This window comes from Salmo salar, chromosome ssa02, assembly GCF_905237065.1.
Source record: "Salmo salar chromosome ssa02, Ssal_v3.1, whole genome shotgun sequence".
In the NCBI taxonomy this organism is placed as follows: Eukaryota; Metazoa; Chordata; class Actinopteri; order Salmoniformes; family Salmonidae; genus Salmo; species Salmo salar.
In genome coordinates, this window is record NC_059443.1 from 13,727,205 (window position 1) to 13,797,997 (window position 70,793).

The window sequence follows — 70,793 nt, forward strand, 5'->3', positions numbered from 1 at the left end:
GTGAATGGGGATGGGGAGACAGGGCAAGTTCAGGTGTATGGGGATGTGGAGACAGGGCTGGTTCATGGGGATGCGGAAATAGGGCTGGTTCAGGGGTATTCGGATGGGGAGACAGGGCTGGTTCAGGGGTATGGGGATGGGGAGACAGGGCTGGTTCAGGGGGATGGGGATGGGGAGACAGGGCTGGTTCAGGTTTATGGGGATGTGGAGACAGGGCTGGTTCAGGTGAATGGGGATGGGGAGACAGGGCTAGTTCAGGGGTATGGGGATGGGGAGACAGGGCTGGTTCAGGTGTATGGGGATGGGGAGATAGTGCTGGTTTGGGGGTATGGGGACGGGGAGACAGGGCTGGTTCAGGGGTATGGGAATGGGGAGATAGGGCTGGTTCAGGTGTATGGGGATGTAGAGACAGGGCTGGTTCAGGGGTATGGGGAGGCATGGCTGGTTCAGGGGTATGGGCATGGAGAGACAGGGCTGGTTCAGGGGTATGGGGATGGGGAGACAGGGGCTGGTTCAGGGGGATGGGGAGACAGGCCTGGTTCAGGGGTATGGGGATGGGGAGACAGGGCTGGTGCAGGGGTATGGGGATGGAGAGACAGGGCTGGTTCAGGGGTATGGGGATGGGGAGACAGGGCTGGTTCAGGTGTATGGGGATGGGGAGACAGGGCTGGTTCAGGGGATGGGGAGACAGGGCTGGTTCAGGGGTATGGGGATGGGGAGACAGGGCTGGTTCAGGGGTATGGGAATGTGGAGACAGGGCTGGTTCAGGGGTATGGGAATGGGGAGACAGGGCTGGTTCAGGGGTATGTGGATGGGGAGACAGGGCTGGTTCAGGGGTATGGGGATGGGGAGACAGGGGCTGGTTCAGGTGTATGGGGATGTGGAGACAGGGCTGGTTCAGGGGTATGGGGATGGGGAGACAGGGCTGGTTCAGGTGTATGGGGATGTGGAGACAGGGCTGGTTCAGGGGTATGGGAATGGGGAGACAGGGCTGGTTCAGGGGTATGTGGATGGGGAGACAGGGCTGGTTCAGGGGTATGGGGATGGGGAGACAGGGCTGGTTCAGGTGTATGGGGATGTGGAGACAGGGCTGGTTCAGGGGTATGGGTATGGGGAGACAGGGCTGGTTCAGGGGTATGGGGATGGGGAGACAGGGCTAGTTCAGGGGTATGGGGATGTGGAGACAGGGCTGGGTCATGGGGATGGGGAGATAGGGCTGGTTCAGGGTATGGGGATGGGGAGACAGCGCTGGTTCAGGGGTATGGGGATGGAGAGACAGGGCTGGTTGAGGGGTATGGGGATGGAGAGACAGGGCTGGTTCAGGGGTATGGGGATGGGGAGACAGGGCTGGTTCAGGGGTATGGGGATGTGGAGACAGGGCTGGTTCAGGGTATGGGGATGTGGAGACAGGGCTGGTTCAGGGGTATGGGGATGGGGAGACAGGGCTGGTTCAGGTGTATGGGGATGGGGAGACAGGGCTGGTTCAGGGGATGGGGAGACAGGGCTGGTTCAGGGGTATGGGGATGGGGAGACAGGGCTGGTTCAGGTGTATGGGGATGGGGAGACAGGGCTGGTTCAGGGGATGGGGAGACAGGGCTGGTTCAGGGCATGGGGATGGGGAGACAGGGCTGGTTCAGGGGATGGGGATGGGGAGACAGGGCTGGTTCAGGGTATGGGGATGGGGAGACAGGGCTGGTTCAGGTGTATGGGGATGGGGAGACAGGGCTGGTTCATGGGGATGGGGAGACAGGGCTGGTTCAGGGGTATGGGGATGTGGATACAGGGGTGGTTCAGGTGTATGGGGATGTGGAGACAGGGCTGGTTCATGGGGATGCGGAGATAGGGCTGGTTCAGGGGTATGGGGATGGGGAGACAGGGCTGGTTCAGGGGTATGGGGATGGGGAGACAGGGCTGGTTCAGGGGATGGGGATGTGGAGACAGGGCTGGTTCAGGTGAATGGGGATGAGGAGACAGGGCTAGTTCAGGGGTATGGGGATGGGGAGACAGGGCTGGTTCAGGTGTATGGGGATGGGGAGACAGGGCTGGTTAAGGGGGATGGGGAGACAGGGCTGGTTCAGGGGTATGGGGATGGGGAGACAGGGCTGGTTCAGGGGATGGGGATGGGGAGACAGGGCTGTTTCAGGTGTATGGGGATGTGGAGACAGGGCTGGTTCATGGGGATGGAGAGACAGGGCTGGTTCAGGGGTATGGGGATGTGGAGACAGGGCTGGTTCAGGTGTATGGGGATGGGGAGACAGGGCTGGTTCAGGGGGATGGGGAAGGGAGACAGGGCTGGTTCAGGTGTATGGGGATGTGGAGACAGGGCTGGTTCATGGGGATGGGGAGACAGGGCTGGTTTAAGGGTATGGGGATGGGGAGACAGGGCTGGTTCAGGGGTATGGGGATGGGGAGACAGGGCTGGTTCAGGGTATGGGGATGGAGAGACAGGGCTGGTTCAGGTTTATGGGGATGTGGAGACAGGGCTGGTTCAGGTGAATGGGGATGGGGAGAAATGGCTAGTTCAGGGGTATGGGGATGGGGAGACAGGGCTGGTTCATGTGTATGGGGATGGGGAGACAGGGCTGGTTCAGGGGATGGGGAGACAGGGCTGGTTCAGGGGTATGGGGATGGGGAGACAGGGCTGGTTCATGTGTATGGGGATGGGGAGACAGGGCTGGTTCAGGGGGATGGGGAGACAGGGCTGGTTCATGTGTATGGGGATGGGGAGACAGGGCTGTTTCAGGGGGATGGGGAGACAGGGCTGGTTCATGTGTATGGGGATGGGGAGACAGGGCTGGTTCAGGGGGATGTGGAGACAGGGCTGGTTCAGGGGATGGGGATGGGGAGACAGGTCTGGTTCAGGGGTATGGGGATGTGGAGACAGGGCTGGTTCAGGTGTATGGGGATGGGGACACAGGGCTGGTTCAGGTGTATGGGGATGTGGAGACAGGGCTGGTTCATGGGGATGCGGAGATAGGGCTGGTTCAGGGGTATGGGGATGGGGAGACAGGGCTGGTTCAGGGGATGGGGATGGGGAGACAGGGCTGGTTCAGGTTTATGGGGATGTGGAGACAGGGCTGGTTCAGGTGAATGGGGATGGGGAGACAGGGCTAGTTCAGGGGTATGGGGATGGGGAGACAGGGCTGGTTCAGGTGTATGGGGATGGGGAGACAGGGCTGGTTCAGGGAGATGGGGAGACAGGGCTGGTTCAGGGGTATGGGGATGGGGAGACAGGGCTGGTTCAGGGGTATGGGGATGTGGAGACAGGGCTGGTTCAGGGGATGGGGATGGGGAGAGGGCTGGTTCAGGGGGTATGGGGATGTGGAGACAGGGCTGGTTCAGGTGTATGGGGATGGGGAGACAGGGCTGGTTCATGGGGATGGGGATGGGGAGACAGGGCTGGTTCAGGTGTATGGGGATGTGGAGACAGGGCTGGTTCATGGGGATGGGGAGATAGGGCTGGTTCAGGGTATGGGGATGGGGAGACAGGGCTGGTTCAGGTTTATGGGGATGTGGAGACAGGGCTGGTTCAGGTGAATGGGGATGGGGAGTCAGGGCTAGTTCAGGGGTATGGGGATGGGGAGACAGGGCTGGTTCAGGTGTATGGGGATGGGGAGACAGGGCTGGTTCAGGGGTATGGGGATGGGGAGACAGGGCTCGTTCAGGTGTATGGGGATGTGGAGACAGGGCTGGTTCATGGGGATGGGGAGATAGGGCTGGTTTGGGGGTATGGGGACGGGGAGACAGGGCTGGTTCAGGGGTATGGGAATGGGGAGACAGGGCTGGTTCAGGGGTATGGGGATGGGGAGACAGGGCTGGTTCAGGGGTATGGGAATGGGGAGACAGGGCTGGTTCAGGTGAATGGGGATGGGGAGACAGGGCTAGTTCAGGGGTATGGGGATGGGGAGACAGGGCTGGTTCAGGTGTATGGGGATGGGGAGACAGGGCTGGTTCAGGGAGATGGGGAGACAGGGCTGGTTCAGGGGTATGGGGATGGGGAGACAGGGCTGGTTCAGGGGTATGGGGATGTGGAGACAGGGCTGGTTCAGGGGATGGGGATGGGGAGAGAGGGCTGGTTCAGGGGTATGGGGATGTGGAGACAGGGCTGGTTCAGGTGTATGGGGATGGGGAGACAGGGCTGGTTCATGGGGATGGGGATGGGGAGACAGGGCTGGTTCAGGTGTATGGGGATGTGGAGACAGGGCTGGTTCATGGGGATGGGGAGATAGGGCTGGTTCAGGGGTATGGGGATGGGGAGACAGGGCTGGATCAGGGGTATGGGGATGGGGAGACAGGGCTGGTTCAGGGGGATGGGGAGACAGGGCTGGTTCAGGGGTATGGGGATGGGGAGACAGGGCTGGTTCAGGGGTATGGGGATGGGGAGACAGGGCTGGTTCAGGGGTATGGGGATGTGGAGACAGGGCTGGTTCAGGTGTATGGGGAGACAGGGCTGGTTCAGGGGGATGGGGAGACAGGGCTGGTTCAGGTTTATGGGGATGTGGAGACAGGGCTGGTTCAGGTGAATGGGGATGGGGAGTCAGGGCTAGTTCAGGGGTATGGGGATGGGGAGACAGGGCTGGTTCAGGTGTATGGGGATGGGGAGACAGGGCTGGTTCAGGGGTATGGGGATGGGGAGACAGGGCTCGTTCAGGTGTATGGGGATGTGGAGACAGGGCTGGTTCATGGGGATGGGGAGATAGGGCTGGTTTGGGGGTATGGGGACGGGGAGACAGGGCTGGTTCAGGGGTATGGGAATGGGGAGACAGGGCTGGTTCAGGGGTATGGGGATGGGGAGACAGGGCTGGTTCAGGGGTATGGGAATGGGGAGACAGGGCTGGTTCAGGTGTATGGGGATGGGGAGACAGGGCTGGTTCAGGTGTATGGGGATGGGGAGACAGGGCTGGTTCAGGGGTATGGGGATGGGGAGATAGGGCTGGTTCAGGTGTATGGGGATGGAGAGACAGGGCTGGTTCAGGGGTATGGGGAGACATGGCTGGTTCAGGGCTATGGGGATGGGGAGACAGAGCTGGTTCAGGGGTATGGGGATGGAGAGACAGGGCTGGTTCAGGGGTATGGGGAGACATGGCTGGTTCAGGGCTATGGGGATGGGGAGACAGAGCTGGTTCAGGGGTATGGGGATGGGGAGACAGGGCTGGTTCAGGGGTATGGAGATGGAGAGACAGGGCTGGTTCAGGGTTATGGGGATGGAGAGACAGGGCTGGTTCAGGGGTATGGGGATGGGGAGACAGGGCTGGTGCAGGGGTATGGGGATGGAGAGACAGGGCTGGTTCAGGGGTATGGGGATGGAGAGACAGGGCTGGTTCAGGGGTATGGGTATGGGGAGACAGGGCTGGTTCAGGGGTATGGGGATGTAGAGACAGGGCTGGTTCAGGTGTATGGGGATGGGGAGACAGGGCTGGTTCAGGGGTATGGGGATGGGGAGACAGGGCTGGTTCAGGGGTATGGGGATGGGGAGACAGGGCTGGTTCAGGGGTATGGGAATGGGGAGACAGGGCTGGTTCAGGTCTATGGGGATGGGGAGACAGGGCTGGTTCAGGTGTATGGGCATGTGGAGACAGGGCTGGTTCATGGGGATGGGGAGATAGGGCTTGTTTGGGGGTATGGGGACGGGGAGACAGGGCTGGTTCAGGGGTATGGGGATGGGGAGACAGGGCTGGTTCAGGGGATGGGGATGGGGAGACAGGGCTGGTTCAGGTGTATGGGGATGGGGAGACAGGGCTGGTTCAGGGGATGGGGATGGGGAGACAGGGCTGGTTCAGGTGTATGGGGATGTGGAGACAGGGCTGGTTCATGGGGATGGGGAGATAGGGCTGGTTCAGGGGTATGGGGATGGGGAGACAGGGCTGGTTCAGGGGCATGGGGATGGGGAGACAGGGCTGGTTCAGGGGGATGGGGATGGGGAGACAGGGCTGGTTCAGGTTTATGGGGATGTGGAGACAGGGCTGGTTCAGGTGAATGGGGATGGGGAGACAGGGCTAGTTCAGGGGTATGGGGATGGGGAGACAGGGCTGGTTCAGGTGTATGGTGATGGGGAGACAGGGCTGGTTCAGGGGGATGGGGATGTGGAGACAGGGCTGGTTCAGGGGTATGGGAATGGGGAGACAGGGCTGGTTCAGGGGTATGGGGATGGGGAGATAGGGCTGGTTCAGGTGTATGGGAATGGGGAGACAGGGCTGGTTCAGGGGTATGGGGATGGGGAGATAGGGCAGGTTCAGGTGTATGGGGATGGAGAGACAGGGCTGGTTCAGGGGAAAGGGGAGACATGGCTGGTTCAGGGGTATGGGCATGGAGAGACAGGGCTGGTTCAGGGGTATGGGGATGGGGAGACAGGGCTGGTTCAGGGGATGGGGAGACAGGCCTGGTTCAGGGGTATGGGGATGGGGAGACAGGGCTGGTGCAGGGTTACGGAGATGTGGAGACAGGGCTGGTTCATGGGGATTTGGAGATAGGGCTGGTTCAGGGGATGGGGATGGGGAGACAGGGCTGGTTCAGGGGATGGGGATGGGGAGACAGGGCTGGTTCAGGTTTATGGGGATGGAGAGACAGGGCTGGTTCAGGGGTATGGGGAGACAGGGCTGGTTCAGGGGTATGGGCATGGAGAGACAGGGCTGGTTCAGGGGTATGGGGATGGGGAGACAGGGCTGGTTCAGGGGATGGGGAGACAGGCCTGGTTCAGGGGTATGGGGATGGGGGAGACATGGCTGGTGCAGGGTATGGGGATGGAGAGACAGGGCTGGTTCAGGGGTATGGGGATGGGGAGACAGGGCTCGTTCAGGTGTATGGGGATGGGGAGACAGGGCTGGTTCAGGGGGATGGGGAGACAGGGCTGGTTCAGGGGTATGGGGATGTGGAGACAGGGCTGGTTCAGGGGTATGGGGATGGGGAGACAGGGCTCGTTCAGGTGTATGGGGATGGGGAGACAGGGCTGGTTCAGGGGATGGGGAGACAGGGCTGGTTCAGGGGATGGGGATGGGGAGACAGGGCTGGTTCAGGGGTATGGGGATGTGGAGACAGGGCTGGTTCAGGTGTATGGGGATGGGGAGACAGGGCTGGTTCAGGGGGATGGGGATGGGGAGACAGGGCTGGTTCAGGTGTATGGGGATGTGGAGACAGGGCTGGTTCATGGGGATGGGGAGATAGGGCTGGTTCAGGGGTATGGGGATGGGGAGACAGGGCTTGTTCAGGGGTATGGGGATTGGGAGACAGGGCTGGTTCAGGGGGATGGGGATGGGGAGACAGGGCTGGTTCAGGTTTATGGGGATGTGGAGACAGGGCTGGTTCAGGGGGGATGGGGATGGGGAGACAGGGCTGGTTCAGGTGTATGGGGATGTGGAGACAGGGCTGGTTCATGGGGATGGGGAGATAGGGCTGGTTCAGGGGTATGGGGATGGGGAGACAGGGCTGGTTCAGGGGTATGGGGATGGGGAGACAGGGCTGGTTCAGGGGATGGGGATGGGGAGACAGGGCTGGTTCAGGTTTATGGGGATGTGGAGACAGGGCTGGTTCAGGTGAATGGGGATGGGGAGACAGGGCAAGTTCAGGTGTATGGGGATGTGGAGACAGGGCTGGTTCATGGGGATGCGGAAATAGGGCTGGTTCAGGGGTATTCGGATGGGGAGACAGGGCTGGTTCAGGGGGTATGGGGATGGGGAGACAGGGCTGGTTCAGGGGGATGGGGATGGGGAGACAGGGCTGGTTCAGGTTTATGGGGATGTGGAGACAGGGCTGGTTCAGGTGAATGGGGATGGGGAGACAGGGCTAGTTCAGGGTATGGGGATGGGGAGACAGGGCTGGTTCAGGTGTATGGGGATGGGGAGACAGGGCTGGTTCAGGGGATGGGGAGACAGGGCTGGTTCAGGGGTATGGGGATGGGGAGACAGGGCTGGTTCAGGGGTATGGGGATGGGGAGACAGGGCTGGTGCAGGGGTATGGGGATGGAGAGACAGGGCTGGTTCAGGGGTATGGGGATGGGGAGACAGGGCTGGTTCAGGTGTATGGGGATGGGGAGACAGGGCTGGTTCAGGGGGATGGGGATGGGGTGACAGGGCTGGTTCAGTTGTATGGGGATGTGGAGACAGGGCTGGTTCAGGGGTATGGGGAGATAGGGCTGGTTCAGGGGTATGGGGATGGGGAGACAGGGCTGGTTCAGGGGTATGGGGATGTGGAGACAGGGCTGGTTCAGGGGTATGGGGATGTGGAGACAGGGCTGGTTCAGGGAGATGGGGATGGGGAGACAGGGCTGGTTCAGGTTTATGGGGATGTGGAGACAGGGCTGGTTCAGGGGGATGGGGAGACAGGGCTGGTTCAGGGGGATGGTGATGGGGAGACAGGGCTGGTTCAGGTTTATGGGGATGTGGAGACAGGGCTGGTTCAGGTGAATGGGGATGGGGAGACAGGGCTAGTTCAGGGGTATGGGGATGGGGAGACAGGGCTGGTTCAGGTGTATGGGGATGGGGAGACAGGGCTGGTTCAGGGGATGGGGAGACAGGGCTGGTTCAGGGGTATGGGGATGGGGAGACAGGGCTGGTTCAGGTGTATGGGGATGGGGGAGACAGGGCTGGTTCAGGGGATGGGGAGACAGGGGCTGGTTCAGGGGTATGGGGATGGGGAGACAGGGCTGGTTCAGGGGATGGGGATGGGGAGACAGGGCTGGTTCAGGTTTATGGGGATGTGGAGACAGGGCTGGTTCAGGTGAATGGGGATGGGGAGACAGGGCTAGTTCAGGGGTATGGGGATGGGGAGACAGGGCTGGTTCAGGTGTATGGGGATGGGGAGACAGGGCTGGTTCAGGGGATGGGGAGACAGGGCTGGTTCAGGGGTATGGGGATGGGGAGACAGGGCTGGTTCAGGGGTATGGGGATGTGGAGACAGGGCAGGTTCAGGGGGATGGGGATGGGGAGAGAGGGCTGGTTCAGGGGTATGGGGATGGGGAGACAGGGCTGGTTCAGGGGATGGGGATGGGGAGACAGGGCTGGTTCAGGGGTATGGGGATGGGGAGACAGGGCTGGTTCAGGTGTATGGGGATGGGGAGACAGGGCTGGTTCAGGGGGGATGGGGATGGGGAGACAGGGCTGGTTCAGGGGTATGGGGATGGGGAGACAGGGCTGGTTCATGGGGATGCGGAAATAGGGCTGGTTCAGGGGTATTCGGATGGGGAGACAGGGCTGGTTCAGGTGTATGGGGATGTGGAGACAGGGCTGGTTCATGGGGATGCGGAAATAGGGCTGGTTCAGGGGTATTCGGATGGGGAGACAGGGCTGGTTCAGGGTTATGGGGATGGGGAGACAGGGCTGGTTCAGGGGATGGGGATGGGGAGACAGGGCTTGTTCAGGTTCATGGGGATGTGGAGACAGGGCTGGTTCAGGTGAATGGGGATGGGGAGACAGGGCTAGTTCAGGGGTATGGGGATGGGGAGACAGGGCTGGTTCAGGTGTATGGGGATGGGGAGACAGGGCTGGTTCAGGGGATGGGGAGACAGGGCTGGTTCAGGGGTATGGGGATGGGGAGACAGGGCTGGTTCAGGGGTATGGGAATGTGGAGACAGGGCAGGTTCAGGGGGATGGGGATGGGGAGAGAGGGCTGGTTCAGGGGTATGGGGATGTGGAGACAGGGCTGGTTCAGGTGTATGGGGATGGGGAGACAGGGCTGGTTCAGGTGTATGGGGATGTGGAGACAGGGCTGGTTCAGGGGTATGGGAATGGGGAGACAGGGCTGGTTCAGGGGTATGGGGATGGGGAGACAGGGCTGGTTCAGGGGTATGGGAATGGGGAGACAGGGCTGGTTCAGGGGTATGGGGATGGGGAGACAGGGCTGGTTCAGGTGTATGGGCATCTGGAGACAGGGCTGGTTCATGGGGATGGGGAGATAGTGCTGGTATGGGGACGGGGAGACAGGGCTGGTTCAGGGGTATGGGAATGGGGAGACAGGGCTGGTTCAGGGGTATGGGGATGGGGAGATAGGGCTGGTTCAGGTGTATGGGGATGTAGAGACAGGGCTGGTTCAGGGGTATGGGGAGACATGGCTGGTTCAGGGGTATGGGCATGGAGAGACAGGGCTGGTTCAGGGGTATGGGGATGGGGAGACAGGGCTTTTGCAGGGGATGGGGAGACAGGCCTGGTTCAGGGGTATGGGGATGGGGAGACAGGGCTGGTGCAGGGGTATGGGGATGGAGAGAAAGGACTGGTTCAGGGGTATGGGGATGGGGAGACAGGGCTGGTTCAGGTGTATGGGGATGGGGAGACAGGGCTGGTTCAGGGGGTATGGGGATGGGGAGACAGGGCTGGTTCAGGGGGATGGGGAGACAGGGCTGGTTCAGGGGTATGGGGATGTGGAGACAGGGCTGGTTCAGGTGTATGGGGATGGGGAGACAGGGCTGGTTCAGGGGTATGGGGATGGGGTGACAGGGCTGGTTCAGTTGTATGGGGATGTGGAGACAGGGCTGGTTCAGGGGTATGGGGATGGGGATGGGGAGACAGGGCTAGTTCAGGGGTATGGGGATGGGGAGACAGGGCTGGTTCAGGTGTATGGGGATGGGGAGATAGGGCTGGTTCAGGGGTATGGGGATGGGGAGACAGGGCTGGTTCAGGTTTATGGGGATGTGGAGACAGGGCTGGTTCAGGTGAATGGGGATGGGGATGGGGAGACAGGGCTAGTTCAGGGGTATGGGGATGGGGAGACAGGGCTGGTTCAGGTGTATGGGGATGGGGAGATAGGGCTGGTTTGGGGGTATGGGGACGGGGAGACAGGGCTGGTTCAGGGGTATGGGGATGGGGAGATAGGGCTGGTTTGGGGGTATGGGGATGGGGAGACAGGGCTGGTTCAGGGGGATGGAGATGGGGAGAGAGGGCTGGTTCAGGGGTATGGGGATGGGGAGACAGGGCTGGTTCAGGGGGATGGGGATGGGGAGACAGGGCTGGTTCAGGTGTATGGGGATGTGGAGACAGGGCTGGTTCATGGGGATGGGGAGATAGGGCTGGTTTGGGGGTATGGGGACGGGGAGACAGGGCTGGTTCAGGGGTATGGGAATGGGGAGACAGGGCTGGTTCAGGGGTATGGGGATGGGGAGACAGGGCTGGTTCAGGGGTATGGGGAGACAGGGCTGGTTCAGGCGTATGGGCATGGAGAGACAGGGCTGGTTCAGGGGTATGGGGATGGGGAGACAGGGCGGGTTTAGGGGATGGGGAGACAGGCCTGGTTCAGGGGTATGGGGATGGGGAGACAGGGCTGGTGCAGGGGTATGGGGATGGAGAGACAGGGCTGGTTCAGGGGTATGGGGATGGGGAGACAGGGCTGGTTCAGGGGTATGGGTATGGGGAGACAGGGCTGGTTCAGGGGTATGGGGATGGGGAGACAGGGCTGGTTCAGTGGGATGGGGATGGGGAGACAGGGCTGGTTTAGGTGTATGGGGATGTGGAGACAGGGCTGGTTCATGGGGATGGGGAGACAGGGCTGGTTCAGGGGTATGGGGATGGGGAGACAGGGCTGGTTCAGGGGGATGGGGATGGGGAGACAGGGCTGGTTCAGGTTTATGGGGATGTGGAGACAGGGCCTGTTCAGGTGTATGGGGATGGGGAGACAGGGCTGGTTCAGGGGTATTGGGATGGGGAGACAGGGCTGGTTCAGGGGTATGGGGTTGGGGAGACAGCGCTGGTTCAGGGGTATTGGTATGGGGAGACAGGCCTGGTTCAGGGGGATGGGGATGGGGAGACAGGGCTGGTTCAGGGGTATGGGGACGGGGAGACAGGGCTGGTTCAGGGGTATGGGGATCGAGAGACAGGGCTGGTTCAGGGGTAAGGGGATGGGGAGACAGGGCTGGTTCAGGTGTATGGGAATGGGGAGACAGGGCTGGTTCAGGGGTATGGGGATGGAGAGACAGGGCTGGTTCAGGGGTATGGGAATGGGGAGACAGGGCTGGTTCAGGTGTATGGGAATGGGGAGACAGGCCTGGTTCAGGGGTATGGGGATGGGGAGACAGGGCTGGTTCAGGTGTATGGGAATGGGGAGACAGGGCTGGTTCAGGGGTATGGGGATGGAGAGACAGGGCTGGTTCAGGGGTATGGGAATGGGGAGACAGGGCTGGTTCAGGTTTATGGGGATGTGGAGACAGGGCTGGTTCAGGTGTATGGGGATGGGGAGACAGGGCTGGTTCAGGGGTATGGGGATGGGGAGACAGGGCTGGTTCAGGTGTATGTGGATGGGGAGACAGGGCTGGTTCAGGGGGATGGGGAGACAGGGCTGGTTCAGGGGTATGGGGATGGGGAGACAGGGCTGGTTCAGGCGGATGGGGATGTGGAGACAGGGCTGGTTCAGGGGTTTGGGAATGGGGAGACAGGGCTGGTTCAGGTGTATGGGGATGGGGAGACAGGGCTGGTTCAGGTGTATGGGGATGGGGAGACAGGGCTGGTTCAGGTGTATGGGGATGGGGAGACAGGGCTGGTTCAGGGGGATGGGGAGACAGGGCTGGTTTAGGTGTATGGGGATGTGGAGACAGGGCTGGTTCATGGGGATGGGGAGATAGGGCTGGTTCAGGTGAATGGGGATGGGGAGACAGGGCTGGTTCAGGGGTATGGGGATGGGGAGACAGGGCTGGTTCAGGGGGATGGGGATGGGGAGACAGGGCTGGTTCAGGTTTATGGGATGTGGAGACAGGGCCTGTTCAGGTGTATGGGGATGGGGAGACAGGGCTGGTTCAGGGGTATTGGGATGGGGAGACAGGGCTGGTTCAGGGGGATGGGGAGACAGGGCTGGTTCAGGGTATGGGGTTGGGGAGACAGGGCTGGTTCAGGGGGTATGGGGATGGGGAGACAGGGCTGGTTCAGGGGTATGGGTATGGGGAGACAGGCCTGGTTCAGGGGTATGGGAATGGGGAGACAGGGCCGGTTCAGGGGTATGGGGATGGGGAGACAGGGCTGGTTCAGGGGTATGGGGACGGGGAGACAGGGCTGGTTCAGGGGTATGGGGATGGAGAGACAGGGCTCGTTCAGGGGTAAGGGGATGGGGAGACAGGGCTGGTTCAGGTGTATGGGAATGGGGAGACAGGGCTGGTTCAGGGGTATGGGGATGGAGAGACAGGGCTTGTTCAGGGGTATGGGGATGGGGAGACAGGGCTGGTTCAGGTGTATGGGAATGGGGAGACAGGGCTGGTTCAGGGGTATGGGGATGGAGAGACAGGGCTGGTTCAGGGGTATGGGAATGGGGAGACAGGGCTGGTTCAGGTTTATGGGGATGTGGAGACAGGGCTGGTTCAGGTGTATGGGGATGGGGAGACAGGGCTGGTTCAGGGGTATGGGGATGGGGAGACAGGTCTGGTTCAGGTGTATGGGGATGTGGAGACAGGGCTGGTTCAGGGGTATGGGGATGGGGAGACAGGGCTGGTTCAGGTGTATGGGGATGGGGAGACAGGGCTGGTTCAGCGGTATGGGTATGGGGAGACAGGGCTGGTTCAGCGGTATGGGTATGGGGAGACAGGGCTGGTTCAGGGGTATGGGGATGGGGAGACAGGGCTGGTTCAGGTGTATGGGGATGGGGAGACAGGGCTGGTTCAGGGGGATGGGGAGACAGGGCTGGTTCAGGGGGATGCGGAGACAGGGCTGGTTCAGGGGTATGGGGATGGGGAGACAGGGCTAGTTCAGGGGTATGTGGTTGGGGAGACAGGGCTGGTTCAGGTGTATGGGGATGTGGAGACAGGGCTGGTTCAGGGCTATGGGGAGACAGGGCTAGTTCAAGGGTATGGGGATGTGGAGACAGGGCTGGTTCAGGGGTATGGGGATGGGGAGACAGGGCTGGTTCAGGGGATGGGGATGGGGAGACAGGGCTTGTTCAGGGGGATGGGGAGACAGGGCTGGTTCAGGGGGATGCGGATACAGGGCTGGTTCAGGGGTATGGGGATGTGGAGACAGGGCTGGTTCAGGGGTATGGGGATGGGGAGACAGGGCTGGTTCAGGTGTATGGGGATGTGGAGACAGGGCTGGTTCATGGGGATGGGGAGATTGGGCTGGTTCAGGGGGATGGGGAGACAGGGCTGGTTCAGGGGTTATGGGGATGGAGAGACAGGGCTGGTTCAGGGGTATGGGGATGGGGAGACAGGGCTGGTTCAGGGGAATGGGGATGTGGAGACAGGGCTGGTTCAGGTGTATGGGGATGTGGAGACAGGGCTGGTTCATGGGGATGTGGAGACAGGGCTGGTTCAGGGGTATGGGAATGGGGAGACAGGGCTGGTTCAGGGGTATGGGGATGGAGAGACAGGGCTGGTTCAGGGGTATGGGGATGGAGAGACAGGGCTGGTTCAGGGGTATGGGAATGGGGAGACAGGGCTGGTTCAGGGGTATGGGGATGGAGAGACAGGGCTGGTTCAGGGGTATGGGAATGGGGAGACAGGGCTGGTTCAGGTGTATGGGGATGTGGAGACAGGGCTGGTTCATGGGGATGTGGAGACAGGGCTGGTTCAGGGGTATGGGAATGGGGAGACAGGGCTGGTTCAGGGGTATGGGGATGGAGAGACAGGGCTGGTTCAGGGGTATGGGGATGGAGAGACAGGGCTGGTTCAGGGGTATGGGAATGGGGAGACAGGGCTGGTTCAGGGGTATGGGGATGGAGAGACAGGGCTGGTTCAGGGGTATGGGAATGGGGAGACAGGGCTGGTTCAGGGGTATGGGGATGGAGAGACAGGGCTGGTTCAGGGGTATGGGGAGACAGGGCTGGTTCAGGGGTATGGGCATGGAGAGACAGGGCTGGTTCAGGGGTATGGGGATGGGGAGACAGGGCGGGTTCAGGGGGATGGGGAGACAGGCCTGGTTCAGGGGTATGGGGATGGGGAGACAGGGCTGGTGCAGGGGTATGGGGATGGAGAGACAGGGCTGGTTCAGGGGTATGGGGATGGGGAGACAGGGCTGGTTCAGGGTATGGGTATGGGGAGACAGGGCTGGTTCAGGGGTATGGGGATGGGGAGACAGGGCTGGTTCAGTGGGATGGGGATGGGGAGACAGGGCTGGTTTAGGTGTATGGGGATGTGGAGACAGGGCCTGTTCAGGTGTATGGGGATGGGGAGACAGGGCTGGTTCAGGGGTATTGGGATGGGGAGACAGGGCTGGTTCAGGGGGATGGGGAGACAGGGCTGGTTCAGGGGTATGGGGATGGGGAGACAGGCCTGGTTCAGGGGTATGGGGATGGGGAGACAGGGCTGGTTCAGGGGTATGGGGATGGGGAGACAGGGCTGGTTCAGGGGTATGGGGACGGGGAGACAGGGCTGGTTCAGGGGTATGGGGATGGAGATACAGGGCTGGTTCAGGGGTAAGGGGATGGGGAGACAGGGCTGGTTCAGGTGTATGGGAATGGGGAGACAGGGCTGGTTCAGGGGTATGGGGATGGAGAGACAGGGCTGGTTCAGGGGTATGGGAATGGGGAGACAGGGCTGGTTCAGGTGTATGGGAATGGGGAGACAGGCCTGGTTCAGGGGTATGGGGATGGGGAGACAGGGCTGGTTCAGGTGTATGGGAATGGGGAGACAGGGCTGGTTCAGGGGTATGGGGATGGAGAGACAGGGCTGGTTCAGGGGTATGGGAATGGGGAGACAGGGCTGGTTCAGGTTTATGGGGATGTGGAGACAGGGCTGGTTCAGGTGTATGGGGATGGGGAGACAGGGCTGGTTCAGGGGTATGGGGATGGGGAGACAGGGCTGGTTCAGGTGTATGTGGATGGGGAGACAGGGCTGGTTCAGGGGGATGGGGATGTGGAGACAGGGCTGGTTCAGGGGTTTGGGAATGGGGAGACAGGGCTGGTTCAGGTGTATGGGGATGGGGAGACAGGGCTGGTTCAGGGGGATGGGGATGGGGAGACAGGGCTGGTTCAGGCGGATGGGGATGTGGAGACAGGGCTGGTTCAGGGGTTTGGGAATGGGGAGACAGGGCTGGTTCAGGTGTATGGGGATGGGGAGACAGGGCTGGTTCAGGTGTATGGGGATGGGGAGACAGGGCTGGTTCAGGTGTATGGGGATGGGGAGACAGGGCTGGTTCAGGGGGATGGGGATGGGGAGACAGGGCTGGTTCAGGGGGATGCGGAGACAGGGTTGGTTCAGGGGTATGGGGATGGGGAGACAGGGCTGGTTCAGGGGTATGTGGTTGGGGAGACAGGGCTGGTTCAGGTGTATGGGGATGTGGAGACAGGGCTGGTTCAGGGGTATGGGGAGACAGGGCTGGTTCAGGGGTATGGGGATGTGGAGACAGGGCTGGTTCAGGGGGAAGGGGAGACAGGGCTGGTTCAGGGGTATGGGGATGTGGAGACAGGGCTGGTTCAGGGGTATGGGGAGACAGGGCTGGTTCAGGGGAATGGGGATGGGGAGACAGGGGCTGGTTCAGGTGTATGGGGATGTGGAGACAGGGCTGGTTCATGGGGATGGGGAGATAGGGCTGGTTCAGGGGTATGGGGATGGGGAGACAGGGCTGGTTCAGGGGTATGGGGATGGGGAGACAGGGCTGGTTCAGGGGTATGGGGATGGGGAGACAGGGCTGGTTCAGGGGTATGGGGATGTGGAGACAGGGCTGGTTCAGGGGTATGGGGATGGGGAGACAGCGCTGGTTCAGGGGTATGGGGATGGGGAGACAGGGCTGGTTCAGGGGAATGGGGATGGGGAGACAGGGCTGGTTCAGGGGTATGGGGATGGGGAGACAGGGCTGGTTCAGGTGTATGGGGATGGGGAGACAGGGCTGGTTCAGGTGTATGGGGATGTGGAGACAGGGCTGGTTCATGGGGATGGAGAGACAGGGCTGGTTCAGGGGTATGGGGATGTGGAGACAGGGCTGGTTCAGGGGTATGGGGATGGGGAGACAGGGCTGGTTCAGGGGTATGGGGATGGGGAGACAGGCCTGGTTCAGGGGTATGGGGATGGGGAGACAGGGCTGGTTCAGGGGTATGGGGATGGGGAGACAGGGCTGGTTCAGGGGTATGGGGATGGGGAGACAGGGCTGGTTCAGGGTTATGGGGATGGAGAGACAGGGCTGGTTCAGGGTTATGGGGATGTGGAGACAGGGCTGGTTCAGGGGTATGGGGATGGGGAGACAGGGCTGGTTCAGGGGGATGGGGATGGAGAGACAGGGCTGGTTCAGGGGATGTGGAGACAGGGCTGGTTCAGGGGTATGGGGATGGAGAGACAGGGCTGGTTCAGGGGGATGTGGAGACAGGGCTGGTTCAGGGGTATGGGGATGTGGAGACAGGGCTGGTTCAGGGGTATGGGGATGGGGAGACAGGGCTGGTTCAGGGAATGGGGATGGGGAGACAGGGCTGGTTCAGGGGTATGGGGATGGGGAGACAGGGCTGGTTCAGGGGGATGGGGATGGGGAGACAGGGCTGGTTCAGGGGTATGGGGATGGGGAGACAGGGCTGGTTCACGGGTATGGGGATGGAGAGACAGGGCTTGTTCAGGGGTATGGGGATGTGGAGACAGGGCTGGTTCAGGGTATGGGGATGGAGAGACAGGGCTTGTTCAGGGGTTTGGGGATGGGGAGACAGGGCTGGTTCAGGGGTATGGGGTTGGGGAGACAGGGCTGGTTCAGGGGTATGGGGATGGGGAGACAAGGCTGGTTCAGGGGTATGGGGATGGGAGACAGGGCTGGTTCAGGGGTATGGGGATGGGGAGACAGGGCTGCTGAGCTGAATCTGCATCTGTTGGGCCTGGCACCAGGCAGGGGCAGGGACAACTCATTTAGTATGAATAGCTTGCTTTAAGTTTGCCTGCATTGATTAAATGTCGGCGAAAAGAGAAGCGAAATGTAAACACACTTCACATTTTTCTGTGAAGATATTAAGTAACTAATGTTAGGGGAGCAAAAGTAGCCCATTTCACTATGGACTAAGCTAACAGGTTAATTTCCACCACTCACGGACTACACCCAACTTCCTTTGTGAAAAAATGGGTGGGGGGAGGGCTGGGCAATACAGAGGCTCTCTCTTAGTACATTGTAAATAAAATATTATATTAATGATGAAAGGTTAATAATTTAATATAGCATTTTTTTTATCTAATGTTAAAAAAAAATTGGGCCCTTAGAATTGTCCTAACAACCCCCCCCCCATATTGGGCCCCTGCCCCCACCCCAACCAATCAATACCCCCAAACCAACCATGTCCAGAAATACTATAGATGGAAGGAAAATAGTGTGGAAACCTACCAAAAAACAATTAGGCAACAACATATTAAATCCCTTTTAGACAACTTCTTGGACAAAATGTTTCATTGTAATAGCGAAGGTGTAAACTTGGCAGTAGAAAACCTAAATAGTATATTTCACCTCTCAGCTTCCCTATCAAATCTAAACATTTCAAGCAGACAACCTAAGAAAATTAACAACAATGACAAATGGTTTGATGAAGAATGAAAAAGCCTAAGAAAGAAATTATGAAACCTATCAAATCAAAAATATAGAGACCCAGAAAACCTGAGCCTTCACTATGGTGAATCACTAATACAATACGGAAATACACTAATGAAAAAGAAGGAACAGCACATCAGAAATCAACTCAAAGTAATTGAAGAATCCATAGAATCTAACCACTTCAGAAAAAAAATGGGAAACACTAAACAAACAACAACACGAAGAGTTATTCATCCAAAATGGAGATGTATGGATAAACCACTTCTCCAATCTTTTTGGCTCTATAACAAAGAACAAACAGCAAAAACATATACATGATCAAATACAAATCTTAGAATCAACTATTAACTATTAAAGACTACCAGAACCCACTGGATTCTCCAATTACCTTGAATGAACTACAGGACAAAATACAAACCCTCCAACCCAAAAAGGCCTGTGGTGTTGATGGTATCCTAAATGAAATGATAAAATATACAGACCACAAATTCCAATTGGCTATACTTAAACTCTTTAACATTATCCTTAGCTCTGGCATTTTCCCCAATATTTGGAACCACGAATTGGCGAGGGCACTAGAATAGTCTGGAGCACCTGGCCTCACCCTACTAGAATCTGAAGTCAAATGTCTACTGTTTGCTGATGATCTGGTGCTTCTGTCACCAACCAAGGAGGGCCTACAGCAGCACCTAGATCTTCTGCACAGATTCTACCAGACCTGGGCCCTGACAGTAAATCTCAGTAAGACAAAAACAATGGTGTTCCAAAAAAGGTCCAGTTGCCAAGACCACAAATACAAATTCCATCTAGACATCGTTGCCATAGAGCACACAAAAAACTATACACACTGTACCTCGGCCTAAACATCAGCGCCACCGGTAACGTCCACAAAGCTGTGAACGATCTGAGAGACAAGGCAAGAAGGGCCTTCTATGCCATCAAAAGGAACATAAAATTTAACATACCAATTAGGATCTGGCTAAAAATACTTGAATCAGTTATAGAACCCATTGCCCTTTATGGTTGTGGGGTCTGGGGTCTGCTCACCAACCAATAATTCACAAAATGGGACAAACACCAAATTGAGACTCTGCAAGTAGAATTCTGCAAAAATATCCTCTGTGTACAACGTAAAACACCAAATAATACATGCAGAGCAGAATTCGGCCAATACCTTGTAATTATCAAAATCCTGAAAAGAGCTGTTAAATTCTACAGTCACCTAAAATGAAACGATTCCCAAACCTTCCATAACAAAGCCATCACCTACAGAGAGATTCACCTGGAGGAGAATCCTCTAAGCAAGCTGGTCCTGGGGCTCTGTTCACAAACACAAACAGACTCCACAGAGCCCCAGGACAGCAACAAAATTAGAACCAACCAAATCATGAGAAAACAAAAAGATAATTACTTGACACATTGGAAAGAATTAAGAAAAAAAGAGCAAACTAGAATGCTATTTGGCCTTAAACAGAGAGTACACAGTGGCAGAATACCGGACCACTGTGACTGACCCAAACTTAAGGAAAGCTTTGACTATGTACAGACTCAGTGAGCATATTCTTGCTATTGAGAAAGGCCTGGCTCTCAAGAGAAGACAGGCTATGTGCACACTGCCCACAAAATGAGGTGGAAACTGAGCTGCACTTCCTAACCTTCTGCCAAATGTATGACCATATTAGAGATACATATTTCCCTCAGATTACACAGATCCACAAAGAATTTGACAACAATTTTGATAAACTCCCATATCTACTGGGTGAAATACCACAGTGTGCCATCACAAGAGAAAGATGTGTGACCTGTTGCCACAAGAAAAGGGCAACCAGTGAAGAACAAACACCATTGTAAATACAACCTATATTTATGTTTATTTATTTTCCCTTTTGTACTTAACCATTTGCACATCGTTACAACACTGTATATGACTCTTGAAATGCCTTTATTCTTTTGGAACTTCTGTGAGTGTAATGTTTACTGTTAATTTGTATTGTTTATTTCACTTTTGTTTATTATCTACTTCACTTGCTTTGGCAATGTTAACATATGTTTCCCATGCCAATAAAGCCCTTAAATTGAAAGCAGAGAGAGACAGAGCAGAGAGAGACAGAGCAGAGAGAGACAGAGCAGAGAGAGAGACAGAGCAGAGAGAGAGACAGAGCAGAGAGAGACAGAGCAGAGAGAGAGACAGAGCAGAGAGAGAGACAGAGCAGAGAGAGACAGAGCAGAGAGAGACAGAGCAGAGAGAGACAGAGCAGAGAGAGAGACAGAGCAGAGAGAGACAGAGCAGAGAGAGAGACAGAGCAGAGAGAGAGACAGAGCAGAGAGAGAGACAGAGCAGAGAGAGACAGAGCAGAGAGAGAGACAGAGCAGAGAGAGAGACAGAGCAGAGAGAGAGACAGAGCAGAGAGAGACAGAGCAGAGAGAGACAGAGCAGAGAGAGACAGAGCAGAGAGAGAGACAGAGCAGAGAGAGAGACAGAGCAGAGAGAGAGACAGAGCAGAGAGAGACAGAGCAGAGAGAGACAGAGCAGAGAGAGAGACAGAGCAGAGAGAGAGACAGAGCAGAGAGAGAGACAGAGCAGAGAGAGAGACAGAGCAGAGAGAGAGACAGAGCAGAGAGAGCAGTGAGTGAGAGAGAGCAGAGAGACAGAGCAGTGAGAGCATACAGAAAGAGACAGAGCAGAGAGAGAGAGCGAGGTAGAGAATGAAGATGGCATTTTGTGGTCTTTTTCTTTGCAACCCGCCTGTTGGCTTCATCAGTCAGACTGACCTACATCTTCCCTTCCATAGTCTCACTTGTCTTATAAATAGCACATATTGCCAACAGATTAACAAGAAGGAAGGTAAAACAAAATGACATCAAAGCTTCAGCAAAACCATGCATCTGCACTGCACACAACCATCTCATAGAGCTTAATGGACATTTGTTTTGGCATAACTCCCAAATATCTTCCCTGAGGGACCCCATACCAGACATTATGTAGACTAGTGTTTCTACTAGACTAGTGTTTCCTTCCAGCAGTACAATGACTTCATGAATTGATTGTCTCTGTGATAAGCTACATTTACTGCCCCATTACACCAATTATCATAGTAGTCGTACTTCAGCTCTTTTAATCAGTGCAGTGAGCATGTCCTGTGGCGCATCTAAGAATGCTTGATGGACAAAACAGTGTAGCAGTGTGAAGCAAGGAGAGATTCCTTACGTACTAGGGCTTGGGAGGCAACGAAAGGGTCATTCCAAGAAAAAATAAAAACCTGAAATTCAGTACAAATAAATATGATAGATATGTCTACCCCAACTTCTATAGTTAGAACAAAGGAGAAGACTAACGTATGAGCATATAAGTGTTTTCTGCACACCTTCTCTTCCCTCTATCTATGATTCACTTACACCCCTCCACCCCCCCCACCCCCCCCCCATGATTCACTTATATACCCAGCTCCATCCCTCTACCCCTGTACAGGCCCAGCTCCATCCCTCTACCCCTGTACAGGCCCAGCTCCATCCCTCTACCCCTGTACAGGCCCAGCTCCATCCCTCTACCCCTGTACAGACCCAGGCCCATCCCTCTACCCCTGTACAGGCCCAGCTCCATCCCTCTACCCCTGTACAGACCCAGCCCCATCCCTCTACCCCTGTACAGGCCCATCCCTCTACCCCTGTACAGGCCCAGCCCCATCCCTCTACCCCTGTACAGACCCAGCCCCATCCCTCTACCCCTGTAAAGGCCCAGCCCCATCCCTCTACCCCTGCACAGGCCCAGCCCCATCCCTCTACCCCTGCACAGGCCCAGCCCCATCCCTCTACCACTGTACAGGCCCAGCCCCATCCCTCTACCCCTGCACAGGCCCAGCCCCATCCCTCTACTCCTGTACAGGCCCAGCCCCATCCCTCTACGCCTGTACAGGCCCAGCCCCATCCCTCTACCCCTGTACAGGCCCAGCCCCATCCCTCTACCCCTGTACAGGCCCAGCCCCATCCCTCTACCCCTGTACAGGCCCAGCTCCATCCCTCTACCCCTGTACAGGCCCAGCCCCATCCCTCTACCCCTGTACAGGCCCAGCTCCATCCCTCTACCCCTGTACAGGCCCAGCTCCATTCCTCTACCCCTGTACAGGCCCAGCTCCATCCCTCTACCCCTGTACAGGCCCAGCTCCATCCCTCTACCCCTGTACAGGCCCAGCCCCATCCCTCTACCCCTGTACAGGCCCAGCTCCATTCCTCTACCCCTGTACAGGCCCAGCTCCATCCCTCTACCCCTGTACAGGCCCAGCTCCATCCCTCTACCCCTGTACAGGCCCAGCCCCATCCCTCTACCCCTGTACAGGCCCAGCCCCATTCCTCTACCCCTCTACAGGCCCAGCCCCATCCCTCTACCCCTGCACAGGCCCAGCCCCATCCCTCTACCCCTGCACAGGCACAGCCCCATCCCTCTACCCCTGTACAGGCCCAGCCCCATTCCTCTACCCCTGTACAGGCCCAGCTCCATCCCTCTACCCCTGTACAGGGCCCATCCCAGAATGCATTAATACAGTCATCTCATCCTCACCGTTTCTTGGCTGCAGTTCAGAAAGAACAATCCTGTCTCTGAGATCATGTCAGAATACAAAAGGAACTCAAATAAACAGAAGATGTTAAATGGCTCTAAAGCCTCCTTGCACCTCATTGGGGATTTCTCTGTTTTATTGTTAACATATAATTCTCTTTTAAATGCTTTTCTAGGGAAGGGAAGATAATTAGAACCCTATAACTAATACATGGGTTGTCTCATTTCACATCTGCATGTCATTAAAGCATAGACTATAAACCATTGACCATAGAGAAGAGACAAAATGTACCATGGTTGTAGAAAGCATTATATTTTCATAACAGAATATCAAACCGAAACAAAACATATTTGGAAAAGATGTATTAAAAGATAAACAGCATGTATAATATACATATTTAGTTTGTATAAAGTCAAAACAAGATGGAATACGTGGGGTATATTGGCTTTGTGCTATTATTACTCTAAGGGACACATCTTACAACTTGAGACGTGCATACAACGCAAATATTATTATGGGAGATATTTATGAATTCAAGTTGTGGGCTTCTTTCACAAGTTACGATTCAGGATTCACTGAGTTTTTCCAACTATAGTATAGAAAGTCAGTGGTGGAGAATCTCATGCTCTGTCCATTTGATTCTTAAAAAGGTCAAATTCCAGAATATTGGGTAACTTTCTCCTCAGTCCAATTCCAGAATATTGGGTAACTTTCTCCTCAGTCCAATTCCAGAATATTGGGTAACTTTCTCCTCAGTCCAATTCCAGAATATTGGGTAACTTTCTCCTCAGTTCAGGATCCTGTATATCTGTGAGAATTAAGAAACGCATATTAGTGGAGAAAATAAACAAGAGGTTTATGACCCTGTCTCCAAATCATTAAAAAAGCATTTTCACAGGATATTGTCAGCAATTAACTTTGTTTATTTTCAAGACCCTTCAATTCTAGACGGGGTGAAAAATGATGGTTACTTAGGTGCCCTTCGGCGTTCGTCCCATTTGGGGCCTTCACATGAATGCCTTGAGAGAGATATATTTATGGCTATGAGCCTATGAATGATGGGAGTCGCAAATAAAGTGGTCAGGGTACTTGACCTTTGACCTCAAGGTCCTGGATTAACTTCCTAGTCCTAGTGTGTACTTGTGTACCACTGTGTGCTATCAATGCATGGCACTTTTTCACATTCATTATGTCCTGCAACCTGTATAGTATTGAGGAGAAATATAGTCAGCCCAGTCAAAACTGTTCGCTGCTCTGGCACCCCAATGGTGGAACAAGCTCCAGGACAGCGGAGTCAATCACCACCTTCCGGAGACACCTGAAACCCCACCTCTTTAAGGAATACCTAGGATAGGATAAAGTAATCCTTCTAACCCCCCCCCCCTTAAAAGATTTAGATGCACTATGGTAAAGTGGTTGTTCCACTGGATATCATAAGGTGAATGCATCAATTTGTAAGTCGCTCTGGATAAGAGCGTCTGCTAAATGACTTAAATGTAAATGTAAATGTAAATAGGAGAAGGGCGAAAGAAAGACAAAGACATGTTAAAGAAAGTTTTGGTCAGAAAGGAGATGTACCTGTGTATGTTCTGCAGTGCTCGGTCTCATTCACAGTAATCGATGGAGTTGGTGAGCAGCCAATCCGAGGAGTAGCAGTGGGCATGGGGAGCCAATTGCTAAAGCCTGAATAGAGGTCAGTAAACGGTCATTAGAACATGATAAGCTGCAGAATGGAAGTGTTATAAGAACATTCTTCACTGGGGTTAGTGTTTGTATGTTTCATCGCTGTCTTGGCAAGTTTGCTCCTCATGCAGAGACCTCCTGTCTCTGTGAATGCTGGAACTACAGTATGTGACACTTCAGCATTATTTACCCCTTGTGTTTACTGAAATACATTTTTCCTGCTCAAACGTGACAAATCTAAAATACGGAGGCCCACAAAGAGACATGTTTGGAAAGGTAAAAACCAGAGTGTTCGGTGAGGGATTACAATGATCATGGTATTTTTGGTATTTTATTAGGATCCCCATTAGCTGTTGCGAAAGCCGGAGCTACTCTTCCTGGGGTCTACACAGAACATGAAACATGACATAATACAGAACATTAATAGACAAGAACAGCTCAAGGACAGACAGAATTTGTAGAGGTCTTGATTATGGAACAGGTTGCAGCACACCTGTCTCCGCCCACACAATCACACACGCACAGAGAGGAAGAGAGCACTGGGGGAGTGGCGGCAGGTTAGGGAGAAGTAGAGGGCGTAGCAGGAGCAGATGTAACAACTGGCATGCATAGTATTTATATCAGCCCTCTGATTACAATGAAGAGCAAGACGTGCTGCTCTGTTCTGGGCCAGCTGCAGCTAGGTCTTTCTTTGCAGCACTTGACTATATGACTGGAAAATAATCAAGATAAGACAAAACTAGAGCCTGCAGGAATTACTTTGTGGAGTGTGGTGTCAAAAAAGCAGAACATCTTTATTACGGACAGACCTCTCCCCATCTTTACAACCATTGAATCTATATGTTTTGACCATGACAGTTTACAATCTAAGGTAACGGCAAGTCATTTAGTCTCCTCAACTTGTTCAACAGCCACACCATTCATTACCAGATTCAGCTGAGCTTAGGGAATGATTTGTACCAAATACAATGCTCTTAGTTGTAGAGATGTTCAGGACATGTTTATTACTGGCCACCAATTCAAAAACATCAGGGTGTGACACACCCTACATGTTTGACATTAGAGAAGCTTCCATTGAAGAAAGCCCTCTGAGTTATATTAGATAGCTCTGAATCCACGATATGGCAGAGGTTGAAAATCCCTAAAATAGTTTTCTCAATGGTCAATAATATCAAAGGCTGCACTAAAATCTAACAGTACAGCTCCCACAATCTTCTTAGTATCAACTTCTATCAACTTCATTCAATCATCAGTAATTTATGACAGTGTAGTACCTGTTGAGTGCCCTTCTCTATAAGCATGCTGAAAGTCTGTTGTCAATTTGTTTACAGAGAAATAGCATTGCATTTGGTCAAACACAATTTTTCGTGTTGTGGAGGCATGACAAGTCCCAAAACGGATCCAGGATGTGTATAGGATGTATAGGGTGTGATAACGGACGAGGGAGTCCATGGACATTAACGTTTACATTTGGTTATACAACATCACGTTTAAAATACAGTAATACACCACTGTATGACATCATCACATTTAAAATACAGTAATACACCACTGTATGACATCATCACATTTAAAATACAGTAATACACCACTGTATGACATCATCACGTTTAAAATACAGTAATACACCACTGTATGACATCATCACATTTAAAATACAGTAATACACCACTGTATGACATGGAGAAACTGCCATATTAGATGAGACGCATTAGGGACATTAGACAGAACCGGACATACTGACAAATAGAAACAAAATAGATTTGTTTTCAGTCTGCAGACCTTATCCAACACATGGGTTTTCCTTCATTTTATACATTGATGGGGAGATGTATGAAGCCAGGCTGTCAATTAGTGGTGTGTGCTGAGATAGGAAGCAGCCATAATGCCAAACATACTGTACCTTATTCTCAAGATCCTTCTCCTCCACATTCTTCTTCTCTCCTAGAATTACATGAAAACTATAGTCCTCACCGGTGGTGTTACCTTAAAAGATGACAGACATCAACGATGTTGGTGAGGAGAACCACAAAGTGAGGCCACACTAACACTTGAACTAACATAACATCCTGTCTGGATTGGCGCCCCCCCCTTGGCTTGTGCCGTGGCGGAGATCTTTGTGGGCTATACTCGGCCTTGTCTCAGGATGGTAAGTTGGTGGTTGAGAATATCCCTCTAGTGGTGTGGGGGCTGTGCTTTGGCAAAGTGGGTAGGGTTATATCCTTCCTGTTTGGCCCTGTCCGGGGGTATCGTTGGATGGGGCTACAGTGTCTCCTGACCCCTCCTGTCTCAGCCTCCAGTATTTATGCTGCAGTAGTTTGTGTCGGGGGGCTAGGGTCAGTCTGTTATATGTGGAGTATTTCTCCTGTCTTATCCGGTGTCCTGTGTGAATTTAAGTATGCTCTCTCTAATTCTCTCTTTCTTTCTTTCTTTCTCTCTCACGGAGGACCTGAGCCCTAGGACCATGCCTCAGGACTACCTGACATGATGACTCCTTGCTGTCCCCAGTCCACCTAGCCGTGCTGCTGCTCCAGTTTCAACTGTTCTGCCTGCGGCTATGGAACCCTGACCTGTTCACCGGACGTGCTACCTGTCCCAGACCTGCTGTTTTCCACTCTCTAGAGACAGCAGGAGCGGTAGAGATACTCTCAATGATCGGCTATGAAAAGCCAACTGACATTTACTCTTGAGTGTGCTGACTTGTTGCACCCTCGACAACTGTGATTATTATTATTTGACCATGCTGGTCATTTATGAACATTTGAACATCTTGGCCATGTTCTGTTATAATCTCCACCCGGCACAGCCAGAAGAGGACTGGCTACCCCTCATAGCCTGGTTCCTCTCTAGGTTTCTTCCTAGGTTTTGGCCTTTCTAGGGAGTTTTTCCTAGCCACCGTGCTTCTACACCTGCATTGCTTGCTGTTTGGGGTTTTAGGCTGGGTTTCTGTACAGCACTTTGAGACATCAGCTGATGTAAGAAGGGCTATAGAAATACATTTGATTTGATATGATATCTGGTTAAGTGGCTTACTGAAATAGGTGTAATCGAAGGTGGCGGTGTAGTCATAGTCTGGTGTTTGTGTAGAATAGTCATCATATTCCTCCTCATAGTCCTCTTTGTTTGCTGTGGAAAATGGAAGAGAGTGAAATACTATGATCAAAATCCTGGTCAGCCCTGAAACTAAAAGCCATCTATATCATACCTCATATCCCATTATGTCTTTCACTGAACTACACTCCATGTCACATTGTGCTCCTCAACATCTATTACAAACATATCAGATACACCCAACATGAGGATTACGCGGTGTGTTATTTGCACGCAAACAAAAGCCATTGTTCCGTTGAAGGTGGATTCTGGGTTTGGAGCCCCACCTCATTTGTTTGGTATGCCTCAGGGGAGAAATAAACTCTCAGGTGTTCGACCTCATCTTCCCTGCCCAGGACCAACAGAGACATCTCCTGTTAGTTATGGAGCAGAGACACACAGAGACTTCTCCTATGAGTTATGGAGCAGAGACAAACAGAGACTTCTCCTATGTGTTATGGAGCAGAGACAAACAGAAACTTCTCCTATGAGTTGTGGAGCAGAGACAAACAGAGACTTCTCCTATGTGTTATGGAGCAGAGACAAACAGAGACTTCTATGAGTTATGGAGCAGAGACACACAGAGACTTCTCCTATGTGTTATGGAGCAGAGACACACAGAGACTTCTCCTATGAGTTATGGAGCAGAGACAAACAGAGACTTCTCCTATGTGTTATGGAGCAGAGACACACAGAGACTTCTCCTATGAGTTATGGAGCAGAGACACACAGAGACTTCTCCTATGAGTTATGGAGCAGAGACACACAGAGACTTATCCTATGAGTTATAGAACAGAGACACACAGAGACTTCTCCTATGAGTTATGGAGCAGAGACACACAGAGACTTCTCCTATGAGTTATAGAACAGAGACAAACAGAGACTTCTCCTATGAGTTATGGAGCAGAGACAAACAGAGACTTCTCCTATGTGTTATGGAGCAGAGACACACAGATACTTCTCCTATGAGTTATAGAACAGAGACAAACAGAGACTTCTCCTATGAGTTATGGAGCAGAGACAAACAGAGACTTCTCCTATGTGTTATAGAGCAGAGATAAATATAGACTTCTCCTATGAGTTATGGAGCAGAGACAAACAGAGACTTCTCCTATGAGTTATGGAGCAGAGACACACAGAGACTTCTCCTATGAGTTATGGAGCAGAGACACACAGAGACTTCTCCTATGTGTTATGGAGCAGAGACAAACAGAAACTTCTCCTATGAGTTATAGAACAGAGATAAACAGAGACTTCTCCTATGAGTTATGGAGCAGAGACACACAGAGACTTCTCCTATGAGTTATAGAACAGAGACACACAGAGACTTCTCCTATGAGTTATGGAACAGAGACAAACAGAGACTTCTCCTATGAGTTATGGAGCAGAGACAAACAGAGACTTCTCCTATGTGTTATAGAGCAGAGATAAATATAGACTTCTCCTATGAGTTATGGAGCAGAGACAAACAGAGACTTCTCCTATGAGTTATGGAGCAGAGACACACAGATACTTATCCTATGAGCTATGGAGCAGAGACAAACAGAGACTTCTCCTATGAGTTGTGGAGCAGAGACAGAGACTTCTCCTATGAGTTATGGAGCAGAGACACACAGAGACTTCTCCTATGAGTTATGGAGCAGAGACACACAGAGACTTCTCCTATGAGTTGTGGAGCAGAGACACACAGAGACTTCTCCTATGAGTTATGGAGCAGAGACACACAGAGACTTCTCCTATGAGTTGTGGAGCAGAGACAGAGACTTCTCCTATGAGTTATGGAGCAGAGACACACAGAGACTTCTCCTATGAGTTATGGAGCAGAGACACACAGAGACTTCTCCTATGAGTTGTGGAGCAGAGACAAACAGAGACTTCTCCTATGAGTTATGGAGCAGAGACACACAGAGACTTCTCCTATGAGTTATGGAGCAGAGACAAACAGAGACTTCTCCTATGAGTTATGGAGCAGAGACACACAGAGACTTCTCCTATGAGTTATGGAGCAGAGACAAACAGAGACTTCTCCTATGAGTTATGGAGCAGAGACACACAGAGACTTCTCCTATGAGTTATGGAACAGAGACTTCTATGAGTTATGGAGCAGAGACTTCTATGAGTTATGGAACAGAGACTTCTATGAGTTATGGAGCAGAGACTTCTATGAGTTATGGAGCAGAGACTTCTATGAGTTATGGAGCAGAGACTTCTATGAGTTATGGAGCAGAGACTTCTATGAGTTATGGAGCAGAGACACACCAGAGGAGAACAATGGAACCGTATGGAGGCAGGAGGGAGGTCTGGCCCCCAGGGGGATACATCATGGAGCTGGCAGCAGGACAATACACAGAGTATCTGGAACTCCATCCATCAGACTCTATACCAGTAGAGGACAGCCAAGAGTAAACTGCAGAGCAGTAAACTACAGTGTGACACTATGCAGAGCGGACTGGTGTGAAACAATGAGCATCAGGTTTCCCTGGTGGAATCTCCTCAGCTGGCGAAACGAGCCGTCGCATGTCTTGTGAAGTGCTTGGTTGAGCAAGGCCACATGTGAATGGCTGTATGAACATTTGGATTCGTTCTAGAGACAGCGGTTTCCTGTAATATGATTTAGGGCCACATATTGAGCTTGAGATATGTCAAACAATTTCTCAATAATTGCAGAGGAATAAAATGCTCATGGAGAGTTGGTTGACAAACATGCTCAAGAAATGAGAAGTTGACCGCACTGTATGGCTTTACCACCATATTATTCAACCACATGGCCTGTATGATAGACTAACCTTCATGAAAAAAGCTTGAATGAATGTAAAAGAGGAAATGTCTGCCCTTCAGAGCTGGAGATCCAGTGGTGGGTCAAGTGGGGACAGTCCTGATGGGGAATTGAAGGGGAGAAAGGTGGATATGGCTGCTGCTATTGTACCAATGCCAGACATACACAATATGGACGTAGCAAAGAGGGGGGTTTGGCTGAAAGTTGGGAATGGGAACTCTCACAAAGTCATATTTGAGGTATGTGAGGAGGAAATCCTGACCTCTCTCTTTCTTGATCACAGGTCTCAATCACAATGGTAGGAAGGAACCTTAGTGGGGAAAAGTAATAATATTACAATGATTGGATTTTCCAAGTGAGTAACATAAAGGCAACCAGTCTTGTCTCATCGCTGCAACTCCCAAACGGACTCGAGAGAGGCGAAGGTTGAGAGCCATGTGTCCTCCGAAACACAACCCAACCCAACCAAGCCGCACTGCTTCTTGACACAATGCCCACTAAACCTGGAAGCCAGCCGCACCAATGTGTCAGTGGAAACTCCAGGTCTGGACTTGAACCCAGAATCTCTAGTGACACAGCTAGCACTGCAATGCAGTGCCTTAGACCACTGCACCACTCGGGAGGCCCTGATGATCAGTTTTGATTTGATAGGAGGAGCCTGTATACTCTTGTCTCGACAACAAGCTGAAACAGCTCATGTTGAAACTCACGCTCTGTCTGATAACAGTTCAGCAGCCATACCATACTGGCACTGGAGAGTGTTTACATTAACACTCTCTGTGATGAGTCAACTACAGGTTCTTCAACAACCTCCCAGAACCATAGAAGAGCCCTTTGGCAAAGAAGTCAGACTGCAACATGCCAAGTCTTGCATCAGTTTCTGCACTCAGACTATGGGAAGGATGAATTAGGGAAACACAACTATTCTCCAGCTGTAAATCAGGTGACTTCTCTTAATCCGCTGATATGATAGGGAGAAGTGGGTTTTTTCTTCTGGTCAGAATGGATGGGGCTCAAATGGGCTGCTAAAACGTCTGGAAAACCCCATGTTCTCCAGAATCCCCCTAAAGGTCTTCATCATTACTATTATTTTCACTATCACTGTAATCAATAGCCTTTGTACTCTCTTATTTGGCTACATATGAGGACGACCTTCAAGAGCTTTATTCACTACTCCCATAGGTAGAGCTTTATTCACTACTCCCATAGGTAGAGCTTTATTCACTACTCCCATAGGTAAAGCTTTATTCACCACTCCCATAGGTAAAGCTTTATTCACCACTCCCATAGGTAGAGCTTTATTCACTACTCCCATAGGTAAAGCTTTATTCACCACTCCCATAGGTAGAGCTTTATTCACTACTCCCATAGGTAAAGCTTTATTCACCACTCCCATAGGTAAAGCTTTATTCACCACTCCCATAGGTAGAGCTTTATTCACCACTCCCATAGGTAGAGCTTTATTCACTACTCCCATAGGTAAAGCTTTATTCACCACTCCCATAGGTAAAGCTTTATTCACCACTCCCATAGGTAGAGCTTTATTCACTACTCCCATAGGTAAAGCTTTATTCACCACTCCCATAGGTAGAGCTTTATTCACCACTCCCATAGGTAAAGCTTTATTCACTACTCCCATAGGTAGAGATTTATTCACCACTCCATAGGTAGAGCTTTATTCACTACTCCCATAGGTAGAGCTTTATTCACCACTCCCATAGGTAGAGCTTTATTCACTATTCCCATAGGTAGAGATTTATTCACCACTCCCATAGGTAGAGCTTTATTCACTACTCCCATAGGTAGAGATTTATTCACTATTCCCATAGGTAGAGATTTATTCACCACTCCCATAGGTAGAGCTTTATTCACTATTCCCATAGGTAAAGCTTTACTCACCACTCCCATAGGTAAAGCTTTATTCACCACTCCCATAGGTAAAGCTTTATTCACTACTCCCATAGGTAAAGTCCATGGTGGCTTGAGTTCTCACCACCATCTGAGCACAGTTATAATCCACCACTGGTCTGTCATCACTGTGACACCTCACAAGGCTTCAGCTCTGTCTGTCCGAGACCCAGCTCCAACACATGGAGAAACCCTTATCCCTGCTCTGCTCCCCCAACCCTCACTTTCCCTCCCAAGCTCCTACCCCAATACATTCTCTGGGCTGCTTTGATAAGATCTCCAGAGTGATGGCCAACCACAGGACATGCAGAGAGGCACTTGGAGGGAAAATGACATATGTTCACTGGCCAACACAGCATGACAACTTAGAAATGTCAGGGCATCTTCTAGGCATGCTACATCTTGAATTGGTGTACAGGAAGGCTGACACTCACTGGCTTGAATCCCTCAGGATATTGTTCTGTATCACAGGATTACAGTAGTTTTGTATCTTGGAGTAGTCTGCAATAAATGTATCAAATTTGATGCTAGACTTCATTTGTAAACATGTTCACTGATATATAATAATCAAGCACCTACATATTTTCTAATCTAAATGAAAAACATAAAAATAAACAATGTAAATGCCTCGCATTGTTAGATTCTGTTCATTCTATTTCTGTGTTGTTGGGTACATGAAAATGTTTCCCTTATATGTATGATTGATGCCAGACACAGGAGGCCAATCCCTGATGAGCATAGGCACTGTTTGACTCTCTCTGCACTACAACCAAATCAGATAGGGTCTGTTGAAGCCCTGTGGCACGCATTCACTGACTCCAATACTGTCAGACAGTACCTGAGGTTTATAGAGATCACCCTTTCTCTCAGTCTCCTCTGTGTGCTGGAACACAGTCCAATCAACTGGAATTGTAAAGCAAAGCTCAAACAAAGTAACAAAACGAGCTTAACAAAGGCACAGCCTGTACATGACTTTGTGTACAAGCAATGAATGAGAGTATCAACGGTATCTGTTTTCCACAGTGGATGATTAGATTTAATTGATTATTATAGTGTCATGCATCTTCAAGATTGTCCAGCCCACATGTATTTTCTGTTGCAAATCCAAATAATCATATATATAAGCATTTCACTGTAAGGTCTACACCTGTTGTATTCGGCGCAAGTTACAAATGCCACTTTATTTGATATATATATATATATCTCTGGTTCAGTGGCGACCCATCATTCAGGGCAGGTGGAATGATATGCCTGTTTTGCATGTTATTTTCGCATTAATACGTGTCACATATCAGTTTGCAAACAATGCCTCTCTTTTGCTTTCTTGAGTAAGGCAGCTCAAAAATGCAGGTGTTTCAGCCTAGCCCAGTGCTTTCTGTAGTGGTGGGGCAGCCAGCGGAAAATATGGAGAGTAGGGGTTGATCATTTTTGGGGGGGTATTTCATTAGGATCCCCATTAGCTGTTGCAAAAGCAGCAGCTACTCTTCCTGGGGTCCACACAAAACATGACACATAATACAGAACATTAACAGACAAGAACAGCTCAAGGACATTTTAAAGGCACATGTAGCCTATATATCAATACAGACACACACACTATCTAGGTCAAATAGGGGAGAGGTGTTGTGCCGTGAGGTGTTGCTTTATCTGTTTTTTGAAACCAGGTTTGCTGTTTATTTGAGCAATATGAGATGGAACGGAGTTCCATGCAATAAGGGCTCTATATAATACTGTATGCTTTCTTGAATTTGTTCTGGATTTGGGGACTGTGAAAAGACCCCTGGTGGCATGTCTGGTGGGGTAAGTGTGTGTGTCAGAGCTGTGTGTAAGTTGACTATGCAAAAATTTGGGATTTTCAACACATTAATGTTCTCTAGTTGCGCCGTGATTGGCTCAGTGTTCTGTCACTCATGAGGACACTACATCACCGCAAAATCTAAGGGCAGAGCTCGAAAACTCAAGCCCCTTGGGTGCTGCCATACAGTTACATTAGAAGTGCCCATCCAAGAAGGCTCAAGGTCATTGGCCACAGATAAAATTATGTCAAATCACGTTATACCTACAGTAGCTTTGATTGGACTGATCATGTCAAAATCTTAGCTAGCAAGCTAGCAGTCATCATCATGAACCAAGTCGACAATCTACTGGCAAATCCTTTTCAACCCTTGTCATATGAAGATAAATAATGAAGAGAAATTATAGATACAACATATCGGTGCTCATCGGCCATTGGACATAAATGTTACACAACAAGTTGGAAATCGCAAATTCAACAATGAGTGTTTTGGAAGGAATCAGTTGCTAACTGCAAAGCAATCACTAGACTGCTATTCAGTGGAGTCAATGTGTGGTCCAAAGTCTGGATTTATGGGTCTCTTTTCCAAGCTTAAAAGGATAAACATTCAACATTGGCCATGCTGTCAATCCAGCATGACTTCTGCCGCGCTCAAAACAACTGGGAACTCGGAAATCTGACTTCAGTGGGTTCAAAACAACTGGAAACTCGGAAAAAAACATGCTCCGATCATCCAACTCGGAATCGCAAGTCGGGAACTTCTGCCTCTTTCTAGAGCTCCAACCTATGATGTCATCATAATTCTACCTTGTTTTTTTACAAGTTCCCAGTCTTGAGAGCACCATAAATCCAAAGAATGCCAGAGTTTGATGACAAAGTTTGATGACAGAATGTGTCCACGAAGGACCGCCGCGCCACCTTCCTTTTCAAGTGAACACAGCACAACAAGGTGAGTCCAAAAATGTATTGTATGCTGCTGCATAAATGATGTAATATGCCAGGGAGATATGTATACTGTAGCTAAGAAAGTAATGTTGTGTAGTAAGCTGTTAGTAGCTCATGTGCCTCACCCTAATAATTTGGTCCCTTTTCCCCTCATAATTTCACCTACTAAATATTTTGGAGTTTGCCCCACCAAGATTTACAGGCTGAAATCGCCACTGATCTGGTTATAAGTTCTTAGTTTTGGTTTTAACCATATCTGAGTCTACCATTTTTCCTTGTAGCTAAGGGTTAACTTGTGTTTGATCATGACATTGCATCATTACTTAATTCTAAATATGTGTTGTACATCAGCTTCCTTAAATATGATGCTTTGTCCAAGGGTAATTGTGTGTTTTATCCCAATTGAAAACCTTTTTTGTTATTCAGTCTTCTGGCATATTGATAAGGAGGCTCCACAACCTAAAATTTTACCCCTCGGTCCTATTTCACAGGGCTCCCATCCCTTGAATAGCAAGGCTTGGGGAAACCTTATATTCTCCCAAAAAACATCTTATGGCTCTATTCTGAATAGAGTGCGGTGGTCCTTTGAATGTACAGTATCTCCATGTACAGTATCTCTCTCTCTCTGAGGACTTGCATCTCCTCAGGTTCACTTTGTATATTGTCCTTTTATGATCCATGAGCCGGTGTCTCAGATATGATACAGAACGGCGAGACTAGCAGGTGGACTTCCTCTTGATATATCATATTGCAGTAGAGATCTTTTCATTGAAGTAAATAAAAAATCAAGTGCCCTGTCTACCATGCTTTTTAATATCAAGCGATAAAACTACTCTCCCTGGGGTATTTACAGATAGACTGTAAAACATGCATCACTGCTAAAAGCTATGGTAAGCTATAGCTAGCAAATGTAATAATTCCTCTGCGCTGTCATCTGGTCTGTTTCTTACAGCAGTAGGAATCACCCAACAGAACAGTTAACGAACAGCATGGAACGAAACTCTCACAGCGCTAGACTCGTTCTTGTTGCAAACTCCACAAACCAATGAAGACAAATGTTTGCATCTGACAGACTCCCAGAGACAGCAGCCAAAACAAGACAAACAACAAGAAAGAATAAGACAAAGCAAACAGAAGGTGGTTTGGTGAGGAGGTCTTTCCCAGCAAGTCTATACTCTCTGGCTGGATAAAAAAAGTTCATCCACAGAAAAACCAGCCGGGTCGAGTCCATAAAGGATCCATAGAGCTCCTTGATTATTTTCTCTCTAGAAAAACTTCTCCACTGGTGCCTGAGAAAGTAATCATTGCCCACAGTAGGGTTACAACAACCTGTACATGGCTATTTAAAACTGCTCCACAGTGCACTAGATATTGTTTCTAGGAATGCCCAGGGCACAATGCCCCCAACCTAACCTTGACCCTGTCTGACAGTTCAGCCATCCTCACTTTGGGTACCGGCTTCAGATGACGACAACAATCCCTCTTGGTGTCCTGTTTAAACACCCCTGCATGGGGTAAGTGGTGCCCTCTTTGATCCACCATTGAGATATTACCCTGAGGTCCGCCAGTGCTCTAGCCAGTACAAAGTTCAAAGATCAGTGAATACTCACCCCAGCACAAGGGTAGCAGCAGTGCCCCGGTCACCCAGAGAGAGAGCAGTCGTCTGTGCATCCTGGAAGGGAGATGGAGGCAGAGTGGAAAGGGAGAGCCAAACGCAGACACTGTGGTGTGTGAGTAGGGGTGTGTCTAAGTAGGGGTGTGTCTGAGTAGGGGTGTGTCTGAGTAGGGGTGTGTGTGAGTAGGGGTGTGTGTAAGTGTGAGTGTGTGTGAGTTGTGTGAGTAGGGGTGTGTGTGAGTGTGTGTGTGAGTAGGGATGTGTGTGAGTGTGAGCACACTGGTGTGGCAGGGAGGGCAGGCTAAAAGAAAGCCCAGAGGGAAGAACTCCCTTCATATTGGATACTTTCTCCCAGTTTCTTCTTCTTCTTCTTTTAGAGATAAGCGGGAACTAACAAAGAAACTCAACTCCAGCCGACAGATCCTGAAATGTTGGCTGTTGTATAGTCTACAGTTTGATCTTGACAGGCGACGGTTGATTTGTGCCGTTTGTGCTCTTCTCATCTTTATTAGGGGCCCTCATTGTCTGAAAGGAATGACAGGATTTCCCAAACATGTCAACTTGACTCACATATCATGAAACAAATTATTACAATTACTCTATTACTAAACTGAAAACTGGATAGTTGATTATCTTGTTTCTTGATTTGTTATACTGGTCACTGTTACAGGCACAGTCAGAAGAGGAACCTAGGTTTCGTCCTAGGTTCCTGCCTGTCTAGGGGGTTTTCCCTAGCCACTGTGCTTCTTTTCATTATGTGTGTGTGTGTGTGTGTGTGTGTGTGTGTGTGTGTGTGTGTCAGTGGAGGCTCCTCAGAGGAGGAATGGGAGGACCATCCTCGTCAGTGAATTTCATAAAAATGTAAATTGTAAAACATTGAAAAAGTTATCCTTTTTAGATAAAACTATACTAAAAATAATCACGTCACCAAATAACTGACTAAAACACTGTTGAGGTGTACACCTCAACAGCACTCTCTGGGGTAGTACCATGGTGTAGCCGGAGGACAGCTAGCTTCCGTCCTCCATTGGGTACATTGACTTCAATACAAAACCTAGGAGGCTCATGGTTCTCAACCCCTTCCATAGACTTACACAGTAATTATGACAACTTCTGGAGGACGTCCTCCAGCATGAACTGACATGTTTTCCACCCAATCAAAGGATCAGATAATTTATCTAGTACTGAAAGCGTAAGCTACAGCTAGCTAGCACTGCAGTGTATAAAATGTGGTGAGTAGTTGACTCAAAGAGAGAGAAAGACAATAGTTGAACAGTTTTTAACAAATTCATTTCTTCCCAAATGAAGGAGAAGCAAGAGAGAAATATATAGAGAGAGAGATTGTCATTTCTTTTCATTTTCACTTAGCTAGTAAATTCAGCTAGCTAGCTTAGCCTACTGAAACACCCTGCTCAAACAGAGGGATGCTATGTTAGCTAGCTGGCTATGACTTTCCAACACAACACTGGAACTCTCCTAAATCAAGGTAAGCTTTTGGTATTACAAATGTTTTGTCACTGGGGCCCACCAGTTTAACTGCTAAACTGCTTACTGACTATACACTGTAATGTTACTGCATGATTGTAACGGGTTTACTAACGCGTTAGTTCTATTAGCTATTCTGACTATGACGTTACTTTAGTTAATATGGTGACAACGATGTAGGCTGTGTGTAGCGGTTTGGCTTGGAAAGGTTTTTTCGCCTGGTCACATACAGCGTAGGTTGAAGTCCACCAACGAAGGGAAGAGAAGGAATACAAGGTGGCTGTTATAAGAGGGAACTGTGTTTACGTGTAATCAGGGGTATATTCATTCCGCCTATTCTGTTGAAAAGCATTTCTTAAAAGGAAGCAAACGGAACAAAACGGGAATAAACCTGTGTGCGCCTACATTGTAAACTTCATTCCTAGGCTAGGTTGTAGCAACCTCATGATGGGTATAGGGAACATTTGAGTATCAACCAATTGATGTTACATTGAACTGGGTGAATGGAATATCAATGACAGTCGTCCAATATGCTGTAATAGAAATAAGGTCATGCTCATGAAGAAAAAATGATCCTCCCTCATCTTAAACGGCACTGACCGCCACTGGTGTGTGTGTGTGTGTGTGTGTGTGTGTGTGTGTGTGTGTGTGTGTGTGTGTGTGTGTGTGTGTGTGTGTGTGTGTGTGTGTGTGTGTGTGTGTGTGTGTGTGTGTGTCTGGCAGCCTTGCTTTGACGATCCCTTCTGTGCTGACGAATGGTCAGAGGAGAAGGAGAGAAAGATAAAGATTGATGAGAGGAGGAGAAGTAGAGAAAGATCAAGAGTGATGAGAGGAGGAGAAGTAGAGAAAGATCAAGAGTGATGAGAGGAGGAGAAGTAGAGAAAGATCAAGAGTGATGAGAGGAGGAGAAGTAGAGAAAGATCAAGAGTGATGAGAGGAGGAGAAGTAGAGAAAGATAAAGAGTGATGAGAGGAGGAGAAGTAGAGAAAGAGAAAGAGTGATGAGAGGAGGAGAAGGAGAGAAAGATAAAGAGTGATGAGAGGAGGAGAAGGAGAGAAAGATAAAGAGTGATGAGAGGAGGAGAAGTAGAGAAAGATAAAGAGTGATGAGAGGAGGAGAATAGAGGATAAAGAGTGATGAGAGGAGGAGAAGTAGAGAAATAAAGAGTGATGAGAGGAGGAGAAGGAGAGAAAGATAAAGAGTGATGAGAGGAGGAGAAGTAGAGAAAGATAAAGAGTGATGAGAGGAGGAGAAGGAGAGAAAGATAAAGAGTGATGAGAGGAGGAGAAGTAGAGAAAGATAAAGAGTGATGAGAGGAGGAGAAGTAGAGAAAGATAAAGAGTGATGAGAGGAGGAGAAGTAGAGAAAGATAAAGAGTGATGAGAGGAGGAGAAGTAGAGAAAGATAAAGAGTGATGAGAGGAGGAGAAGTAGAGAAAGATAAAGAGTGATGAGAGGAGGAGAAGTAGAGAAAGATAAAGAGTGATGAGAGGAGGAGAAGTAGAGAAAGATAAAGAGTGATGAGAGGAGGAGAAGGAGAGAAAGGTCAAGAAAAAAGCCAGGGGTCGGATCACACTCCCCCTTCCCTACTCCCTCTCCCTCCCCCACTCTACTCCCTCTCCCTCCCCCGCTCTACTCCCTCTTCCCAGGGTTCTGAATAAACAAGGGCAGATATATGGGACAGTACTGTATCCCCAGCTCTTCTAACTTGCCGCTCTACGTCCTAACTAGTCCCAGCTGTTTGCTGGGGGTGTGAGAGCTGGACCGTGGGTGTGGGGAGACGGTCAGGGAGGATGTGCTACTCACACGCACACACACACACACACACACACACACACACACACACACACACACACACACACACACACACACACACACACACACACACACACACACACACACACACACACACACACACACACACACACACACACACAATCAGAATATCCCTCATTCCAGGAGAGTCAATGTTCCCAGAAGGTTTGTTATGTTTTCTTCCTTCTACCTCCCAGCTATAAACAGTCCATTACTTCACCTTTACAAGTGGAAACCTGCTACTCATTATGCCGCCTGTTAATCATAACCATAGACTGTAAACCATGGGTGGCCTACTTGACCACGTACCTGTATTTACCAGCTTAACAGATTCATTATGCTGGTATTATTCAATCAGGTGTTCATGTGTACCCAAGTGAAAACAGGACAAGGCTTCAAATGCGTACACTAATCCATACCTGCAGTACACTAAAGCCTGCCTGGACAGGTTCATATATCTATTGCCTACCAGTATTGCCCGGGACAAAAGAGATGCCTTAGAGGAGTAAACAAAACTTCATCCTCCTTGAATATCATTTTTTTTAAAAGGGCCCTAATTCCCTTCTGTCAATCATAGGTCGTAATAAGATATGCAGTCACTGACATAACCAACCTGCAATTACTGTTCATAATGTCATATACCAAGTCCTGTAGGGCCCTGAAATGTTTCCTGGTGTTTTACAGTACAGACAGGCTGGAAGTCCTTCCTGCCTGGCCCAGTAAGTCCTCTGCTCTAACACGAAGCAGAGATGTATCTTATATGGCCCCACTCTTCTCTCCCTGTCCTCACTGTCCCCATCTGTAGTTGGTCGCTCAGCAGGGAAGAAGTCCTGGCAAACTTATCTCTCTATCAAGAACTAACTCTCCACAGGGAGGGGACAGTATGGTTTATCTCTCTACATGGAGGTGGGGGTATGGTTTATCTCTCTACAGGGAGGTGGTGGTATGGTTTATCTCTCTACAGGGAGGTGGTGGTATGGTTTATCTCTCTACAGGGAGGTGGTGGTATGGTTTATCTCTCTACATGGAGGTGGGGGTATGGTTTATCTCTCTACATGGAGGTGGTGGTATGGTTTATCTCTCTACATGGAGGTGGTGGTATGGTTTATCTCTCTACAGGGAGGTGGTGGTATGGTTTATCTCTCTACAGGGAGGTGGTGGTATGGTTTATCTCTCTACAGGGAGGTGGTGGTATGGTTTATCTCTCTACAGGGAGGTGGTGGTATGGTTTATCTCTCTACAGGGAGGTGGTGGTATGGTTTATCTCTCTACAGGGAGGTGGTGGTATGGTTTATCTCTCTACATGGAGGTGGTGGGATGGTTTATCTCTCTACATGGAGGTGGTGGGATGGTTTATCTCTCTACAGGGAGGTGGTGGTATGGTTTATCTCTCTACAGGGAGGTGGTGGTATGGTTTATCTCTCTACTGGTAGGTGGTGGTATGGTTTATCTCTACAGGGAGGTGGTGGTATGGTTTATCTCTACAGGGAGGTGGTGGTATGGTTTATCTCTCTACAGGGAGGTGGTGGTATGGTTTATCTCTCTACATGGAGGTGGTGGTATGGTTTATCTCTCTACATGGAGGTGGTGGTATGGTTTATCTCTCTACAGGGAGGTGGTGGTATGGTTTATCTCTCTACAGGGAGGTGGTGGTATGGTTTATCTCTCTACAGGGAGGTGGTGGTATGGTTTATCTCTACAGGGAGGTGGTGGTATGGTTTATCTCTCTACAGGGAGGTGGTGTTATGGTTTATCTCTACAGGGAGGTGGTGGTATGGTTTATCTCTCTACATGGAGGTGGTGGTATGGTTTATCTCTCTACAGGGAGGTGGTGGTATGGTTTATCTCTCTACATGGAGGTGGTGGTATGGTTTATCTCTCTACAGAGAGGTGGTGGTATGGTTTATCTCTCTACATGGAGGTGGTGGTATGGTTTATCGCTCTACAGGGAGGTGGTGGTATGGTTTATCTCTCTACAGGGAGGTGGTGTTATGGTTTATCTCTACAGGGAGGTGGTGGTATGGTTTATCTCTCTACATGTAGGTGGTGGTATGGTTTATCTCTCTACATGGAGGTGGTGGTATGGTTTATCTCTACAGGGAGGTGGTGGTATGGTTTATCTCTCTACAGGGAGGTGGTGGTATGGTTTATCTCTCTACATGGAGGTGGTGGTATGGTTTATCTCTCTACAGGGAGGTGGTGGTATGGTTTATCTCTCTACAGGGAGGTGGTGGTATGGTTTATCTCTCTACAGGGAGGTGGTGGTATGGTTTATCTCTCTACATGGAGGTGGTGGTATGGTTTATCTCTCTACTGGTAGGTGGTGGTATGGTTTATCTCTCTACTGGTAGGTGGTGGTATGGTTTATCTCTCTACATGGAGGTGGTGGTATGGTTTATCTCTCTACTGGTAGGTGGTGGTATGGTTTATCTCTCTACAGGGAGGTGGTGGTATGGTTTATCTCTACATGGAGGTGGTGGTATGGTTTATCTCTCTACTGGTATGTGGTGGTATGGTTTATCTCTCTACATGGAGGTGGGGGTATGGTTTATCTCTCTACATGGAGGTGGTGGTATGGTTTATCTCTCTACTGGTAGGTGGTGGTATGGTTTATCTCTACAGGGAGGTGGTGGTATGGTTTATCTCTCTACATGGAGGTGGTGGTATGGTTTATCACTTGATATGAAATAATATCTTAATTCCTCTCTCTGCCCTCTGCAGCACAGGATGATGAATAAAATATTTTTTGGTATCAATCTATATTTTTATAACTGGTAAATCCAAGGCCCCAGGGAGACAAAATCCTTCTAATGCAGTTAGACCATGAACAGATAAGACCACCTGCCGACAGCAGTACAAACCAAACAGTGGGAACCCTCATCATGGGAGAAAGACCATGCAGAGTGGTGTGGTATGACATGAGAGGCTGGTAACCTGAATCCTCACTGTGCCAGCCTAAGTGCTGCTAACAGCTAAACAGCAGGCTTAAACCACCAGCATCACCTGCAGCTCTATGACACCTGGGCTGGCCATGCTACAACTCTACGAGCCATGCTGAAATTCCACCCTAAAGAAAATCCCCACTGACAGCTAAAACAATAAGCCACCGAGACGTCATCTCTGCTTATGGAAAATGACCATGAGAAAGCTGCCTCACCCAAGACGCTGCCAGTCCTGATGTTTTCACCGCACAGACACCGTGGTGAAGAAACCACAACAGCCACTCTTCAACCTCAGGAGGCTGAAGAAATGTGTTCTGTCCCCGAGGGCCTTCACATTGTTCTACAGGAGCACCATAGACATCATACTGCCGGGCTGCATCACAGCCTGGTACGGCAACTCCCTCGCCACTGACCGCAAAGCTCTACAGAGGGTGGTACGCTCAGCCCAACGCACCACTGGGTGCTCACTGCCTGCCCTCTAGGACACCTAGAACACCACGTGTCGCAGGAAGGCCACCCTCAGCCACCCTTCTCTCCGCTTCCATCACTCAGACGTGGGCAGTATAGGAGCATCGTGGATAAAAACTGCCAGACTGGCCAGTAGCTTCTACCCCCAGACCATCAGGCCGCTGAATAGCCACCACTTGGCAGCTCCCTGTGTCTACTAAATGTATCTAATGTAATCTGTGTAGCTGCTGAGGGAAAAGCCTCATGGGTGCTATGTCTATCTGTACCGTTGACACTGCAGCCATCGTGGAAGGTATAAAGAGTAGTTGAGGAGAATTCGGTGACCCGGGGATGTCAAGGCTGGGTTGCAAAAACTGGTGCCAACCGTTTCCTGTAAGAAGTGATGACACCAGAGTTACAGTCTCAACTTGTCTGTGTTTTTCTGCATGTTCTTGTTGTTTTTAACACAAGGCACATTGATAACAAAGAGAAAACAGAACAAAATGTATCCGTTTGAAGCTCTGGTTTATGGTTCTTATTATTCGCAACATTCATTAAACCCTCAAAATGTGTAGGTCGGCATTTATTGTCATGAGTCTTGCCCTGGAGGCAGCTCTGCAGAGCGGTCCCTAGCTGGCACAGCCACAGTCATAAAATCTGATTTTAAACCTAACCTAACCCTAAATTTAACAACAATTCTAACCCTAATTACTAACCCTAATCTTAAATTAAGAGCTAAAAGCTCATTTTGGTTTCCATAATTTTTTACAATACAGACAATTTTGCAGCTGGCCCATCTAGCGGGAAATTGCTCAGTTCTGCCTCCAGGGCCAGACTCATGACAATAAATGTCAACCTGCTCAAAATGTATTCTTACAGGCTGAGGCAAATTTGGTATGATCTCATTCAAATAGTGTTGAGAGTTGGTATTTCATGGGTTTGGTTGGAGACAATAAAGATATTGTCATAACAGAGAGAAATACAGTATGACCAGACATCTGTCTTTCACTTGCTGAGTGGAAAACTGCTCATCAAGTCAAAGTAACATTTAACAGCTGGTTGATTTTTTAACTCTGGTCCCTCTTTCTTTTTCTCTTTCTCACATTCTCTTTCTATTCTTATCTCCAACACAACCTTACTATTGTGATGAACATCTGTCATCTGTCGTTGAAGCGTGAACAGTGACCCATGGCATAAAGGCATATTCATCTTTCTAGCCAGCCAAGCGATCATTGGGTAAATTACGTCACAGGTAAGTTAAGGACACATCGTCTCTCCATTTTCTCTCTGTCTCAAAAACAATTGACAGATACTGATACACAGAACACAAATGGGTACATTTAAAGACTAAACTACTTTCCTTTCGTTACACATGTGGAAAGGCTCTGGATTATGTTACTACTTAAGTGCCCCTCCTGCCCCTCCTGCCTCTCCTGCCCCTCCTGCCCCTCCTGCCCCTCCTGTCCCTCCTGCCCCTCCTGCCCCTCCTGCCACCCTCCTGTGCCTCCTGCCCCTCCTGCCTCTCCTGCCCCTCCTGCCCCTCCTACCTCTCCTGCCCCTCCTGCACCCTCCTGCCCGTCCTGCCCCTCCTGCACCCTCCTGCCCCTCCTGCCTCTCCTGCCCCTCCTGCCCCTCCCATCTCATTCCATGCCATGTTCTGTGTCACTGCATTATTGGTAGGCTATTTGTGATAAGGTTCATAACCACTTGACCAGATTCAGTCTTTGGTGGTTAGCAGACCCATCAGTGACCGTAGAGTTCTCTCTGCTTTATCATTGAATCTCTATTTGACAAGCCTCAGCCAAACAGGCAACATGGTTTTGTTATTCAAACTGGGCTCTGTCTCAACAAGTCTTTGAAGTCACTCTCTACAAAGAGGGCCAGTACTGCCATTACGGGGCTAGTTGTTGGGGAATATGAGTCATTGAAGGCAGATGAATCTATGCCAACACAGTGTTAGCTAGGCCTGCAGCTATGGTGAGGAATCGGTCATGCCATGCAATATGAAAGACCTTATTGACAAACTGATGGATTGTCTGCATTGAATTTAAGGGGGGGGGGGGGGGGCTGATTTGGTAGCCTAAATCATTTAGAATCTGTCATATGATGGAATTTTCCCAACTTGAGCCTGTTCATTGACTACCCTATGAAACAGTATTTCTGTAGTGCTTTCTGACTTGGCAGAAGGACAATAGTGCATTCATGATTATTTGTATATCCATACAGGACATCTCTTAGTCTTAGTCCAGTATAGAATCTGAAATATAACAGGAAGTACTAAACTGCTCCATCCCAAACCGCCTTATGATGGACTATTGTTCTTACTATTCGTATTCATCATTCAATCTTTTTATTATGTTTGCTTCGTAAATTACTCATTGTATTGTATGTTTTTATGACGTTGTATGTTTGCATGTTGTATATTTTATACATTTGAAAAAGAGGCTCTGGACTCAATGGGGCTCCCTGCTAAAATAAAGGATAAGTAAAATCTACAGCATTTTTACTACTTGGATTTGCACTTTTCTGAGAATTATGGACTTTCCCGTTTCAAACACCTGCGAGCCAACATACTCCCACATTCCACAGCTAATATCCAATCCCCTAAATCCCAACCCTACTAAACACACACATCCCTGGATAAGGAGTGCCCTAAATGCTTGAATCAAAGAGGGCTGACCCACAGCAGAAACATTCACACCAGTCCCCCAATGAGACATCTCAGTATGATTTACTGGATGAAGACTTGTTCCACCATCCTGGAAATCTTTCGGTCCCAGGGTCTTTGCTTTTCATCTCTCTCTCTTCACCATCTCTGTTCAGCATCTAGCAAATTAATAATGACAATGCAGCCTAATGGGAACAGGGGAAGCATTACTGAGGTCAAAGAACATACACTATGTTGCTATGGACACCATTTGAGTTCCAATATCCTAGCATGTAAGTGATTACATACACTCCTACTTACTCACATGTACCGCATCAAACACTGTCCAGAATGTTGCTCAAATGAACATGACAAGTGCAAACAGTATAATGAAGGGGAAAGATGATCAACCCAGACGGTATATTATTACTGGCTCCACGTTAATAAATGAACACACGTCACACTAAAATACACAGCATCAACTACCACATCCCACAGCTTTATTATCTCAGTCACAGGAGGCGGCAGAGGGGAGGACGGCTCATAATAATGTCCGGAAGAGAGTGAATGGAATGGCATCAAACACATGGTTTTCATTCATTCACTCCCTTCCATTCCATGGCAGCCATTATATTCCATTCCAGCCATTATTATGAGCCGTCCTCCCCTCAGCAGCCTCCACTGGTATTGGGTGATAGCGCTAGAGTCATTTGCCGTCTTCAGCAGCTCCTGTGGACAGGTCTATGATTAGGGGGCTCTTGACAATATACACTGAGTGTACAAAACATTAGGAACATGTTGACTCCAATGCTTCCCACAGCTGTGTCAAGTTGGCTGTATGTCCTTTGGGTGGTGGACCATTCTTGATACACACGGGAAACTGTTGAGCATGAAAAACCCAGCAGCGTTGCAGTTCTTGACACACTCAAAACGGTGTGGCTAGCACCTACTACCATACCCCGTTCAAAGGCATGTGTTTTGTACACTCAGTGTAGATAGGCTCATTCCCCCTTAGCCTCTGCCCTTGCTTGAAGCACGGCTGGGTTCTGTTACTTTCACTCCCTACTAGACCAGTTGACGCGGGACATGTTGACACATCTGGTCCGGCATCTGAGCCCTGAGAACGCCTCCCCTCATATCCATGTCTATGTTGATGCACAGTGACGTGAGTATTTATTTTCCCATTAACTGCAATTCCAAAGACACATGCCATTTGACCATGTAACACTTTCTATGTGATCTTATTGGACTGTGGACTCTGAGACCAACATTTGGGGTAAAACACTCAAATCCACACAAGAATTTGTAGGTTTCTAAATCTGCCGTCTGGAGCAAGTGTGCACACAAACTACGCTCAAACATGCAATGTGTGTTCAATGTTCATCTTGGGCTCAGAGTCCACAGTACAAAAATACAAATATTCTCTGGGATTACATAGGAGTTTGTGTCTTTGGAATTGCAGTGCAATGTCTCTCCCATACTGGACCCAGTGCTCTTCAAGCTCATCCTGTAACTGACCAGGAATCAAACACGGCTCAGCAGTGCAATGTGCTCAGAAGGAGACAGTGTTAACATGTCAAGCTAAAGGCTAGCGACTTGCACTGACAGCTAACATCTGTACTCATGTCTCAGGCAAGGAAACATTATCACGGCAACAGAAACAAAAAATGCTTTGCACAATTAACCATTTAATCAAACATTGCTGTTCCATGGACCCTATCCGGTGGAAAAATATTGCACTCGCAGGTATCCCCTATGCTCCCAAAGGAAAGTGCACAGTTCACACTGAATCCTGTCATCAGTGGGATTTTCTGTTGACAAAGCTGTTTGTTCCGTCATTAACCATGAGCAGCGTGTTCAGCACCCTCTAAACCAGACAGTCCATGAAAACCACCGCAGCCACTATAACACACATCTGGAAGGAGTCACACTGATGGAAATGGCCTGGGGGTCAAAGGGGCAGGGGTCATGGCATAAACGACTGACACCCAGGTGCTGGGAAACAGTCTCTATGGGAGGAGTAAAACAAGCCATCAATTGAGTAGAAAAACGTGCGTGCGAGCGTGTGTGTGCGTGTGTGTGTGTACCTGTTGTATTTCTCTAATGGTGTTTTGGGGTTTTTAACAAAGTTATAACTTCAGCTACTTATTCATTTCCTAATGGCTGCTATGTGTTACAAAGGAGGGGTGATAAAGTATATTCTAGAAGTGATCTGGATGCAGCACTGTATTCACTGTGGCATTAACCAGGGCTCTGACACTCTTATCTCTCTGTGTGAGATGCAAGACAGAGCAACTTATGGACAGATACATTATCTTCAGGAAAAAAAAGTGTTGAAAAAGCTCTACGCTGTAAAATAACCCCAAACCCCTCCCTTGCTTGGTATTAACAGGCAAAGCCAGGTCATGAAAAGCTCGCTTCATGTGCCTGACGTGTTTCAAGACTGGCTTGACTCGGGGCTGTCTAAATGTTACATACAGTACCTCCCACGGAAAAGTGTGGAGAATCGGGACTAAGGCACAGTCATAGATGGGAGATGGTGTCGCAAGCTGTCAGCTATTTTAAAGTGCTGTAAACACAAGGCCGTAAATGTATAGAAACAGTTCATAACGTAAAGCATGTCAAAAGTGAGAAAAAAGAAGAAACCTGCACACTGCTCTTGCTAGTATCACTGCTCTTTATTAAGCTCTGACGAAAGCCTTGAAGTCGATACGTAAAGCTTAATAAAGAGCAGTGACACTATCAAGAGCAGTGTGCTGGTTTCTTCTTTTTTCTCATCTTATTCAACTGTTACCATACACCTGCAACAAAAATAGCTCAGATGTGCGAGTGCCTTTTCAATTTTGAAAAGTGAGACATCTAAACTCACCAACAGCTGTAGCCCCAAACCGATTTTTGGGAGATAAATCAAATGTTCGGCCGTCTGAGCTTCTGTCTGATTCTTCCGATTAATAGAACCTTTCAGCAAGTTTCTCTGAGTGGAAAAAAGAGTAAGCAGAGGCCTCTAGAGGCAAGCCGTTGAACCCAAGGTCAGCAGACCATGGCTGTCCGGCAGTTTAGTCCATCAACCCACTACATTGTGTTACCTGACATCTAGATGACCTTCTGGCAGGTTAGTCCATCAGAACACTACATTGTGTTGCCTGACATCTAGATGACCTTCTGGCAGGTTAGTCCATCAGTACACTACATTGTGTTGCCTGACATCTAGATGACCTTCTGGCAGGTTAGTCCATCAGAACACTACATTGTGTTGCCTGACATCTAGATGACCTTCTGGCAGGTTAGTCCATCAGAACACTACATTGTGTTGCCTGACATCTAGATGAACTTCTGGCAGGTTAGTCCATCAGAACACTACATTGTGTTGCCTGACATCTAGATGACCTTCTGGCAGGTTAGTCCATCAGCCCACTACATTGTGTTGCCTGACATCTAGATGACCTTCTGGCAGGTTAGTCCATCAGAACACTACATTGTGTTGCCTGACATCTAGATGACCTTCTGGCAGGTTAGTCCATCAGAACACTACATTGTGTTGCCTGACATCTAGATGACCTTCTGGCAGGTTAGTCCATCAGAACACTACATTGTGTTGCCTGACATCTAGATGACCTTCTGGAAGGTTAGTCCATCAGAACACTACATTGTGTTGCCTGACATCTAGATGACCTTCTGGAAGGTTAGTCCATCAGAACACTACATTGTGTTGCCTGACATCTAGATGACCTTCTGGCAGGTTAGTCCATCAGAACACTACATTGTGTTGCCTGACATCTAGATGACCTTCTGGAAGGTTAGTCCATCAGAACACTACATTGTGTTGCCTGACATCTAGATGACCTTCTGGCAGGTTAGTCCATCAGCCCACTACATTGTGTTGCCTGACATCTAGATGACCTTCTGGCAGGTTAGTCCATCAGAACACTACATTGTGTTGCCTGACATCTAGATGACCTTCTGGCAGGTTAGTCCATCAGCCCACTACATTGTGTTGCCTGACATCTAGATGACCTTCTGGCAGGTTAGTCCATCAGAACACTACATTGTGTTGCCTGACATCTAGATGACCTTCTGGCAGGTTAGTCCATCAGAACACTACATTGTGTTGCCTGACATCTAGATGACCTTCTGGAAGGTTAGTCCATCAGTACACTACATTGTGTTGCCTGACATCTAGATGACCTTCTGGAAGGTTAGTCCATCAGAACACTACATTGTGTTGCCTGACATCTAGATGACCTTCTGGAAGGTTAGTCCATCAGAACACTACATTGTGTTGCCTGACATCTAGATGACCTTCTGGCAGGTTAGTCCATCAGAACACTACATTGTGTTGCCTGACATCTAGATGACCTTCTGGAAGGTTAGTCCATCAGAACACTACATTGTGTTGCCTGACATCTAGATGACCTTCTGGCAGGTTAGTCCATCAGCCCACTACATTGTGTTGCCTGACATCTAGATGACCTTCTGGCAGGTTAGTCCATCAGAACACTACATTGTGTTGCCTGACATCTAGATGAACTTCTGGCAGGTTAGTCCATCAGAACACTACATTGTGTTGCCTGACATCTAGATGACCTTCTGGCAGGTTAGTCCATCAGAACACTACATTGTGTTGCCTGACATCTAGATGACCTTCTGGCAGGTTAGTCCATCAGCCCACTACATTGTGTTGCCTGACATCTAGATGACCTTCTGGCAGGTTAGTCCATCAGAACACTACATTGTGTTGCCTGACATCTAGATGACCTTCTGGCAGGTTAGTCCATCAGAACACTACATTGTGTTGCCTGACATCTAGATGAACTTCTGGCAGGTTAGTCCATCAGCCCACTACATTGTGTTGCCTGACATCTAGATGACCTTCTGGCAGGTTAGTCCATCAGAACACTACATTGTGTTGCCTGACATCTAGATGACCTTCTGGCAGGTTAGTCCATCAGCCCACTACATTGTGTTGCCTGACATCTAGATGAACTTCTGGCAGGTTAGTCCATCAGAACACTACATTGTGTTGCCTGACATCTAGATGACCTTCTGGCAGGTTAGTCCATCAGAACACTACATTGTGTTGCCTGACATCTAGATGACCTTCTGGCAGGTTAGTCCATCAGCCCACTACATTGTGTTGCCTGACATCTAGATGAACTTCTGGCAGGTTAGTCCATCAGCCCACTACATTGTGTTGCCTGACATGTAGATGACCTTCTGGCAGGTTAGTCCATCAGAACACTACATTGTGTTGCCTGACATCTAGATGACCTTCTGGCAGGTTAGTCCATCAGAACACTACATTGTGTTGCCTGACATCTAGATGACCTTCTGGCAGGTTAGTCCATCAGCCCACTACATTGTGTTGCCTGACATCTAGATGAACTTCTGGCAGGTTAGTCCATCAGAACACTACATTGTGTTGCCTGACATCTAGATGACCTTCTGGCAGGTTAGTCCATCAGAACACTACATTGTGTTGCCTGACATCTAGATGACCTTCTGGCAGGTTAGTCCATCAGCCCACTACATTGTGTTGCCTGACATCTAGATGAACTTCTGGCAGGTTAGTCCATCAGCCCACTACATTGTGTTGCCTGACATCTAGATGACCTTCTGGCAGGTTAGTCCATCAGCCCACTACATTGTGTTGCCTGACATGTAGATGACCTTCTGGCAGGTTAGTCCATCAGAACACTACATTGTGTTGCCTGACATCTAGATGACCTTCTGGCAGGTTAGTCCATCAGAACACTACATTGTGTTGCCTGACATCTAGATGACCTTCTGGCAGGTTAGTCCATCAGAACACTACATTGTGTTGCCTGACATCTAGATGAACTTCTGGCAGGTTAGTCCATCAGCCCACTACATTGTGTTGCCTGACATCTAAATGACCTTCTGGCAGGTTAGTCCATCAGCCCACTACATTGTGTTGCCTGACATCTAGATGACCTTCTGGCAGGTTAGTCCATCAGTACACTACATTGTGTTGCCTGACATCTAGATGACCTTCTGGCAGGTTAGTCCATCAGCCCACTACATTGTGTTGCCTGACATCTAGATGACCTTCTGGAAGGTTAGTCCATCAGAACACTACATTGTGTTGCCTGACATCTAGATGACCTTCTGGCAGGTTAGTCCATCAGCCCACTACATTGTGTTGCCTGACATCTAGATGACCTTCTGGCAGGTTAGTCCATCAGAACACTACATTGTGTTGCCTGACATCTAGATGACCTTCTGGCAGGTTAGTCCATCAGAACACTACATTGTGTTGCCTGACATCTAGATGACCTTCTGGAAGGTTAGTCCATCAGAACACTACATTGTGTTGCCTGACATCTAGATGACCTTCTGGCAGGTTAGTCCATCAGCCCACTACATTGTGTTGCCTGACATCTAGTGAGCATCACTGATACTACAACATAAACACAGTACAACACATCATCAAATAGAGATACATGGGATAAAATGGAATGAATATTATCTTCTAATAGCAGTATTGATATAAGGAAGAGATGCCATACCTCATCTAGTAAATTGTGTAGCTATAATTTATATGCATAGGTTCCTACTGGGAACTATGCTAGTGTTGAAATGGGACGGGGGCGCCACAGGGAACTATGAAGGAAGATAGTGAAGCTCAATAGACACTTTTGCCACACTGGAGGGAAATCAGCACAATAAGCTTGGTTTTAGCCTGTGTTTCAGTCTTTTTGTGCCATCATGCCACTCCTCGCAGTTGCCACTCATTGTCATGCATGAAAGAATGGAATAGGCAATAGCCCACAGCCTGGCTTGCCAAGCCTAACATTCAATTACTTTGTTTTGAAAGTTGGGTTGATTACTTAGTTTTTAATTACATTTCGAATAATATATGCCATTTAGCAGACACTTTAATCCAAAGTGACTTACATTTACATTTTAGTCATTTAGCAGACGCTCTTATCCAGAGCAACTTAGTAGTAGTGAATGCTTACATTTCATTTCATGCATTTTTTTTGTACTGGCCCCCCGTGGGAATCGAACCCACAACCCTGGCGTTGCACACACCATGCTGGCGTTGCAAACACCATGCTCTACCAACTGAGCCACAGGGATGCATTCATTATGCATCCATTTGTTATATATGATTGGTTCCAGGAATCGAACCACCATGCTCTACCAACTGAGTCACAGAGGACCACATTTTAAAAAATGTAATACTTGAAAATACTTGTCTTTGCTTACTAGCACAGACTTTGCTGATAGATGCTTTATCGAGAAAATAATTTACTTGCAATGACTTTGATGTGTGGTTGTCTTACCTGCCTTGAATGCACTTACTGTAAAGTCGCTCTGGATAAGAGTGTCTGGTAACTTACCAAAATGCTAATGTATTTATATTGAATATTTTCATAGTGTCAAAATGTGTATTATACATTACATTTATTATAGCGGAACACTCTAACGCTGCATTTATAACCAATTGGGAAGGTGGTATTTACCACATACGACTGGGGAAACTCTATACTGAACAAAAATATAAACCCATGTTTCATGAGCTGAAATAAAAGATCCCAGAATTTTTCCATATGCACAAAAAGCTTATTTCTCAATATTTTTTGGCACAAATTTGGTTACATCCCTGTTAGTGAACATTTCTCCTCCTGACAGGTGTGGCATATCAAGAAGCTGATTAAACAGCATGATCAATCATTACACAGGCACACCTTGTGCTGGGGACAATAAAACGCAACACAATGCCACAGATGTCTCAGGTTTTGAGGGAGCGTGCAATCGGCATGCTGACTGCAGGAATGTCCACCAGAGCTGTTGCCAGAGAATTGAATGCTCATTTTTCTAAAACTTATTTTGATTGTCTGGGCCTGGCTCCCCATGGCTGCACCCCTGCCCAGTCATGTGAAATCCATAGATTAGTGCCTAATTTGTTTATTTAAATGGACTGATTTCCTTATAGGAACTGTAACTCAGTAAAATTATTGAAATTGTTGCATGTTGCATTTATATTTTTGTTCAGTACACTTGAACGCCCCACGAACTGGTAATTTGTGAAAACTCCTATATCATCCCTGAGCGCCAACTTCTCCCACAGGCTGATCTTTGACATCACCAGCATTTTCAGCAGTTTAATGGAACAACAAAAAATATTATTTATAAAAAGCAATCTATTAATATTGTTTTTGAACACTATATTTTGTTTGTGAGCATGATAGCTGTACTTTTAGTTTATGGTGGACGCAGCTTGTTTGACATTACCCAATCAGCGTTTCTCAACAAGTTAAAATTGCATGAATGCATCCAACTAGTATTTACTATCGAGAGCATCCTGACTGGTTGCATCACTGCCTGGTATGGCAACTGCTCAGCCTCCGACCGCAAGGCACTACAAAGAGTAGTGAGTACGGCCCAGTACATCACTGGGGCCAAGCTTCCTGCCATCCAGGACCTCTCTACCAGGCGGTGTCAGAGGAAGGCCCTAAAAATTGTCAAAGACTCCAGCCACCCTAGTCATAGACTGTTCTCTCTGCTACCGCATGGCAAGCGGTACCGGAGCGCCAAGTCTTGGTCCAAGAGGCTTCTAAACAGCTTCTACCCCCAAGCCATAAGACTCCTGAACATCTAATCAAATGGCTACCCAGACTATTTGCATTGCCCCCCCCCCCCCCCTTTTTACACTGCTGCTACTCTCTGTTATTATCTATGCATAGTCACTTTAATAACTCTACCTACATGTACATAGTACCTCAATTACTTTGACTAACCAGTGCCCCCACACATTGACTCTGTACCGGTACCCCCTGTATATAGCCTCACTATTGTTATTTTGCTGCTGCTCTTTAATTATTAGTAACTTTTATTTCTTATTCTTTTTTTCTGTATATTTTTCTGTAATTATTATTATTTTTAACTGCATTGTTGGTTAGGGCTTGTAAGTAAGCATTTCACTGTTGTATTCGGCGCATGTAAAGTTCCCCCTTATCTCAGCTCGCTGGTCACCATAGCAGCACCCACCTGTAGCCCGTGCTCCAGCAGGTATATCTCTCTGGTCACCCCCAAAGCCAATTCCTCCTTCGGCCGCCTCTCCTTCCAGTTCTCTGCTGCCAATGACTGGAACGAACTACAAAAATCTCTAAAACTGGAAACACTTATCTCCCTCACTAGCTTTAAGCACCAGCTGTCAGAGCAGCTCACAGATCACTGCACCTGTACATAGCCCATCTATAATTTAGCCCAAACAACTACCTCTTCCCCTACTGTATTTATTTATTTTTGCTCCTTTGCACCCCATATTTCTATTCCTACTTTGCACTTTCTTCCACTGCAAATCTACCATTCCAGTGTTTTACTTTCTATATTGTATTTACTTCGCCACCATGGCCTTTTTTGCCTTTACCTACCTTATCTCACCTCATTTGCTCACTTTGTATATAGACTTATTTTTCTACTATATTATTGGCTGTATGTTTGTTTTACTCCATGTGTAACTCTATGTTGTTGTATGTGTCAAACTGCTTGCTTTGTCTTGGCCAGGTTGCAATTGTAAATGAGAACTTGTTCTCAACTTGCCTACCTGGTTAAATTAAGGTTAAATAAATGTGACAAATACAATTTTATTTGATACTACTCAACTAGAAATGACCACTTTCCCCACTTGGTTTTGAACACAGCATTATATCAACTGTCGATACTTGATAATGGCGCCAATGAGAACAAAGAGGAGGCGTATCCTAAGTTTAAAAGTGAGGTATTAATCATCTCATTGGTTGACCTGTATTAAATGACCACGCAATCCTGACCTATTACAACTACCACCAAGCCATATTATGTAAATTAGGGCGGTCCCTGTTGAATGGCGCAATAGCTGGCCCAATAGCATGATTAAAAACAGAAAAACGTAATATTCATGCAGAAGAAGGCGTGTCTTAGAAAGGGGGTTGGGTGCGAGGTAACATGGTGGTTTGGTTATCGCCTATCAGCCATAGACAGAAGAAGGTTGGAGTGACTGAGCGCTTGAGTGGTCGGCTTTTTATTTTCATTTTTCCTTTGATTTTGTGCTTTCGTTTGTCTTCAAAATGGAGATGGAGAAGAGGATCAGTTTGGAGTTGAGGAACAAGACCCCAGCCGAGGTATAGTATTACGTCTTTATTTATTTATTTCCCAATGCATTTTGTGAAGGATGACGACTCAACCATGGTGGATGCGAAATGACGATGCGCGATACTCTTTAGCTTGCTAACTTATAGTATACAACTGGTGTGCCAACACAATATCTGATAATAAATCACATATGGGTGGTTAGCACAAAGAGGATGCGATAGAAATCGATTCGGACTAAAATAGGATCAGAACCTTGATGGTGGCGCGACTTGCTCTGACTGAGTTAGCGCTACCAAGGACATCAGCTAGCTAGCTACATGTAGCTAGCGCCAATGCTGGCTAGCTAGACTCCTAACCGGTAACGTTAGTTTGTTAATGGAGTTCAAGTTTTCCCAACCCAAATAATGCCGACGTTAAGAATTATCAAACACTATTGGTAGCCTACATGGACTTTAGTAGCCTAGTTAGTTAGACAGCAATGCCCTATAATAAATTATCCTTGGATTTGCTAGCGTAGAGCCGACCAGCTCCACGAGTTGTTTTGAAGAACACAATGGAGTTGTTTGCGCATACTGAATAGAAGTGACTTGTGTGAAAGTAGTGTTTATTTGGTATTTTAAACAGCGAGCTAACTGAATGTGCCTTCTCCGCAAATACAACGTTATCAATCACATGGGTAGTTACAATATGTACCTATCTTTGGAATGCATTTCATGCAACCTATGCGCCCGCGTGGCGTTTTGCAAGGTAAAGTTGTGCAGAATGCCGCCCATAGTTGTGCGGATAATTACTTTGTAGCCTTGCGTTCTTTAACACTTCATCGTGCATCAAATGTTGCATCGGTTGATACGAAGTTGAAGTTGTATGAAAGTGTTGGCCAATTGCTATACGCTGGGCCGTTGACGTTGTAAGGGTTATGAATAGCACATGATCAATTTAAACCTCACCAAGATATGTTACTTTATGGCTAACTAACTACGACCGCTAGTAGCTAGTGTTACTTTGTAACGTTAGTTAGCTATAGTTCCCGCGACAGTAACAATTAATGACTTCTCTGGCTGGGGATAGTGACCGCGCGCATTCTATGATCATGAGCTAACTTTAATATGATGAGGGGGAGTTGCAGGCAGGAAGGATGTTGACATTCTCTAGCGTAGTTCAAAACGAATACTAGTATGCTACGTCATTTATTCATATTCTCTATTTCTTGCACAATATAGCAACAAGTTCATAAAAACAAACTCAATGATTCTGTTCCACAGGTGGCTGAGCTGGTGGTGGACAACTGTCGGTCCAGTGATGGAGAGGTGGAAGGGCTGTCAGATGACTACAAGGAGCTGGAGTTCCTCAGCATGGTCAACGTGGGGCTCACCTCCCTGGCTAAGCTGCCCTCCCTGCCAAAACTGCTCAAGGTGAGCATCATCTCCTGTCCAAGATCTTATTTTTCCACAGGTCATGGAGAGGTTAAGATGGTTCACCCACATAAAACAAAATGTAATACAAGTAAAATGTATTAATCTGTCTAGCCACATACTATAGTAGTCAAGTGGACGACGCATAAGATATTAAGCCATTTTTTTGGTCTGTACTATATAATACTTGTGAACATAGTATTTTTTCAGATGAATCAATATCTGTCCTCTTCAGCTGGAGATCAGTGATAACATGATCGTTGGAGGCCTGGACCAGCTGTCTGAGAAGTGTCCCAACCTGACGTATCTCAACCTGAGCGGCAACAAGATCAAGGAGCTCAGCACTGTGAAGCCTCTGGTAAGGGAACCCATAAACAAAGTACATTCCACTTAATGGATTCCAATCACAGAAATATTATTACAGAATCTTAACAGCAACATTGTGACTGCAGAAAAACCTGAAGAACCTGAAGAGTCTGGACCTGTACAGCTGTGAGATCACCACTCTGGAGGACTACAGGGAGAGTGTCTTTGAGCTGCTGCCCCAGGTCACCTTCCTGGACGGCTATGACCACGAAGACAACGAGGTGCCAGACTCAGAGGCTGACGATGGTGAGCAACGACGGGGCTGGGAGGGGGACGTGCTGAGGGTGGGAGGAAAGGAGACGTGTTCCCTTGTCCTAGAGCATTACAAAGAATTAACCCAAATTTGTCCTCCCCACAGATGACAACGAGGGGCTAGACTCAGAGGCTGATGATGGTGAGCAACACAGGGCTGGGAGGGGACAGACTGAGGAAAGGCTGGGAGGATGAACTTAAGACATGTGCCATTGTCCTAGACCATTACAAAGAATTAACCCAATGTTGTCCTCCCCACAGATGACGAGCACACAGCCGGCCCCACCAGAGATGGGGACGATGACGAGGATGATGAGGGTTCCGAGGGTGAAGAGGTGGGACTGTCCTACCTGATGAAGGATGGCATTCAGGTAATCATTCATCAAACCCATGTGCAGCTAACAGTCTGTCCCTTAGAGGATACACACGAGACAGTGTATAGTCCAAATCCCTTAGAGGATACACAGCAAATGTCAATTTACATTTATTTCCTGATTCTACACGTTGCCAGAAAGCTAGTGATTACCACCCTTGGTGGTGTTGACGACAGAAAGCAGATGTTTAAGATTGTCGGGGATGGAGTATTTTCAACCTATGTTCTGTTTCCCCTTAAAATAGAAGTAGGGACTCCGCTCAGGCATCTTTCTCCACCTGCTACGTTAGGTTAGGGGATTACCGCAGCCACCTGCTGCTTTCTACTTGTTCATGTTGATTGAAATGTTCTGGCCCTAGGATGAGGAAGATGATGATGACTATGTTGAAGAGGAGGAGGAAGAGGATGGAGTAGGAGTCCAGGGAGAGAAACGGAAGAGGGATGCGGAGGACGAGGGAGATGACAGCGATGGAGATGACGACTAGCCCCTCCTGTAACAGCATAGGATCACAACTAGGCTAGAACAACAGGAACAGGAAATAGTTTGTGAATATCTTTTTTTTGTGTACCATAGATATTACTGTAGAATCTAAGTGTTTTAATTTGTTTTGTACATGTTCCATACAAAAAGGAAAGCGGTTTAGAATTATAAAATGGAATGTGGTTTTGGAACATGACAGATGTGAGGAGGGGCTATAGAGTTCAGACAAGGTGATGTTTGAGAAGTTGTAGTGGCCCATTTCAACTCCATCTGGTTGTGATTGTCTCCTATGCCATGTTCTCCCAAGACTTTAGTTGTCAAGCGAAAAGCTCCATGTGCTGTCTGGTTGGCTCATAGTAATGTTTATATGGGAGGAGCTATAGGAGGACAGGCTCATTGTTATGGCTAGACTGGAATCAATGGAACGATGTATATATTTTTTAACATTTATTTAACTAGGTAAGTCGGTTAAGAACAAATTCTTATTTACAATGACGGCCAAACCCTGACCCGGACAACGCTGGGCCAATTGTGCGCCGCCCTATGGGACTCCCAATCATAGCCGGTTGTGATACAGCCTGGAATTGAACCAGGGTCTGTAGTTACACCTCTAGCACTGAGAGCAGTGCCTTAGACCGCTGTGCCACTCTGGTATCAACCACATCAAACATATGGAAACCACACGTTTGACTCGGTTCCATTCCAGCCATTACAATCCTCCTGTAGCTACTCCCACCAGCCTCCACTGGTTTATATGTAGACAGGTGGCCAACGAGTAATGTTTAACAGTGACCCGGGCAGAAAGGAACCTTAGTGAGTTGTTAGCCCCTCCTATCTGTTCACCTACACTATATGTACCCTACCTGTGCTGTATTGTAGGGATTGCTGACTGTTTCCTAAGTACTTTGTTTAGGCCCTGGGATTTGATACCTTTAAAGTTTGTCCGGTCGCGGTGTCATCAATTCACTTTTAATTCCACAATCAAACAGCCAACTTGTAAGTTTTTTTTTTTTTTTTAATGTATTGTGCTAGGGCTGCAGATGACTCTGGGCGATGTAGTTTTCAGGTCACTGGGTAATGTAGTTTTCAGGTCTCTTACTATAGCGCTGATCGTCATCAAGGAAGCCCTAGAGGTGTGTTTAAAGAGCTAATTCGTATTCAGGCTACACTGAGTTAATTCTGGACCAGTTTAGTGACATACTAAAGCTCAGGTGGACCCAATCTCTGAGAAGGACCTGGTGATAAACAGGTACACAGTTAATGGTCTCATCTTTCCTGAATCCAACTTGGTATCCTGGACTTCTGTCATATCCCAATGGGGGAAAAAAATATTTTCTGCCTCCTTTTTGTTTCTGTTTGGAGTTTTATGGTTTTACTGTGCAAGAATTTGAAACTTGTATGACTATGTAAATAGACCTTTTATCTTTTCTGTGTAGTGTTTGCTTGTTTTTTTTTTTGTTTTTTTTAAACATGCAATATCTGTCCTTTTTTATTTTTAATAAACACAAAGCACATGTCAGGATGTAAAGCTTCAGACCCCGACGCTCAATTTTTTTTTTTTTTTTTTGGGGCCTCAGCTGTTGAGAAAGTCATGTTTTGGAATTTATGTTAATTCATCTTCTGAAGTGTTTTTAAATAAAAATAAATTCTGTTAATTCTTATGTTAACTTTTTCCCATCAAGTTATTTAATGGGAATAGTACTAACTTTGACCCTCCAGATGAATAACACTGTTTCTGGTCACAGGTCAGTTTTATTCTGATATCTAATGGATGTGTAACCAATCAGTAGGTCTGAACTCTGAAGAGAGGCCAGTTGAAGACATGAACCAGGTGGTGGTGCTATAGCCCGTAGTTTAACATTGAAAGCCCAGAAACCTCAATCCGGGCAACATTCAGCTCTGACGCTTCAGTACGTTTTGCATTGGATTTGGGTGATGGATGAAACCTAAAAGCCCCAAATACACACAAAGAACGAAGCTAGCTGTAATTTTGATCAGGTCATTTTTGTTGATTTTAAGTTTTAGATTTCAAGCGGCCATCAGCATTTGAAGCTAACAATGCACCCCCCTCCCCTTTGTTTTGGTAAAAAGCTGAGGGATTGGCTGGAGAAGTGTCACCACTCAAATCTTTAGCTTTGTATGAATCATCCATAATATCTAAATGAGATTTTAGCTGTGTTTTGAGGCTATATAGTTTACTTTTGTTAATAAACATTGTAAAACAAGCTATGTTGGGTTCTGATGGGGTACAACAGTTGAACTAAGCTCATGAGTTATTTATGTTATATTTAAGCAATACGGCCAGAGTTATGGTATATGGCCAATATACCACTAAGGGCTGTTCTTAGGCGTGATGCAATGCGGAGGTGCCTTATTGCTATTATAAACTGGTTACCAATGTAATTAGAGCAGTAAAAAAAAGTTCATTCCAAAATAGGTGTCATCTTTTTACCAAACCACAGGAAGATTGTTCAACTGTTTTCATGTTGCACAGCACAGACGTGTTTGTTTTGATAAAATCAGATTTTGTGTTTTAGACAATCATATGGGGGGTCAAACGACATTAGGAGGGCAAGCTCGGAACTGCCGACACTGGATTTTAAGGAACTCATTTCAACTCTGAAAGACTCCAGAAAGCAGGCGATTATTTCAGGCCCAGTGCCATCGCTGGGCTGCGGCAGCAAAGATTCAGTGGGCTACTGGCATTACAGTATAAAAGCTTTGTTGGCATAACTTTTATAGACAACTTTTGGAAACAATATGCTCTACAGGAATGATAAAGTCCATCCAAGTCATCTTGGTGCCTGGGCCCTTTCCTCGCATTTCAAAGCCGCGTTGAGACAATGACTTATCAGTGACCCAAGCCCTGCTCAGATAATCCCTACTATTGTGTTGCTGAGTTGTTGAAGGGCTGCTGCAAATGTACATTTTCCCAGGGGTGTTGGCAGTCACAATGTAAGTAACGAAATTTGTTACTCTAAATGCTTCTGTCAATCCGACAGCTATTGTCAGCAGTAATCATGTGCCTATGAACCTGAGTTATACTGTTAGCACTGAGATGTTTTGCCATAGCAAGAATCCCACTAAACAGTGAACCCTATCAGTTCTAATATAAATATCGTTGTCATGTCTTCCTCTGATAAGAATCCCAGTAAAGCAATAAAAACAATCAAGATTCCCAGAAAAGCGCAAAAAATAGCCCATATTAACATAAGAAACAAGGTTCATGAAATCAACTTGCTAATAACAGAAAGCATTCCTATACTGGCTATATCTGAAACTCACTTAGATAATTCCTTTGATGATACAGTGGTAGCAATATATGGTTATAACATCTACAGAAGAGACAGGAACGGCAAGAGAGGTATTTCTATTGATATTCAGAGTCATATTCCTATAAAGCCTAGAGAGGATCTCATGTCAAATGCTGTTGAAGTAATATGGCTACAGGTTCACCTGTACCTCAAAGTTACCTCTGCTGCAAATTAAAAGTTAATTAGAGTTACCAACCTCAGAAATTGCAGCCCAAATAAATGCTTCACAGAGTTCAAGTAACAGACACATCTAAACATCAACTGTTCAGAGGAGACTGCGTGAATCAGGCCTTCATGGTTGAATTGCTGCAAAGAAACCACTACTAAAGGACACCAATAAGAATTAGAGACTTGCTTGAGCCAAGAAACACGAGCAATTAACATTCGACCGGTGGAAATCTGTCCTTTGGTCTGATGAGTCTAAATTTTAGATTTTTGGTTCCAACTGCCATGTCTTTGTGAGATGAAGAGTAGGTGAATGGATGATCTCCGCATGTGGGGTTCCCACCGTGAAGCATGGCGGAGGAGGTGTCGTGGTGTGGGGGTGCTTTGCTGGTGACACTGTGATTTATTTAGAGTTCAAGGCACACTTAACCAGCATGGCTACTACAGCATTCTGCAGCGATATGCCATCCCTTCTGGTTTGCAGTTAGTGGAACTATCATTTGTTTTTCAACAGGACAATGACCCAACACACCTCAAGGCTGTGTAAGGGCTATTTTACCAATAAGGAGAGTGATGGAGTGCTGCATCAGATGACCTGGTCTCCACAATCACCCGACCTCAACCCAATTGAGACGGTTTGAGATGAGTTGGACTGCAGAGTGAAGGAAAAGCAGCCAGCAAGTGCTCAGCATATATGGGAACTCCTTCAAGACTGTTGGAAAATAATTCCAGGTGAAGCTGGTTGAGAAAATGCTACTTTGAAGAATCTAAAATACTTTTTTGCTTACTACATGATTCCATATGTGTTATTTCATAGTTTTGATGTCTTCACTATTATTCTACAATGTAGAAAATAGTAAAAATAAAGAAAAACCCTTGAATGAGTAGGTGTGTCCAAACTTTTGACTGGTACTGTATATAATAAAATAATATTATATACACTGAGTATACAAAACATTAAGAACACCTGCTCTTCCAGACATAGACTGACCAGGTGAATCCAGGTGAAAGCTATTATCCCTTATTGATGCAACTTGTTACATCCACTTCAATCAGTGTAGATGAAGGGGAGGAGACAGGTTAAGAATCATTTTTAATTCTTGAGACAATTGAGACATGGATTGTATATGTGTGCCATTCAGAGGATGAAGGGCAAGACAAAAGATTGAAGTGCCTTTGAACCGGGTATGGTAGTAGGTGCCAGGCACACTGGTTTGTGTGAAGAACTGCAACACTGCTGGGTTTTTCACACTCAACAGTTTCCCGTGTGTATTTAGAATGGACCACCACCCAAAGGACTAACAGCCAACTTTACACAACTGTGGGAAGCATTGGAGTCAACATGGGCCAGCATCCTTGTGGAATGCTTTTTGACACCTTGTAGAGTCCATGCCCCAAAGAATTGAGGCTGTTCTGAGGGCAAAAGGGGGAGGGGTGCAACTCAATATCAGGAAGGTGTTCTTTATATTTTGTACGCTCAGTGTATATCAGAATATGTCACCCCAACACTTTTCGAAAGGGGAGTTTATGGTAGTATAGTTGAAAACTTTAAACTATGTATTTTATTTGTTGTGTTGTTTCCTGTTTGGACACCAGGAAGAGTACCCACTGCCTCTAAATACTAAATACTAAATCAGCAGGATTTCGTTAGTTAAAAGCATATGACTGTTTAGCCCTGTTTGTGTAATGCTGTGTAGCTATCTGCTATCATCATCCCTGGCCCCTCCATAGTCTGATAATAGTGGTGTTCTGTGATCCGTCTCAACATCTGTTAATACTGTACATCCACCCCAGTACAACAAAAGCTAGGTCATGGGGCCTAATACCCAGGCCAGAGGGATCAAAGCCCAGTGTATTGAGGTGAACAGTGGCTGGCAGTGACAGACAGAGTAGCTTAGCGATCCGAGTGGGGCACCACACTAAAAGGTGGCATGTCCCACCACGGCTGGCTCTCCCCGGGCAGCGCCTCTCATCAGCAAGTAGAGAGATTTCCCCCTCTCATCTCCTCCCTCCTCACCCACCAGCCGCCTCTGCCTGCCCTGCGCCAAATCACATACCACCCGTCTCTTCCTCTCCCTGCTCATCGAAGGGATTCAGTCGGCCCAGCGCCCAATCCTGCCGGGGATCATAACTCATCGCGCTTTTGAACGCATTCCAGAGTCACAAAAGCGGCTGTCAAGTCTGTGTGTAACATCTGCTGGGCTATCCCTCCCTCCCTCCTCCATCACCACCACCTCCCTATCCTCTGTCTCCCTAGCCGTCAGACACACTGCATCATCAGTGGACTGGACAGAGGAAGGCACTGTAACAGCAGAGAGAAGCAGACTCCACAAGGTGACCCAGGGTGACCTCCAGGATGACTCCCCCCATGGCATGGCCAATGTCAGGGTCAGTCAGTACCCCTCACCACCCCTGTCCCTGAGCCTCCATGTTCCCTGCCTGGGGCCATGCAGGGGTGGGCAGATCACCAGGGCACAAGTGCCCCCATTTAGGGCTCCACAGGGGCACTTCCAAGGGCAATAGAGGCCACTTCATTCAGTGGAGGCATCCAGGGGGAACATTACTCAGTGATATGATGAATGATGCTCTGTGGACTGTTTGAGGGAGCTGTTTGAAGTTGATACTGTGTGATGATCACATGCACAAGAGATCACACTCAATCAGAATGTTATCACAATACACAACAATTGATAGATTTTATATAACAGAATATAGTTTAAAACAAGAGGAAATTGGTTTCACAGAAGAATAATCCATAAAACACAACACATTACACTAGCAGAAAGACAATGGATTGTGTCTTTGAGAAATGCTTACTGATAACAACATTACCACACTGCGATACTACTGTTTGAAAGCTGATGAGGGTTAGGGCTGTCTGTCTGCTGTTGAATAATTCACAGCCACACACAATAGCACAGACATTAGATCTGTCATTGCTGTCCAGTTTGGGAGGAAGCACCACTTAACATTGTCTGGCAAGAGAGGGAGAGAGAGAGAGAGAGACAAACAGAAACAGAGAGGGAGAGAGAGAGAGAGAGAGAGACAGAAACAGAGAGGGAGAGAGAGAGAGAGACACAGAAACAGAGAGGGAGAGAGAGAGAGAGAGACACAGAAACATAAACAGAGAGAGAGAGAGAAACACAAACAGAGAGAGAGAGAGACAGAGAGAGAGAGAGAGAGAGAGAGAGACAGAGAGAGAGAGAGAGACAGAGAAAGAGAAACAGAGAGAGAGAGAGACAGAAACAGAGAGAGAGAGAGAAACAGAAACACACAGAGAGAGAGAGAGACAGAGAGAGAGAGACAGAAACAGAGAGAGAGAGAGAGAGAGAGACAGAGAAAGAGAAACAGAGAGAGAGAGAGACAGAAACAGAGAGAGAGAGAGAGAGAGACAGAGAAAGAGAAACAGAGAGAGAGAAAGACAGAAACAGAGAGAGAGAGAGAGAGAGAGAGAGACACAGAAACAGAGAGAGAGAGAGAGACAGAGAAAGAGAAACTGAGAGAGAAACAGAGAGAGAGAGAGCGAGAGGAATGAGAGAGAAAGATAGAGAGATAAACAGACAGAGAGTGAGAAACAGGGAGAGAGGAGAGAGAAAGAGAGAGAGAAAGAGAGGGAGAGAGACACAGAGAGAGAGAGAGAGAGAGAGAATAGATAAGGAGAGAGAGAGAGTTTGTATAGAGCATGGCCTTGTCAGGTGGCTGATGGACTCTTTCATCAGTCAGCATCTCTGATCATATGGAGGTATTGTCCACTGCAGTTACATAACTCTGTCATCATGCATTCTATAGCTATCCCAGGCCCCATAAATCCCCTCTGGCCTGGAATCACACACAGACACATACCATATACACTTAGGCCATACCATATGCATATATACTACTGCATGTCAACACACATTCCCATAAATCCACATGCTGCTGTACATGGTAGAGTTGATTTCACATAACTTCTGCTATCACTATACGTACACACTGTTATATTGATCATCAATTTATTATTGATGTTTGTTTTTTGGTCCTCAGCTACTTCCCTCATCGCAGCACAAATACAAACACGCATTCATGCACACACACACACACACACACACACACACACACACACACACACACACACACACACACACACACACACACACACACACACACACACACACACACACACACACACACACACACACACACACACACACAGAGAGAGAGAGAGACACACGCCCCTGCATTAACCTTCCCCTCCTTCCTCACTGTGTCTGTAAGCCAGCAAATCACAGTGCTCGGGCTGCTCCTTGCCTTATATGGACAATCAGCTTCTAGGGGGAAGGGTTTCCCTGAGCCGCTGCAGTTACACTGGGCTTTTTGTCTGCCTGCCTACCTTCCATATGCACACATGGCTAAGCATGGTTAACTTATGCATCAATTATGTATGGTTGTCAATGGGGGAATTGTGATTTATTTTCTTCTTAACAAATCGTTCTCCGTTTCCACACACAGAAGCAAGCCAGTGCACACATACAGGAGGCCAGAGGCCTCACTGGAGCTTCGGCTGTCTTTTAAGACTCTGACAGTCTGCTGACACAGCAAAGAAAGGAATCTCCCAAAAGGAGTGTATCAGCAGAACGCATCCCTGGAATTACACACACACACACACACACACACACACACACACACACACACACACACACACACACACACACACACACACACACACACACACACACACACACACACACACACACACACACACACACACACACACACACACACACACACACACACACACACACACACACACACACACACTGCCTGTGTCCTCCCGCTCTATCCCTCACAGCCCACTGTTCCTACCATCCTGAATCCCCTTGAGAGCTCAGAGACTGTGTCCCATCCCCAGAGAGGAGCAGAGTCAGACGGGTACAAAGGCCAAGCAGCTGGAGGGTGTCTTCTCTCCCCTCCTTTCCCCTCTACTCCTCTCCCTTCCTCTCCTCACCCATTTCTCCTCCTTTCTCCTCCTCCTCTCATGTCCTCTCCCTTCCTCTCCTTCCCTCCTCTCCCCTCTCTCCTCCTCTTGTCTCCTCTCCTCTCCCCCTGGACCTGGAGGCTCAGCCCAACACAATCTCACCCCATCACACCCAAATCTCCATGGTGATCAAAGCTAAAATAAATCCCCACTGAACACAACAGAGCACATTCACAAAATACATGATCTTCTGATGGGGTGAGGGAAGTTGCAAATAGTTAAAGGCAAAATCAGATGTAAGCAAAGTCAAATCAAATGAGCTTGGATATAGCTAGGCAAAACAAAATGTAAAGTGAATGTAAAAAATAAATGATAGCCTACTTTAGCACCCAATGATCTCATGACTTGGGGCTCTATTCAGTCTGTATGGCTGAAGCGTTGCAGATTCCTCAATAGAAATGTAAAGGTCGTTTCAGATTGAGCCAACATATGCAACTTTTACCGTGAATGCGGTCTCCACTAAAGCGAGAACATTGCCTTTAAATTTGAATCACGCTGTAAAGCAGAAATTCCGTAATGCAGATTGAATAGAGCCCCTGGTCTCTTTACATGATGCAGACTTGTATGAATGACAAGCTCAGGAATATTGGCCAGTAGCATATTGTCCTGCAATAAGGTTAGAGCACAACATTCTTTGCAGGTGTCATGGCGTATGAACCCTCACAAACTTTGTCAGTTGTAGTATTCCAGAGATATAGTGTCACGCTGATATAAATGATTGGGGAGACAGGCGCAGGAATGCGTAATAGTTGTTTTTATTAGGCACCAAATTACGGCGTGCCGTGTAAAGGCACGGGACGAAGACCAAACAAACAAGTAACAAAAACACAGGGTTGAAACCCAAACAAAAGAGCGAGGAGTACCTTGAATAGATAACACTAGTGCACAATGATTATCACACGGGACGAGACCCGTAATCACCTGCTCAATCCACAATGGCACGAAAGCCCAAACACACAGCACAGGTACTCACACGCACCAACGGACATTGTAACAATAATTGACAGCACCATGGTAAACAAAGGACATATATGAACTCAGCAAAAAAATAAGCGTCCTCTCATTGTCAACTGCGTTTATTTTCAGCAAACTTAACATGTGTAAATATTTGTATGAACATAAGATTCAACAACTGAGACATAAACTGAACAAGTTCCACAGACGTGACTAACAGAAATGGAATAATGTGTCCCTGAACAAAGGGGGGGTCAAAATCAAAAGTAACAGTCAGTATCTGGTGTGGCCACCAGCTGCATTAAGTACTGCAGTGCATCTCCTCCTCATGGACTGCACCAGATTTGCCAGTTCTTGCTGTGAGATGTTTCCCCACTCTTCCACCAAGGCACCTGCAAGATCCCAGACATTTCTGGGGGAAATGGCCCTAGCCCTCACTCTCCGATCCAACAGGTCCCAGACGTGCTCAATGGGATTGAGATCCGGACTCTTCGCTGGCCATGGCAGAACACTGACATTCCTGTCTTGCAGGAAATCACACACAGAACAAGCAGTATGGCTGGTGGCATTGTCATGCTGGAGGGTCATGTCAGGATGAGCCTGCAGGAAGGGTACCACATGAGGGAGGAGGATGTCTTCCCTGTAACGCACAGCATTGCGATTGCCTGCAATGACAACAAGCTCAGTCCGATGATATTGTGACACACCGCCCCAGACCGTGACAGATCCTCCACCTCCAAATCGATCCCGCTCCAGAGTACAGGCCTCGGTGTAACGCTCATTCCTTCGACGATAAAACCAGAATCCGACCATCGCCCCTGGTGAGACAAAACCGCGACTCGTCAGTGAAGAGCACTTTTTGCCAGTCCTGTCTGGTCCAATGACTGTGGGTTTGTGCCCATAGGAGACGTTGTTGCCGGTGATGTCTGGTGAGGACCTGCCTTACAACAGGCCTACAAGCTCTCAGTCCAGCCTCTCCCAACCTATTGAAGACAGTCTGAGCACTGATGGAGGGATTGTGCGATTCTGGTGTAACTCGGGCAGTTCTTGTTGCCATCCTGTACCTGTCCCGCAGCTGTCATACCTCCTTGCAGCATGCCTAAGGCACGTTCATGCTGATGAGCAGGGACCCTGGGCATCTTTCTTTTGATGTTTTTCAGAGTCAGTAGAAAGGCCTCTTTAGTGTCCTAAGTTTTCATAACTGTGACCTTAATTGCCTACCGTCTCTAAGCTGTTAGTGTCTTAACGACCGTTCCACAGGTGCATGTTCATTAATTGTTTATGATTCATTGAACAAGCATGGGAAACAGTGTTTAAACCCTTTACAATGAAGATCTGTGAAGTTATTTGGATTTATTTGGAAAACAAGGTCCTGAAAAGGTATGTTTATTTTTTTGCTGGGGTTACAAATACAATCAGTGGGAACATGGGCAAGGTGTGCGCAATGAAAGTTCCCGAGGGATCCGTGACATGTAGGCTCTCCCATGAAGCATCTCTTCACTCATAAGGCAGAACACCTTGTTGTGGTCCTTCCAATTCTGGAAGGCAAATATATGCAAATCAAAGGCAGACCCAGAGAGCAGCAGCTTTGCATGGTTTCCACAACATGTGCTCTGTACCCAGAATGCCTGTTGGCAGGACATCTGTCTCACTCCCATCATGCAGTGTGGTAAAATGAAACAGCTTGAGTTGGACTGGAACACCAATGTGGAAACAGCATTAGAGTAGAATTTAAAAGGAGAAATGTGCAACATATGCTGCAGTATTCTTTGAGGTGGTTTAAGTCAATATGGCTACATGGCAAGGAGAGGTCTCTCTGGCAGAACATAGATGGAGTCGTATATTGGGTTTGGACACATGATGTTAGCACCAGATAAAGATTTGTTGCTAAGTATTACTTTATTACATTATATAGCATGGATTGCTTAAATGTTTTGACAATTCTGACTATTCATGTTTGAGAAAAGACATGAAAGACAGAGTTCTTGGAACATCAGTCACAAGGAGATCACAGGCCAGTTGGATAAACCTCCAAGTTTTTCAGATTTTTTTTCACCCCAAGAAAATGTAATGTTTGAGTGGAAATGATGGAACTGAGCCAAGAACGCTCAATTTAAGTACTTAGGCTGCTCTGAACAGAGCCATGACACCGTTTGAGACAGACAGACCAGACCGTGTGTGTGTTGCTGAGAGGAGCGTGATCGGCTCTGCCTGTTATTTCTAGACACAGTCCGTGACTAACCGCACACAGCCGAGTGGAATCAGGAAGAGGCAC

General features: G+C 48.3%; 1 protein-coding gene and 1 long non-coding RNA gene across 2 annotated transcripts; one reads left to right on the forward strand and one right to left on the reverse strand.

Annotated features, from left to right (window-relative positions):
- Positions 1 to 23,054: 23,054 nt before the first annotated feature.
- On the reverse strand, positions 23,055 to 36,962 carry LOC106574291 (uncharacterized). Its single transcript, XR_001321512.2, has 5 exons — positions 36,747 to 36,962; positions 27,656 to 27,748; positions 26,526 to 26,608; positions 24,518 to 24,622; positions 23,055 to 23,747 (listed from the first exon to the last, which is right to left on the reverse strand). It is a non-coding gene; the product is annotated as an uncharacterized lncRNA (long non-coding RNA).
- A 19,041-nt stretch (positions 36,963 to 56,003) lies between these two features.
- Positions 56,004 to 60,738, forward strand: LOC106574283 (acidic leucine-rich nuclear phosphoprotein 32 family member E). Its single transcript, XM_014150081.2, has 7 exons — positions 56,004 to 56,216; positions 57,450 to 57,599; positions 57,835 to 57,957; positions 58,052 to 58,211; positions 58,324 to 58,359; positions 58,479 to 58,588; positions 58,950 to 60,738. The coding sequence occupies exons 1-7, from the start codon at positions 56,163 to 56,165 to the stop codon at positions 59,073 to 59,075; spliced, it is 759 nt and encodes a 252-aa protein (XP_014005556.1). The 5' UTR covers positions 56,004 to 56,162; the 3' UTR covers positions 59,076 to 60,738.
- Positions 60,739 to 70,793: the final 10,055 nt, after the last annotated feature.

What these genes read in the sequence shown, in the direction of transcription:
- LOC106574283 (XM_014150081.2), top strand. Translation starts at nt 56,163, where the DNA reads ATGGAGATGGAGAAGAGGATCAGTTTGGAGTTGAGGAACAAGACCCCA. An exon ending in CCCTGCCAAAACTGCTCAAG is followed by an intron (nt 57,600 to 57,834) that starts GTGAGCATCATC and finishes TGTCCTCTTCAG; the next exon opens with CTGGAGATCAGTGATAACAT. An exon ending in AGACTCAGAGGCTGATGATG is followed by an intron (nt 58,360 to 58,478) that starts GTGAGCAACACA and finishes TCCTCCCCACAG; the next exon opens with ATGACGAGCACACAGCCGGC.